The sequence below is a fragment of the Nuphar pumila genome, chromosome 15 (genome assembly GCF_984573655.1).
Source record: "Nuphar pumila chromosome 15, dmNupPumi1.hap1.1, whole genome shotgun sequence".
Taxonomy (NCBI): domain Eukaryota; kingdom Viridiplantae; phylum Streptophyta; class Magnoliopsida; order Nymphaeales; family Nymphaeaceae; genus Nuphar; species Nuphar pumila.
Window position 1 is genome coordinate 81341134 of NC_143263.1, and position 72089 is coordinate 81413222.

Genomic DNA, 72089 nt, shown 5'->3' on the forward strand with positions numbered 1-72089 from the left:
AAATAAAAAGAATACCAATGTTCAAATATATCACGTATGCATATAAACAAAAGAACATATAAACGTAATAAGCATGAGCCCAAAAGTAACCAAAAATTGGCCCACCAAAAGTGACCCATAATGCACGCCAAATAGCCTTATACAATCCTTAATATAATTATTTTTTTTTTTTTAAGGCATAGTGCACAAGTCCGGCCAATCGGATCTGGTCGGACCCACCTGTGGGTCCCAAAATAGGTTCAAATCAGATCAGGTCAGACTCAACCCACTGCAACTGGGTGTTGGTCCAACTGGTTTGATTCGAATCAGATCAGACCCAACAATCCATACCCAAATGCATGCATATGCGGTGGATCGGGTCTGGACCAGGCCCGATCCACACAACACCCGTACCTGACTTGGTTCAGTCCTTAAACAGGGTTTGACTGAACTGGGTGCGCTAGTTCCTATCACCCCAAATGCACCCACACCCAGTCTGATCCCTCATTGGACACCAAACCGACTTGGGTTGTTGGTGAAGTCAGTGCCCATTATACACTGGACCAAACCGATTCAGTGCATTACATCCGGACTGCCAAATAGCCAAACCGGTTTACCAAAAGAAATCGAGCCGATCTGTTGAAAGGCCGAATTGGCCTGCTGAATTACCGAGCTGGTCTGCAGAAAAGGCCAAACTGACCTGCTGAATGACCGAGCCAGTCTGTAGAAAAGGACGAACCAGCCTACTGAATGACTGAGTTAGTCTGCAGAGAAGACCGAACCAACCTGCTGAATGATCGAGTTAGTCTACTAAAAGGTTGAGTCAGACTGTTGAATGACCGAGCTAGTCTGCAGGAAAGGCTGAACCGACTCCGATAATTAGTTCATCACCTGAAGGCTGAGCTCGATCGACAATTCTTGCTGGCGGATGGCTAAGCATAATGTTAATCCTTGCCAACTCAAAACTGAATCATACCAAAGCATGTGACGGTCCTTAAAAGGCCGACAGAGATGGCCCCAAACCCTGATTAGCCAAATCTTTTCGGTGATGGTTGAGTTCGACCCTTGATGCCAGCGAAAGAACGGTAATGGGTCAGAGAGACCCTCAAACCCAGCAGCCCTTGGACTGGACGGTGGCGTGAGCTAACCGTCTGACGATCTGACAGGGTGAATCCCTGACCGACGAACTGAGAGGGCGGCCCTCTCGCTGGTGACCAAAACAAGAGAAACCCCTACTGTCCTCTGTCTTGCCGGTCGAAGAATGGAGAAGGACTCAGAGATGTCGCCAGACCCAAGATAGTCACCAACGGTGGTTGGGGAGAACCATATGCCTCAGACTACCGTCGGCCTCTAATAGGCGTGTCGCGACCTCCTGTCCAGCCAGAAAACATAAGAAAAGGGCCCAACGGCCCTTCCCGTCTGGCGGGCTAAATGGAGTAAACCCTTCACTACCCGATGGCATATCAACGATAAAAAAAATCAGGGAAGGGCCTAGACAACCCTTCCATCCGATCGACAAAGAAAGAAAAGGCCCAACGGCCCTCTTGTCTGGCAAGCTGAATGAGGTAAACCTTTTGCCGCACGACGATGATTTGGCGTTCATGATGGGTCATCATCGAAAAAATAGGAAAGAATACAAAATATATAAAACCATATTTTTTTAATGATTCAACGAGAACAGTGTCTTGCTCTGATACCAATTGTAGGAATTTAAATCCATCAAAATAACTTAAGAACCAATTTACATGTTCTTACTAAACCATTGAGATCAAAACTGAAATAGAACTTAATCCGAAAGCGTACATGAATCCATAAGCTCTCTGGTAGATCGTTGATGGGTATGATCTTTCAAAACCTATATACGTGGCCTTTTTCTTTTCTCTAAACCTAATGAAAGAGGGACTAAATTCTCTTTCTGATAATGGGGGTCTAAAGAGAGGATCAATATATAAGGTTTGGGGACTATAATATAATGTGATTAGAAGTCTGTCTTTAATTCAGCACATTATAGAATTGTAGACAAAACATGTTTCTCCATATAGTGTACCATACTATATGAGATATCAAATGGCTCAACCAGATTAGATCACATAAACCAGACCTTAACCTAAGACAGTCTTACAATATGTGGTTCAACGTATGTATGCCCACACGATTTTTCCAACACCACAATGACTAAACAAACTGAGCACTCCTTTTCCTCACAGAAAAGGAGCCCAAAATCCATGAGAACCCCCCACTTTGAACGAAAAGGGTTCCCGTGGGGGGGGGGGGGATTCCTTTTCCGCGAAAAGAAAAGGGCATGAGAGGGTGTGTGACACTCAAACACTCCCTTAAGGTGAGAAAGGACGAAGCACCCATTTACACATTGGATTTTTTTTCCATGGAAAAGGGTGCGTGCCACTCAAACTCTCCCTTGTTCAGTGTGGTTAAAAATCTTCTCATCTACTGGGACCAATGTCATGGTAAACCCTATATTGGTCTTGACCCTTTTGCATTTTCTGTAAGTGCTCACGCACAGGACTCCAACTTATGTCTAAACACTGAGCACCTTAGCATTGCCCCATTTTTTTTCTGGTGACGTCGCTAAAAACTGGGTCACTTAATGGGCCAGCCCCTCCTGCGAGGTAAACTCCAGGTGGGGTCACCGGCACCCAAGCCCTGGCGAAGCCCACCAGTTAAAGGCGCCCACACACCTGGTGGGAGTGGAACCTGGGATGAATCCGAACTGGAGGAAAACTCTTAGCACTGCACCAAGTTAATTGCCCTTAGAGGATGCATTGATCCCAACTTAGAGAATTCTCTCCATATGTTTTTATCATGGTTTTCAATATCGTCCATTCACACACATAACATAATGACCACTTCATAATGCCAATAATGGTGAGGTTTGAAGACTCAGATGGGGTGATGTAAAAGCATCACATTTTGACAAAAATGATAAGACTCAAGTTAGGCTGGTAAATGAACCCAGCTGCCCGTGGCTTGGCTAAGGTCAGGTAGCAGGAGGCTTGTTTGGGCTCATCAGGTGAGCTCAGTCAGTCGAACTATCATCAGCTCATTTAATATAAGCGAATTGATCTCAAACAGTGGGTGTTCAACTCAGCTTAGCTCATCTAGTCAAACATATATATATATGCATATACCATTTATGTAAAAAAACAAAGAACATGTTAACCAGTTGGATGGTATGCTTGTAGCCAACAGGTCAAGGGTTCCAAGCCCAATGAAAAGACCATTTTTTATTTAAATGAGCCGCCTCAGACTCGAGCTCAAACTGAGCTTGGCTGGCCCATGTCAGATAAGTCAGGCCCAAGCTCAGCTCATTTACCAGTCCTAAGACACTCATGCAGCCAATATCTCCATGAAAAACCATGAATAAACATCAAGTAGATTATCTGGATGAGTCTTTTGAAGAACATAATTTATTCAGATAGGGTGGTGAGGATCCAGCCTCTGGTAGAAAGATAACTGTCAGATACAGCAAAAATCAAAGGAAGACCAAGTCAGTACAAGAGTACCCAGCCTTGGAATGACTAACCAATGAAGAACGGTACCCGGCCACTTCATGAAAGCATAGAGTCTAACATCTTCCAGCACCTTCTGATGCAGCATGAGTGTAAGCAACACCAGCAACAGCCTAATATTAAGTCCCAATATTCCAACGTTCTGAGAGTTTCAATTCCTCTCTTTGGCCAATTCTTTCCATAGCAAAGGCCACAGAGAACCAACTGAATGTGCTGCAGATCATAGACATCTTGGGAAGGTGACATTACTTGAAAGTTGTTGCTAAGAAAAAAGAAGATATCTTCAATATGTTTACAGTAATTTGAAAGAAAATGAGAAGAAAATAACTGAAGATAAAAAAACATAATTGAATATTCACCCAAACCCACATTTTTATACAATAAAGTTACCAACCTCATATTCAAGAACCCTGTATGGTTGCCCACAATGCATGGTAATATTATGAGACAAAACTACCTGCCTCCAGACCAATTTACATGATCATGTATTTCAAAGACAAATCATATACTTCTGAGTTCCTTAAAAGTTAAGGGATCCTTTTCTTATTTCTTTTCTTTGTATTTCTTTCTCCTTTACTTTGACATGAGTACCAATATGCACTGGTAATTTCCCCATCCAGTTAGCTTCAAGGTGTTTCTGGTCATCCACCAAGAATTCATCATCCAGATACACTTTTCTCATGGACCTTTCATATGGTAGCACATCGGGCATCCAAGAACACCACAGCAGCAAAGACTGTTATGCTATCAAGAGGATACACGAAAATTTTCTTAATCCGTATCTTTGTCAGAGACCAGTTGCCTTGTTTGAAATATTCTTTACTAATCATCTTGTTGGTTATCAGATTCTCCATCCTCTTCTACACTGCCAATGTCTCGTAGCTTCTGATTAATGGTGAATACCCAGCTGTCACCCTCCTCTATCTCCCACTGTCTTTTCAGCTCATTGATAGCATTGGATGCAGCTTTTGCAACTGCAGGGTTGCTGTCCAGTGCTAATCTCTGCTAAGAGGCATGTAAATACAAGCCAAAAAGCAGATCAGACATCTAGCTTGATTTAAGAAGTGTCCTAACAGCAAGGGAGTTCAAACATGTATGGGACTGGAGATACAGCTGAAAACTTGTAGTCGGCTTACTCAGAATATCAAATCAAATGTGTTACCTGCAAGGCCCCCATGCCTGCATTGCCAAGAGTCCACATAGATGGTGCTGCTGCTAAGGCATTAGCCAGAGCTTGCCTGCAACATATAAACAGATGTCAAAATAAGCATGTAACAACGGAAGCCATGAAGAGCAAATCGACATAATCAAACATGTAGTAGGCTTTCAAAATGATCACATATTTCAATCTCAGGGAAAGGCTTTCAAAATGATTGCAGATTCAAGCTCAGAGAAGAATGTTCAGCATTTCATCCTAGAGTAGGCACAATCATTATTACAACCTAAATAGAAGTGTACTAATTATCCAATTGTACATTGTGTTTCTTTACAATGCCAACTTTATATACCGTCTATCCATTAGAGTGTAAGGTTCATTTTCAACATAATCATTTAAAAACCATTGCTTTGGGAAACGGTTTATTGTACCAACCTCTTTTGAAATTCCAACCTTTTAAAGAAATTATCTTACAAAAATTCAAGCCACTTTTGGAAGAACTTTTTCAAAATTTTGTTACTTTGTAATTAACTTTCTCAGACATAGTTCTCTTTCAAAAACAATTTACAACTAGCCTTTGAAATCTTGAAATAGAGTAAAATCCTTAGTTCAATTTCCATATCATTGATTTGAACAATACTTAAAAAAATAATCCTTGGTATAAACAATATTTTTAAACTTTACTGTACAAAAATCATCTACAAATCACTACCCACCAGAGCTTTAAGAGTCGAAGAATGTCCCTTTGTTACTACTAATGAGTCAAACACTTAATGTCGATCTTATTGGGCAACAATTACCAACAAGGGAAGGGTTCACTTATAACATTTCAGAACCCAAGAGGAGTTAAGACATGAGGCCAATATCCACAACAGGTAACACTTAATCCCATTAACCAGACCGAAGATCTATCCAATCCGAGTCCAATCCACTGGGTTAGTAGAATTCCAATGGCAAGTTTCTGGGCCATATACACTTAACACCTAACACTAGAGGTCTTCCTCGAAAGATACGTCAAGGGAACACTTAACTAGCCGGCAGTTCAATACATATACATTACAAAAGTGATTGAACATTCTTAAATTCACAAATGCTTTAATACTAAAAGCCATTTTAATTGGAAGTATATATACTTATAATCAATAAATCATAACCTTTTTTTAAATGAATAGTTCTTTGAGATAAAATGTATAATCATTTTTGAAATCATAGGTGTAAAAACACCATATTTTATTTTCTTTTTGAAATCATAGGTATGAATAGTGCTTTTAAAATAATAATTTTGAAAACCATAGGTGGCATGGGCATTTCCAATCTTGCTAAAAAATGTAATAAAGAATATCTTTACAATTAATTCCCATAAATTCAACAATTTAAGAAGAGTGAAAGATCTTTATCATTATAATTTGCAATAACAATCTGTAATGGTAGAAACATCTCTAATTATGAAAGGGCATGACTACTAAACTAATTTAACTCTAACTGGAATTAACAAATGTAAATTACTCCAATCATAAATAGAGAATTGAAACTTACACTTACTCTAAAATGTAAAAATAATCTCAATTTCGAATGGTAAATACTAACTCACTTCAAAATGTAATTTTCATAAAAATGGTAATTAACAACTTATTCTCACTATGGACGTTAAATCCTAACTTCAAGATAAATTTCTATTTACAAGTCATAAAGCAAACTCTAACTTCAAAATGACAAATAGCAATTGACCTTGAAACTCTCCCTCTCTAGTTGGGACAGCCTCTAAGAGCAACTCAAGTGATGGGGAGAGGGTCTCCACCCTCCCCTATTTATAGCCTCCCATACTTGCTAGCGTGTGGATACCTCACTTGCTATGTATTCTCTTAGTGTTTGGTGTACACATGGTCATGGACACTCAGCTACTTGAGGTGTTCATTCCTAGTTGCTTGCATTCATATGTTGACACCTAATAGGATGAGGTGTCAACTCTTGTTGATACCTAGCTACTTGGTGTGTCATTCTATTACATTGACATGTAGGGGACTGTAGTACTTGGGCTGAACCCTATCCAAATCCAAAATGGCACACTCAGATCCATATCCATTGTAGCCCTTGGTCATTTTTCCTTTGTGTCCATCTATATTACATGGACAATTATGACCTTAGGTTTGACTATTATAATTTATCTAAAATATCCGTCTCCTATAATTCCTGAACGACTATGACCATGGTTTGATTTTTCTAAGGAACCCAAGTTTGACTTTTATCTTATGCTAACCGGATCCAGATCCAATACTATCCTTTTTTCATATGAATTTGAAATCCGAATGTGAATTCCAATTTGAGTCAGATTCAATAAAGGCTACATCCAAACTGAATCTTTCATTTTTACATCCGTATGTGTGTAGATTTGTAACGTAGGATTGTAAATGGGCTGGGTCTGAGCTAATCCAGTGATGACTCCAATTTTCAATAAGTGGATCTAATTTTGTTTGTGGATCTTACACCAAACACATGATAGAGTTATGGATTCAGATGTGATCCAACCCCCTCTTGACACTGGATTTGCAAAAAGTAGGTCAAATATATTGGTTTTTTCATAGAATATGCAAAACGGGTTGGATCAGGTTGAGTTCTGAACATATTTATCTCCCCGTTTCTAACTCAGATCTGAGTAAATCACACACTACTCAATCTGAATCTGGATCATTTGATAAACAAGCCTGATTTTAATGGACATCTGTCCAAATTTCTTCACGCTTTGGGTTCATGAGGCCCTAACAGGCTCTGGATCTGGCCTGGGGGGCATGTGTTTTGGATCAGGGTGGGCACTGCTCACCTTGGCCCAAAACCTCCTGTGAGGGATTTTTGGGTCAGGGTGGGCACGTGCCCATCCTGGCCTCTACTTGGCTCCGCCCCTGGCCATAGAAAGTTTTAAATATTCATTAATACGGCAATCCAAACAAGCTAAGCATGGAAAAGGCTGAAGATGGCCGATAAGTAGCTTAAAAGATGGAAAATTGAAGGCATTTTGTAGCTTTATGCTAAATCATATGTTACAGTATTTAATTTCACTTCCTTGGGATCTATACATATACTAGAATTTTGATGAAAAACACAGCTATATGTTTATATGCTCTGATGGCTCTGTTAAATTGTAATTTATAAGACAATGTATTTTCTATATATATTTTATATATATAAAAGAAGATACATATACATATATATATTACATATATGTATATGTATTCATCTACTTGTATATATAAAATATATATTTCTTTATTGTATTGGCTGTAGGGGTATTTTAGTCATTTCTACATTTTACGCATATTCATGTTTTTGAATATGATTGGAATTCCTCCTTTTTATTTTTTTATTTTTGTAATTTTTTTCATTTCTTATTTTTGTTTTATTTATATAATGTTTTTGTACACAATCAGTGGCTGACTGTGTACAGTGTACAACAGTCAGCCATTGACTGTGTACACAGTTTTAAAAATATAAACGTTGGGCTGATTCCCAACGTCTCTAATAAGAGCGGTTGGGAATAGCCCAACGTCTCTTAAGTTTGCTTATAAATAAGGGTTATGTGAGCCCATTGTATGTATGTACGTTGTCTCCTTAAGCTTATAAACACTGTGCATTTATTGCACTTTCTTTGGTGTAAAGCTTATAAACACTATGCAATTATTGCACTTCTTTTGTGGTGTAAAGCTTATAAACACTGTGCATTTATTGTGTATTGAGTATTTGAAGTATCAAGTTATTTGAAAACTTGATTGTTTGCAAGGATTCTTCACATGGTATCAGAGCAAGGTTGGAGAAAAAAAAAGGATCTTGTGGATTCTCACTTTTTCAGGTACCTCGAAAAGCGTGCCCTCGATTTTTTGGGTGATTGAAGTGGATTCACTTGTTCATCCAATATTTTAGAACTCTTCTATCAAGAAAGGTCTAAAAATCCTTTGTGATACGTATTCTTTTTCATCATCTCTCCTCTCTAATGGGTGAAAAAGACTCTCATTTTTCTCTCGGCTTCAAACTCAATGGGTCCAACTATCACGTTTGGGTCGGAAACATGAAGGCTCATATTAAAGGAAAAGGGCTTTGGGGTTATATTCAAGGCTCAATTTCCAAACCGAAACCAAAGTTAACCTTGATGGAGAAAGGAAAAATAAAAATCCTTGAAGGCGAAGAAAGAGCCAAGGCTCTTGAAGACTACACCAAAAAGCATGAAGAATGGGAGATGAAGAATTTTAAAATTCTCTCATGGATTTTTTCATCCGTAGAAACAAGAATTAACGCCAATATTATCAAGTTTAAGAAGGCTTCTCAAGCGTGGGAGTACCTTGAGAAGATGTATACCTCTAGGGACATGTCTCATAAATATTACCTCCAAAAGAGAGCTCTAACTCTTCGTCAAGGGAAAATGACTACAAGAGAGTATTTTTCCGAACTCTCTTCTATTTGGGATGAGCTTGCTATGCTCGAACCCAAGTGGAGTGGAGAAGCCATAGAGCTTCGTTATAAACAATTAGAAGAAGATAGATTTTTTAATTTTTTGAATGAGCTTAGGCCTGAATTCGAACAAATCCGATCTTCTCTTTTATCCGCCTTCACTTCCCCCTCTCTTGAAGATGTAATTACTAAACTAAGTGGGGAAAAGACTCGTATGGGTATAAGCAAGAACAACCCAAGTGTTCTAGCTACACCTTCCTATAATGAAGAAAATAAAGGAGTTAATGTCGTCTCAAGACCGGGGAGCAACTTAAGGACCTACAAGCCTCCTCACTTCAAGAATCAAAATTCAAGTGGTCAAGGAGGGAAGAAGGATTATAGCAAGCTTTTATGTCATTTTTGTAAGGAACCGGGGCTTATCAAGCCTATTTGCCCAAAGTGGAAAAAGTTACTTGCCATGGCTACTACATCCCAACCTCAAAAGGAAGAATGCTCGTCATCTTCAAATGAAGCTCTTTCATTGCAACAAATCGTGGATGCACTTCAACCTCTTTTAAAAGGGGCTATTTCCGGAGCCGCCATGTCAACCTCTTCTCCTCTTGGTAAGACCTCTTGGCTTTTAGATTCAGGTGCTTCTTTTCACATGACCCTAAGTTTTAGTTCTTTTTTCGAATACTCAAAAAATCCCTCTCCATCTTTTGTTTCAACTGCGGATGGAACATCTCTTGAAGTAAAAGAAATAGGAAAATTTGAAAAACAAGGGTTCTTTATTCCAAAAATTAGATTTATACCCAAATTAAACTTAAATTTGCTTTCTGTTTCTCAACTCTCGGATCATGGGTGTGATATAAAGTTTTCATCTAACAAATGTTGGATACAGGATCACCGGTCCGGGAGATTGATTGGGGAAGGCTCTAGGAAGGGCGATCTATACTATGTCGATTCCCTTCAAATTCTAAAGAACCCGTTTTGTAATGTTGTCTAACAAAAGGATATTAATGTGTGGCACAAGAGACTTGGACATCCAAATATTGCAAAAATTTCTCATTTACCTTTTGTTAAAAGTCTATGTAAAAGTGATTTAACTTGTAATGACTGTATTCTTGGGAAAATGAAAAATTTGCCTTTTTGTGAAAGATCTATGTTTACAACAAGACCTTTTGAAATTATCCATTCGGATGTATGGGGACCGACACCCGTCCTATCAAAAGGAGGCTTTGCATATTATGTCATTTTTCTTGACGACTACACGAGATATTGTTGGATTTATTTTCTTAAACACAAATATGAAGTTTTCTCCATTTTTAAAACCTATCATATGATGATTAAAAATCAATTTAATGAGAATCTAAAAATTTTTAGAACTGACTCTGGTGGAGAATACCTTTCAAGTGAATTCAAAAATTATCTTGAAAGTCATGGTATTATTCACCAAAGATCTTGTCCCCAAACCCCTCAACAAAATGGATTAGCCGAAAGGAAGCATAGACATATAATAGAGACAACTCGAACATTACTTGTTTCTCAAAACATCCCAAAAGGTTTTTGGGCTGAAGCGACTTTAACATCTGTCTATCTGATAAATCGGCTACCTTCTAAAAACTTAAACAATATCTCGCCTTTTGAAAAATTGTATACCAAAGAACCCGACTATAGTCGGTTGAGAATTTTTAGTTGCAAATGTTTCGTTCTTACTGACAAGAATGACAAGCTTTCGCCAAAAGCCATTGCCTGCGCTTTTCTTGGATATTCTGAAACCCAAAAAGGGTTTCGTTGTTATGATATTGAGAATGACAAGCTATATGTTTCCAGAAATGTGAGTTTTCTGGAAAATGTTAATGGTTTTGAAAGGAGTGAACCCTTTGAAGAAAACATGGATTACTTCTTTTTATTTAAAATATAAGCACATGATGATGATAGTGATGACGATTTCATTCATAATGACGTCAATGATAAAGAAGATGGCTCTTCCCATCCACCTATCTACCAACATAGAAGTGAAGGAGCATTGAAAGATCCTATAACATATACCCATAGAGATAAAAACAGTTTTAGGAGTGCAATTGAAAAATTCAGTGAACCTAGTGGGTCCAATTCAACAAATGATGAAAACCTACGAATAACTGAGAGAAGTAGAAAGATGTCTTCTAGGTTTATTTCATATGATTCATTTACTCCTAAACATAGAGCCTGCCTTAGCGCCATTCATTCCTATATAGAACCCAAAAACTTCGAAGAAGCCAAAAAGAATAATGAATGGCTGAAAGCAATGGAATGTGAGCTTTCAGCTCTCAACAGGGTGAAGACTTGGGAGTTCCAAGATCTTCCTAAGGGTAAGAAAGCAATAGGATGTAGATGGGTATTTAAGATAAAAACTAAGAGTGATGGATCTCTTGAGAGATATAAGGCTCGATTAGTTACAAAGGGATATAATCAAGAATTCAGAATTGACTATGAAGAAACTTTTGCCCCTGTGGCCTAAATGGTCACTGTCCGATGTCTCATTACCGTTGCCTCAATCAACAAATGAAACATCTATCAAATGAATGTTAAAAAAGCCTTCTTAAATGGTGATCTGAATGAAGAGGTATATATGAATGATCTACCAGGAATGGAGACTCCCAAAGGAAAAGTGTTTCGTCTTCAAAAAGCACTTTATGGTTTAAAACAAGCCCCTAAGGCTTGGTATGATAGATTTAACTCTGTAATGTTAGAAAATGGTTTTTCTTCCTGTTTCACCGACACTGCCTTATTTGTTAGAAAAACCAATGCAGAGATTGTCATTCTGCTCTTATATGTAGATGATATGCTTATAACCGGAAGTGATTCTAAAGGGGTTAAAAGCATAAAATCAATTTTGAAGAATATGTTTGAAATGTCTGATTTGGGATTTCTAACTTATTTTTTGGGTATTGAAGTAACTTACTCTCATAGAGGGTATTTTTTATCTCAAACTAAGCTTGCTTCTGAGATTATTGACCGGTCAGGTATTACAGATGATAAGGTTTGTGAAACTCCTGCTATAGTAGGAGCCAAAATGAAGATTGATGATGGTATTCCTCTCTCCGATTCCACCCCCTACAGACAGTTTGTGGGATCTTTGATGTATCTGAGTGTTACTAGACCAAATATCTCTCATGCAGTTCATACTGCAAGTCAGTTCCAACATGCACCAACATCAGTTCACATGAGTGCCATCTTGCGGATTGTGAGATACATAAAAGGCACACTAAACAAGGGAGTATTCTTATCCTCTTCTTCTGAATTAAAATTAATTGCTTATACTGACTCTGATTGGAGAGGTGACCCAAATAACCGTCACTCCACCACTGGTTTTTGTGTGTTTTTAGGAGACTCGCTGATTTCATGGAGATGTAAGAAGCAGCAAAAAGTGTCTCTATCCTCAACAGAAGCTGAATATCGTGCCATGACGACTACTACCATGAAAATTGTATGGATTCATCAACTATTAGAAGACGTGGGGATCTCAATAGAAGGGCCCACCAAGCTATGCTGTGATAACAAGAGTGCAATATACATTGCCAAAAATCATACTTTTCATGAGCGGACTAAACACATTGAGATTGACTGTCACTATGTTCGGGAAGCGTATCTGAAAGGAGTTATAGATCTTCCATATGTAACTTCAGAATATCAGTTGGCAGATTTCTTCACCAAAGCTTTGTGTGCTCCACGGTTCAATTTCCTCCTTGGCAAACTTTCGGTCATCTTGCCCTAAGTTTGAGGAGGGGTGTTAAATTGTAATATATAAGACAATGTATTTTCTATATATATTTTATATATATAAAAGAAGATACATATACATATATATATATTTCATATATGTATATGTATTCATCTACTTGTATATATAAAATATATATTTCTTTATTGTATTGGCTGTAGGGGTATTTTAGTCATTTCTACATTTTACGCATATTCATGTTTTTGAATATGATTGTAATTCCTCCTTTTTATTTTTTTGCTTTTGTAATTTTTTTCATTTCTTATTTTTGTTTTTTTTATATAATGTTTTTGTACACAATCAGTGGCTGACTGTGTACAGTGTACAACAGTCAGCCATTGACTGTGTACACAGTTTTAAAAATATAAACGTTGGGCTGATTCCCAACGTCTCTAATAAGATAGAGCGGTTGGGAATAGCCCAACCTCTCTTAAGTTTGCTTATAAATAAGGGCTATGTGAGCCCATTGTATGTATGTATTAGAGTAAGGAGTTGTCTCCTTAAGCTTATAAACACTGTGCATTTATTGCACTTTCTTTGGTGTAAAGCTTATAAACACTGTGCAATTATTGCACTTCTTTTGTGGTGTAAAGCTTATAAACACTGTGCATTTATTGTGTATTGAGTATTTGAAGTATCAAGTTATTTGAAAACTTGATTGTTTGCAAGGATTCTTCACCGGCTTCCCATTGGAAAAAAAAACAAAAATAAAGATAAAACCTTTGGGACTCTTTCAGAGTGCTGGAGCTATATGATACTGTCAGCAAATTAAACCAATTTTACCAAGCAGTTTGAAGTTTTGATCACTGTGAAGTAAAGTTAAAATGAGCAAAGACAAACAAAAAAGTAGAACAAATAAAAACCAATACAACGTTACATACCTAGTACCAACATCAGGAGAACTAGAGCATTCAGCCAATAAAGAAACACTACTTTTTCCATCCATTGCATCAAGATCAATAAGAGTTGCCACTAACAATTCAAGCTGCATCCATAATAAGCCAAAAGCCAAGAAAATTATCACTTCCAAAACTATCAACTTGCTTTAAAATATTAACTTCTTTATCATCTGATCCTGGGTACGAACCTCATCTGGGTCAGTATAGTCAATTCCATCAGCTTCAGATAGTGCAGACGCCATGCTCAAATATGCTTCCTGTATAGCTTGAAATATCCAAAAATGAATATTTTTTCTTTACATAAAACACACCAAATCGTCCATATAAGTGGTAAGTGTTTGGAACCTGTATAGCAGTAATGCGATCAGAAGATATTTCTCCTGGAAAGAATTCCATAGCCCTGCCGTTCTTCTCAAGTATGATTTGTCCCATCATATTATCATTGTTATCTCTAAAGGCATCATCTTTTTTTGGACTAGGAAAGAGAAAAATAAAAAACTGTGTTTTTGATATATTAACTTCAATGCAAATGATTCCAAATCAAAACATTAGATACTTACAACTGGTACATTTGATTCAACATCATGTCATGAATGTTCTTGACAAACTGCATAAATGAAATAAAAATAATTTTTGAATCATGACTAAATAAGAACAGTGGCGAGTACAAGAAATACTAACTATGATCCCTAACTTTCTCATAGACATCCAAAATATGCTTTTCTTTTTGAAATTTTTTGGGTGTAAAGAAAGCTTTAAGGGTATTTATTGCTAGAGCATTGTGCTAAATATTCCACTCTTGAACTTAGCTGGGAGAAGAGAAAGAAGAATCTGTCCCACTCAGCCACCAAAATGTACCACACAAGGACAAATTCTAAGTAGATATTACTATCACAGTTAATTAACTGTAACATTTGATATATCATGAAAAGATACAACAAACATCACTCAGTAATAAATCAATGCATCATCTGCAGAAGCATGCGGGCAAAATCTATTAAAAGAGCATAGAGCCATTATATGAGAAAAAGGTAAACTGGTATCCAAAGCTGAGGTAGATGACCCATTGCAATGCAATGACATACGTCAGCCACTAATCAGAAATAACATGCAAGAGAAGATGCCACAGAAGAAAATAAAAGATTGTGTTGTATATTCACTTTGTTGTTTCACTTGTCATCCTGAGTTTCAAGAGATTCTTTGATCATATTGCAGCATCATAATGGTTTCTAGCATCTTAACCTGTTGGTTGTACACAGCATATTTCATTAAAGGACAATAGATGATGCTGATGGCTCTAAGACCACAACTGCGATTTATGATCATGAACTTCAGGAAAAATAAAGTTGCAAATTGGGTGACCTACAGTGCAAGCATACAGGCAGAGGCATCGCCTTTTCCCTTTGTGTGTGTGTACCAGAAATTTTGATTTTTCATCAAGTTTTAGTGTGATATGAGCTGTTGATCTCTAAAAACACATCTAAACATTTAGATAGTAGTTACCTGCAATGCCATAAAGGCATCTTCCATCGCACGTCTCCTAACAACAAAATCAGCCCGCCGCAGATCAGCCTTGCAAGACAATAAAATTTGAGTAATCCCAAAAGGAAAAAATGTTAACAGGACAAGGAAAAGATCTTGAGAATACAGATACATCACTATTATATGCAATAAATAACCATATATCTTTCATAGAAAGGGTCTCTACCATAGTTACCAGGAAGCGAAATGGATATGGGAAGCGATGTGTGCAGCGGAAGCGGGGAAGCAAATGTTAAAAAGTAGTATGAAGCATGAAGCGGGGATTCATTTCGGAAGTGGTTGTGGAAGCATATGAGAAGCAAAAAAGGAAACGAGGGGGAAACAAGTGGGAAGCGAGGGGAAAAAAAAAAAAATAAACATGAAAAATACAAAAAAAAAGGGGAGGCAAGGGGGAAGTGAAGGGAAATAAGAAGTGAGTGTGAATCGAAAGAGAAACGACCGAGAAACAAAATGGAAGCACGGGAAAGTGAGTGGAAGCACGCTTCCCCCAAATGGGAAGCGAGTTTCCCCCACGCTTCTCCTAAAAGGGGGAAGCATGATGCTTCACGCTTCAGAAGCACACTTCCCACCTTAAGGAGGCGCTTCCGGTAACTATGGTTTGTACTAAAAGAAATACAGACAGATCCAAAATTGAACTACTAGAAGATAATATTCAAGACGCATGCACAAAGAGAGGACCTTATACAATGACTCACACAAATTTGTTGTGGTTCAGTAAACATTCAACAACCGTGGGTCAGGGTAATCTCATTCTGTACATTAAACAAAAGCTGTACTCTATCTAGAAGATTTCACAATCCATGAACTGTAGTACTACTATAGATGTGCACACACTCATACTTTTATTTGCGAGTGAAACTTTTGATGGAAATGAAATTGTACAGAATTAAGAGATAGTAAGACACACACATGCATGCACAAAAAGGCATTTGAACACCTCACCATTGTTGGCAAGATCAAAGAGCTGACTTATCAACTCATAAACTGGGTCTGAATCACTACCAGATTCGGTTAATGGATAAGGTATGATTTGGTTTTTACCTAAACTCACACTTGAACCCGACCTGAATCCGGCAACATATCCAATCTGCGACTCAGGGTTCTAAATTATAATGTTTCAGAAAGAAGGAAAAATGCATTAACTAATACCAATTAAGGGTTCATTTCACAATCAATCGATTGAGGGCCAGGATTCATGCTAGAGCTGTTATGGTGCAGTAGCTGCACCACATTCTACTATGTGAAGTCGACTGAATCCTGAGTAAGGACTAATTGAGGGCCACGGGTTTCCTGAGGGAGCTGCTTTAATGTGCGAATTGATCAAGTGCCAGCATTTGTGAAGTCTCTGCTATGCAACACGAACCAATTTAGGACTAGGCAAGAGTGGACTTTGGGCTTTGGTGATGTGCCACGTTGCTTGGATGGCTGGGTGGGCTCCACGTAAAGTGCTCTTTTGCTTCAACTTCTTTTACCTCTATAATTTAGTTTTTGGTACTTGTAAACGTGTGTTTTCTTCCATTTTTATGAATAAATTTGTAGTTTTGAAAATATCATTATATTTTAAGAAGAAAAACCTGGGTTAACCAAGGCATCCAATTTGGCTCAGCAAGTCGCAAGTTGAGGGTCAATCAGTTTCTGCCTGAGTTACTGGGTTATCCAACTATGCACCTCACTTAGGGCTGTACACGAGCAAGGCTCGAGCCAAGCTTGGGCTGGAATGGTTCAGTTGGATAAAAAAAAATTGGTGTTCGCTTGGACACCCTCTGTTCACAACCGGCTTGATCTTGGCTCAGCTCAGCTGAACTAAAGTACTTTAATATAATTTTTTTTTGAAATAAATAAGGATGGGATTTGAACTCAACACCTCCGAAGTAATTGCCCAACAACTAAACAATTAAGGTAATACATGTCTTCTTATTCCATTAAGAGAATTACACATGAAAACTGATGCCCCATATAAGCATATGAACCAAGCCTAAGCGAGCTTAACCGAGCTCAATTGTCTGTTCAAACTCGGCTCATTTATGTGAACCAAGCTTGAGCCCTTGTTCAAGCTCGACTCATATATTTTCTTGAACAAGTTCAAATAGAGCTTAAACGGGCAGAGCCTGAGCTAGCTCGGTTCATTGTGCAGCCCTAACCTCACTGGTCCTGAGATATGACTGAGTTACAAGCCATGATCCATGACCCTGGTAACCATGCCCTAGGCATTCCTGGGCATCTGCTCAACTTGGAAAAGAAAAGGCTAAGTACCTTCATGTGCTCCTTAAGGAAAAATGACTTAATCCAGGGGAAAATAATAACAACCCTTATGATTATGACACCAAAGCCAAAGGGGTAAGTGCCATTACAAACTTATTTTAAATCTTTGCAAACGTCTTACAGCTAGTGACTATCAAGGGAAGGAGACAAGAAATCTTCAAAATTAGACATGAAAATTTTATTGTTTAAAATATCATATTTCTAGATCATGAATGAATTGGAGTATACCTAGCTTGTCTAATATTTTATCAGCCGTAAACTTCTAGACCAATAAAACAATTCTAAAAATATGTTTGGATCTCACCTCCAATTGACCATGATATTATTAAACATATATATATATATATATATATATATATAATGAGACGAAGGCTATTGTTCATGTAGAAGAATAAAAAGCTCACTCAAAACAGATTTATTAGATTAGTGATGATGAATGATAAGATCTTTTCAAGGTACTTGATCATTTCTAAAATGAAATGGAGGTCTTTCAAGTTACAATCAACAAGATGTTTCATTATACTTGGATTTTTTTGTCAAACTGAAGAATATAGTAGAACTAGGCATTAATAGAAGGAACTAAAGAAAATGAGCATATGATATGATTGGAATGTTAATGAATTGAACTATCTAGCATTTTGAGTTGTTGAATTGTAGGTCACACCCTTATTGTCAAATAGAGTATGATCTATGTCACATGGGTGCGGGTGCAGGGATGCGGCACTTTAAAAAAACATGTGTGCAGGGGTGCGGGAAAAGAAAAAATCGGACCGGGGTCGGATTCGGATCCGACCCGGATCCAAACCCGTGCTTATTTAAAGCATGCAGGGTAGGGTTTCTCATTCGAGAAACCCTCCCTTACGCGGAAGCAGATCAGGTCATGCTGAACATGAGCGTATTTGCTCATGCACACATCGTGGCCGTCTGTTTGCATTTTGGATGAATGCCACGTGGTTTGTTGACTTTTTAGTTTTTTAAAATGCAAATCGGATGGCCACGATGTCGGCATGAGCAAAAACGCTCATGTTTAGCATGACCTGATCTACTTCTCCCTCCCCACACTGCTCACTCTCTCGCCTCGCTCGCCTTCTCCCCCCGCTGCAGGCTCCCTCTCTCCTGTTTGTTTTCCGATCACCTGACGTCGGCAAGCCCCACGTCCGGCGAGCCACCCAATGCCAGTCCTTCCTGTGCCAATGATGCGCCCTCTGGCCCCCTTTCAGGTGAGCTCCCTCTCGCTTCTCTCTTTCCTCGTTGTCTTCTTCTTCTTCAGGCGAGCCTCCCTCGACGTCGTGATTTTTATTTTTATTTTTACATAGGGTCGGGTTGACCGCACGCGCACCCGCATCGCGTCGACGCGGGTGCGACACTTGGTTAGCCGAATCCCTGTGACATAGAGTATGATATATTCTTACAAACATTATAAACATTATTAATTTATATGCATAAGATTACTTATGCTTAGAAGGGAGGAAAATCTAGGGATCTTGAAGCTAGGTTTAAATTGGAATATAAAGCAGATCTTCTCAAAATTTAGACAAAGGCCTGTGTTCCTTTAATATATCTTCAAACAAACTTCCAAACGTGCTACCCATGCATCATGCGTGTAATACAATACTTGATGGGCAGCATAAAAAGTATCAGGCCTAATAAATGTTAAATATAGTAAAACACCATCAATACTTCTAAACTCCTAGGTTCCAAACATCACTCTGAACAAAACTGATCAAACAATACCTTCTTACTCAAGTCATTTCATAAACCACACAAAGCGACCAAGTCTCATGCCCTATAGTAACAGCATAACTGAATCATAAGGAAATCTTTTCCACATCAAACAAAACAATGTCTATGTAAATATGCAGGGGATAAGAGTTCATTAACACAAATAAGAGAGCATAAAATTTCCATAAGGCTAGAGAAATTGCAGAATGAAGAATAAGAGTTTCAGCTACAGTAAACTGCTAAGAGTAATAAGTAAAAAGGGTTATCAGAAAAGAAATATAACCTCTAGAGCCCCATCACTCCAATGTTGATCTGCCACCAGTTTCAATTTAACTTGAGTTTCGTCTTTAAAAATCTAGTTGAGAAGACGAGTGCAACACAATGTTAACCATGTGAAGATAGACAACTTGATCAAGAATTTAGATGCGTGTCATATCAAGCTTACTTTAGCCATATGTTGCAGGCGAGCAGCTCTTATCTTCACACTATGATCAATCTTATCAGTATCCTCCCGTGCTCGAGCTGCATGTTATTACACTCTTATTTGAAAAAGATTACACTAAAATACACAAAGTACATGAACATCTGTCTGTCTGCATATTTGTGTCTGTGAGTGTGCTTATTTCTTTACATGGACAAGTATTTATGAGCAGCAAGCCTCAAGGATGGTTCTCAATAAAACAACCCTACTACTTCATTTGTAAATAAGCTAAAAGTGCGCTACAAAAGAACCATCATAGGAATCAATGACTTCCATAAAGTCCCCTTCTGAAAGAACCACAATGAGCAAACAATGACATCCCAATAAAAGGAACATAAATGACTAGTCCAAACCAATGTACAACTTTCTTTATTATAAACAGTGACTAAGAAGCTCATGTTATTACATGCATCTAATTCAAAAATATTAATTGCCAGCACTCACCATCAAGCTTCAGGAACTCCAAACCAAGAATAGCGACATCCTGGCGAGCACGATTGTTCAGCCTTGTTATTCCACTGGAGAAGATGTCAGCTGACTTATAAGTGGTCTCTCCATTTAGTATAAAGTATAAACCAACAGAGAGAGAGAGAGAGAGAGAGAGAGAGAGAGAGAGAGAGAGAGAGAGAGAGAGAGAGAGAGAGAGAGAGAGAGAGAGAGAGAGAGAGCATAACTTCTGTTCACCATAACTTTATGTGTGGTCATTTCAAACATTGATTCTGACCACGATGGTCATATTGTAATTTCAAAAAAAATGAAACATTATTACCTGTACTTTGGAAATGCATAGTGGCTTGTCATATGTTTCTCTTTTTGAAAATTACTAGGATACCTATGCGACAAACTAAAGAGTGGAACAACATGTCATTATAAAATTTGTGAGGAATAAAATCTTGAGATGAACTTGTTCACCGTCATGGAAGACAATAGCTCAAATCGCCTAGAGTTCAACCTACCGTGAAAGCAAGATCATGTCATTGCGAGCTCTTTCATTTACATATTTAGCATCACTGCAGGCATATTTGCAAGCTTCTGCTAAGCCGATGCTTACATTAGTGGAATTGTCATGAGGCCTTCCAGAATGGTCAGCAAATAGAGACTCTATCAACTCTCCTGCTTCCCCGTCTCTACTCTGGGAACTGTTACAGAAACAGAGACCTTTGAGATAAGACACATATCACCCTGATTAAGATATAAATCATCATATGATTAAAATCTGGACAAAAAATGTCAAAAGAAAAGTGCACACTTGACTATCAAACAACCCTGTCAATTGAAATTCTGCATTTTAGCATGAGAAGCAATTAAATGCAACTATATATTTTTAGTGACACTAATATCACTCCACTAATATTATAATCAAATGGGATGCTTCATTTTGGCATAAGGCTTAACTCTATTATACCACTATGTGGTTGTTACATGTTAGGATTGCAGATAAAATGATAACAGAAAGTTGCAACGTTACAGCACATGGAAGAGGGAATATAAGGTAACATGGAATGAAAGGTTTGCATAGTTTGTTACTTCAGCTACACAAGAAGAAGTTGCATTGAATCGAGAAAGTTCCAGTCAGTTCATAATTGCATAAACGGAGTCAAAGTAGTTGCTGCAGAGCAGAATGCCTTATGCAGTTCAAAGGGAAATGGCAACAAACCCAGATACAAAGGCTAGGAGTATGCACGAAACTAAGTCATTGACTGGTGGCAGACCAATGCAAGACCTATCAAATTTCTTTGGCTACAAAATGCATTCTGATAATTATTATAAAATTCAGCAAGACAATACTATGCCATGAAACAAGAACAGCAACAAAAATATAATTAAATAGCCAGAGAAAGAAGTAGCAAACCAAATGCTATTCAAATCAAAATACATAAAAGCACCAAGAAAACTGAAACATGAGGGCTAACAAATTAACAAGCATGGTACGTCAAAGAAACAGATTTCTTTATAGTGAACCTCTCACATTAACCAACAAGTCAGGAAGTGTATTACCAAGAGTTTGTAATTTCTAAAAACCAGTTAATAAAGAAAAATGAAAGGAAATCATTTTTTTCCGTAATCAGCTAGTGACTTTTCTATTTCTCTTTTAATGACAGGTTGATTCTTCTCCCTTATTTGAGAATAGGTATATTTAGATTAACGTTAATAGATAACTTCATGGAAAAATCTAAAATCTAGGTTTCTTTTCCTTAGCTCTTTATTTTTTATTTCCTTCATAGCACTAAACTTTTGTCATCATTTTTATATTTATTCTACTTCAAAACAATTTTTTTCTTTCACTCTTTTATTAGTCCTTTTTGTTATTTATCCCCCTTTCCTTGTTCTTTTATGCAATAGATATCTTCTTGCTTCTCTCATGCAGCAAGTGGAAACAAAGTTCTGGTTGTTGCAGTTACTGGAGTAATCATGATAGTTTCCATTAACATTTGATGTTGGCATGTATTTCTTCAGTCAGTGGTCAGTTTCTTTTAAATAAAAAGAAAAGAGCATTTCAAATGCTAAGACTCTTACAAATACGTCTTGTTTTCCATGGAAAAATCTATCACCAGTTTACTTTTTAATGAAAATCTCAATCTAATGCTAGTTTTCCAAATGTACCCCTACATATTTTCTCTTCCATGGATCTGAATTAAACAATATGCTGGTTTTCTGTATGCTGATTATCTACTTCTATAAATTGCATGCTATATTGTTTAACTACAGATCTTATATTATTCATTATCAGGAGTGGGTGCAGGATGGAACCATTTTCCAATGAAAAGAATTTGGAATCCTAAGTCCCATTCAAGTCTGCTTCATTTTCTACAAGAAAATCTGCCACCACTAGTCTATTTTTCTGAATCCAAATCTCAATACAGCATTGTTTTTCAGATGAAGTTTTTCTCTGATCATAAATTACTTCTATAAATTGGGTACAATATTTTTTATTTGCAGATATTATAACTCATGTATGATCATTTGTTACTATCAAGATAATGTGCAGGATTGACTACATACATGTAGGACCTGCTCATATGAAAAATATTCAATTATACCATGCATGTGCATGTCATATTTTTGAGTTATTTGGTGAACATAATCACATATACATCAGTTTTTACTGTGGAAGTATCTGACAGCTGCAATGACTAATGAGCTAGGATAAGGCAACACATGCTGCATGTGCATAATACCCCTAAGTTAATGCTAATCTCCTATTACCAGGAAAAACCATAAGCCCAAGTAAGCACCACACGCCAATAGAGTCAATGGTTGTAATAATCTACATGCTCTTGTCACTAAGTGTGATAGAAGGGCTACATACCATACTGTAATTAACCAACTCCAACGGGCATGCATATCTACAAGCATTGCAACAAAATTTAAAATTCACTTGCTAAGTAGACCACAATGAGTGTGTTATTATGTTTAGTCTTCATTGTGTGTTTCAGTAAATCTACTATATACAAATGAAGTTAAGTATAAATTATGGCTAAAAACATATTTCCTGAAACTAGAATTTTTAATTTTGGTTTTGTAGATACATTAGCAGATGTGTGTCTGAGAGAGAGAGAGAGAGAGAGAGAGAGAGAGAGAGAGAGAGAGAGAGAGAGAGAGAGAGAGAGAGAGAGAGAGAGAGAGAGAGAGAGAGAGAGAGAGAGTTTAAAATTCAATTAGAAGTGGTAAACTGATAATTTCACATTTGTTACTAATTAATGATAAATTTGAATATTATATGACAAATATCTGCATATTTAGAAGCCCTAATACACTTCCAATTTAATTACAGATAGATTAGATGCAAGTTTCAGAATAAACCTCAGCTTTCTTATCAAAAAAGAAAAGTGAAAAAAAGGTTCTAGGATTCTAGTTTGCATGTAGGTGGAGAGGCTTCAACTATACTCCTAATTTTCAGTGAAAAATAAGGATTTCCTTAGTCTACAAATACAAGTACCATCCTAGGGAGGAGCAATCAAGAGAGATATCCTAGCAAAGCTCAAGTCTCAAGTTTCATTTCCTTAGTCTACAAATACAAGTACCATTTCTTGAGAGGAGCAATTAAGAGAGATAGCGCTATGCAAGCTTAAATCTCCAGTTTTATTCAGGACACTTCTTGGGTAAAGGCATGGGGTCAAGTATGCTAGCTGAGTAGATAAATGTTGGTTTTCAGTTTTCTGAATCAACATATCCAACTCAAAACATCCAAGTGCATCAGATTCTCTGTCAGGAACATTTATCTCTATGCATGTGTGTGTTTTCGCATCTGTATCTGTATGCATTTTTTCTCATGTGTATGCAAATGCTTTTATTTACAGCACAGTTAACCTGCAATCTAAAGCATGGTGTAGCATACCTTTGACTGCTTGAATAATCTCCAGAATCTTGAAGACATTCACAGGCTTCAGTCTCATGAACACTTGGGGCCCCACATAGAACACTAAATTTTTGAACAAAAGAAGAATTATGAAGCTTGCCACGTATGCTCCATGCTATCTCACAGGAGGATCTCAGTTTTGCACCAAAGTGTGTGCTAAGCCTTCTGAACTCAAGTTTCTGGCTTGCATAGTGTACTCCACTTTTATGGGAAGAGTTGGTGATAGAGAAAAATATTCCACATGGATTAGCAAGATTCAAGATATCAGTGGCCATCAGCTACAGAGGTATCAGTGACGATCACTATGACATCTTTCTGTGCCCAAAAAAAAAAGAGTACAGGAATGGATCATCTCTCTCACTACCACTTCACAAACACTGGAGAAAATTTCAGTTTACACCCCTTTTAGCCATTTGTTGTGCTGCAACCTCCTTATATTAGTAATGGTACATTACAGGACATAGTCGCATAGCTACGGTTCTAGGAAAACCAACGTACTCACAACATAACTGTAACTGATCAGGCAATGAAACACACTATGTTCTTGATGCCAAAGCAATCAAGTATTACTAAAATATCCATTGATAAATTTCACCAAATGATGTTCACAAGGAAAAGATCTAGATGAGGTAGCAACATTCAAATTGACAAAAACATGTGCATACATAATCTGTAAGTAGTTTTCATATAACAAGCATAGATAAGACACAGATGTATGGGGAAACACACATGTATGTGTGTATGTGAAGCATCCAATTTTATTACAAAGTCAAGATTTTCTATAAAGAAGACAGGAATTTGGAATAGTAATTTGGAAATGCTAAAATATTAAGAAAGGTAACAATTACCAACTTTAAGTTACCAAACCTAAGTTGCCTTTGTACAGCTGCCAGATATACATGACAAGCCTTGGTCCACCAAAATAGATCAAGTCAAATATTTGTCTTGTGTGTGTGTGTGTGTGTGTCTGTGTGCATGTGATCTAGGAATGGCTCATATAATAACAATTATAACAATAATGGTGATTGTCTTCATTTATATACACATAGACTTCTCTTGTTGTATAAAAATCAGCAATCCAATGGGTCAGCTCAGTAACTCGGCCAGATCAGCCTGTAGCTCAACTACCATGACTCCTGCAAGTTCCAGCAAAATTTGAGTTGACCAAGATAGGTGATGATCCTGTTTAACTCGGTTGAGTCACTGGGTTAACTGACCTGGTTTCTAAACGTTGTTCATGATTTCTAGGTTATAGGTATTGGGGGGAGGGGGTTGTTGCGCTTTACATCCTGGACCAGCGAGACTCTGAGAACAAACATTTCAGACCAAAATGAGATGGATTTTCGTCACTCATCAAGTGATTATTATTTTAAATATGTTCTAATTTTTCAACATAAAATGTAGATCCCATGCTTTATTGGCAGGGTGGTAGCTATTGGCAAGTAGTCAAGTACCTTTTTGTGCACTTGTATAACTTTAATTCAGGCAGTTACTCCAACCATGGCTGTAATGAGAAACTCGGTAAATTTATTATCACATTCTTGGTTCTGCACTTGATTGATTACTTCTAATGTCACTACTTAATAAAGCTACCTAAATTGTTACATTTATAGGATTCTTTTGGAACAAAACACCACCCATGTTTTTATTTTTCAAATACGCCTTTCCAATGGACGAGAAGCTATGGTTAACAAGATTTTAGGCACACCACATATCTCCCATGAACAACCGGATTCATAAAAAAATGTAGGAATTCCTGAACTGCTTATACACAACATGACACAATATCAATATGTTACATTAGTATTGACAATAAATATGTAAGTGGTGACTCCATTACTAGACAAACTCGATGGAAATCAGGAACCACCAAACTCTCACAAACATTTCCCAAAAACCAAACCATGACCAAGAATCATAAAGATCATCTGACCCCCCAAAGGCACAAACTCAAGAAACCACCAAACCATTAGATTAAAAAGCCCCACAACCACCCTCTATTTCAATTTTTTCCACAGACACACCAAACACATCGAATCAACCGGTGGGTTCATTTTTGAGATGCATTACACACAAATTCGTCGATCAACCTCACAATTCTACACAACAAATTCTGGGCCATGGAATGGATCGAGGAGCTAAAAACATTTCTAATGCCAACAACTGCTTACTCTGTAAGCTCAAAGCTTCTTAAGAAGCACCACATCATAGCTGACCGACAACCCATTTGGGAGAATTAGTCTTTTGCATCGGTCATGAAAAAAACAATTGGAGCTCATTGAAGTGTCAAGGAGAGTAGGCTAAGAATGAGCATTTATCTACATATTAGACGACTGAACGAAGACGTAAAAAACAAAGAAAAAACACAATTGAAGATTCCATCGTTTCAAACTTGTGTACACAGAGAGAAAATACATCACCATGGAAGACCAACTATCAGAAATAAGAAGAGAAGCCCAAAAACCAACAAGAACAGACAGAAAAGGGGGAAAGGTGAAGTGGGTACCTGCAGAATGTGGAGATAGGCTTACCCACTAGAGGCTTCCGAACAGTGCAAGAGAAGGTGGCTGTAAAGAAGGGGAGTTTTATTATGGGAGGGGACCGTTAGATAACGTGGAAGGATTCGATAAGGGGGTTAAGTATGGAAAAAGTGAAATGGAAGAGAGTGGTGGCCATGAAAGGGAGAGAGGAGACATAGGCCACAATCTCATTACATGGTCCACTTGTTGCCAACTGTGCTCGGAGAAGGATAATAAGCTGGTAATAGTGCGTGCATGTTCAATATGTCACAGTGACACGCCACGGTTATGTGCGTTGTGTTCGCATATGTGGACATGAATCCAACTCTTTTAGGTAGCGTTTGATTCTGTGAACACAAAGCCTAGGACACAAGCGTCGTAACTAGGGATGTCGATGAAACCGAATTTGTCCAATATCAGACCAAATTCCATTCTGTTTAGTTGCGTTTGGTAATCGAATACACGGATATAGTTATGATTTTTTGCGACCAAATCTGACAAATATCCGAATTTTACATGTAAAAAAGCTGATTAGGTATGAGCTTTTCACCATCCAAATCTGTTTAGCCAATATTCGATTGGTTGAATATGGTATTGGCCAAATATGATCCGAATCCAAACCATTTACATCCCCCTTTTTCCTTTTTAGACAGGCAAGCTGGGGTTAGGCAGACCCCCCTACCAGTTCATTAATAAAAAAAATCAATTTACAGTGATCTTCCTAAAGGGAAGCTAATTCTTAGAATACCAGGCATAATTCTCAAGAGATAAACCCCTAAAATAAAAGTCCAAGACCCAAGTACAATAGTACTGCCTCTGATTTTTATTAATGGCTCTGGATCTAAGATCAAGAGATCCAAGACCCATTACAGGTTTCCCCCATTAAATTTTCTAAAGTTCTACGACCCTCAGTTTTAGGGGTGGGATCACATCCTCTTTATCCGAGCAAGAAGGATCTCTATCCACTACATTAAGCATATCTAATCCATCAACCTGAGAATGTCTTCTAACTTTGGATGCTTCATTTAACAAAGTATCAAACCCTTCCTTATCAGGTGCCTTGAAAATCTGTCCCATTTCCAAGGAAGAAAGATCTGAATTTAGAGTCTGAAATAAGAGAAACCCTTGCCACTTCAGCTGCACCATCTTGGGTCCTCGTTAGAAAGAAAACCATGTTCATGATGTGAACCGACACCTAATGGCCGATGATCCATCTTGGCAACATCCAAACTTTCCTGATTATCCTTCCCTTGGGAGATGTCCAAATTAACAGACCAATGTTCTGACCTCGAGTTTATTTTCTGAATATCATGAATTAATTCATCAAGATCATCTTGATTTGCTAATACCACATTTTCTGAACTAAAACCTCCAACTGGAATGGGATGATTATGAATCCTAAAAGATTGTAATGCATCATCATTCATAAGAAGGTCAACTCTAGGACTATGAGCACTGAAATTAACAGCCTCTTGATCGACATCCAGAAAAGCAGAAAATTTTACTGTAGTGTAATGATTGAACTAACTTTTGCACCCTCATATTTTCTTGGTCTTTTCCCTCACAGGCTGACATTCATCTTAACGATTTCCTTTGGATCTTTCTTCTTGCGTCCGTAGACATTGATCAGAATTGTGTGAACATGCTTTATAGAGATTACAAACCATAGTTGATTATTTAAACTCAAACTTTGAGTTCTCCTTCGTACACATTTCTTAGAGTGATATCTATGCTATCCATCAGCTTAGCATTAACCGGATACTCCAATAAAATTAATCTTTGCATAATGCAAATTAGTAAGGGCAACAGTTTTGTGATCAATGGTGACCGGCTTCCCATCGAGAGCCTCCGCAATCAACCAAGAGGCATCGGAACGCCGTAAAGCTGTTGGCAGCCGGAACACAAGAACCCAGTCAAGTAAAGATTGCATACCATGAAAATAAAAGTTATGATCCAAAAACATCCTGTGGTCCTGGTTGACATCCACTACTAATCTATGTCAAACTTCACACACCTTTTCCTTACAAATCTCTGCAATGCCTCACTTTGATAGTGCTCTACTCACCTTCATTTTGAGTATGGATCTGAAGCAGCTCAGGTTTGGTTGTCTAGGCATAACTGAATGCTACCTTAGTGTCACCTGTTACGTCTAGGGGTGGCAATCGGGTCGGGTTGGCGTGTCAGCATACCTCAACCCGAACCCGACCCGTTTATTAAACGGGTCGGCTGTGGCAAACACGAACCCGACCCGTTTAATAAACGGGTAACCCGACACGACCCGCCAACCCATTTAATAAATGAGTTGGGTCGGGTAAACGGGTTTTCAGGTTCGCGGGTCAGGTTGGCGTGTCGGGTTGGCGGGTTGATCCACCCGCCTAACCCGTTTATTAAACGGGTCAGCCGGGTTGGCGGGTTGGCATACCCCCAACCCGAACCCGACCTGTTTAATAAACGGGTTACGCGGGTCGACCCGTTTATTAAACGGGTTGGCTTAAGCCCAACCCGAACCCGCCTAAGAGGCGGGTTGGCGGGTCGTGTCAGAAATTGCCACCCCTAGTTACGTCAATGGATTTGTAAAAGACTTGAACTAGAACTGATCAAATGCCCCCTAACCAAATCTAACCATTCTGCATTCCTACTTTTCATCAGATCAAGCATTTATCCGTGTATGGGTCATATCAGTTTTGGATCTCTATTGCTTGATGTAACTGAACATAGCTAGATCTTTGAGATAAGCTGCTCCATATTTGCTTATCACTAGTTACAACTTCTCAAGGTATCTCATGTTAATTTGCATAGTTGGCAAGCATGTGAAAAACAAATAAGATGAGCTGAAAAGTAGCATGAAAGCATTATATAAGGCCATTCTTGAATGCCCCTAGAGATCCACGGATTCATGGTTCAAAGTTGGATCCGAAATGCAACCAACACCAAATCTGACCTTCTTGTAGACTAGGGATCTGAATCCTCAGATCTGAGACCCCCAAAACCTTTTAAGTCCAAGGTTTTTCAGTTTGATGCCTCAGACCTCAAATCTTTAGTTTAGCTCGGGGCTGGGCTCTGGCTTGTTTGTTTAATTAACAAGCCAAGCTTGAGCACTTATTTGTAGTTTGCTTAATTAAATACGCTGAGCTGAACTTTAAATTAGGCTCATTAAAACTCGATAGAGCTCATTTAGGCTTGAATAAAAATTTCTACTAAATGTGTACATTCATATGTATAGGTCATATAACTATTTTGTTGCATAGAAAACCAACAATTCAAGCCTCACCTCCTTCCTCCCAAAGATCGACCAAGGATTTTGACTTTAAAATCCTTACGCATGGCCCCACGGAGGTTTGGCATAGTGGGGTGGGGCCTTGGCCGCTAGACAGGCAGTCAAGGTTCGATTCTCATGGGCGTCCTCCTCTGCACAAGCTTACACCTAGCATAGGCCTCGAGAGCAGGAGTCCTAGCCTCAGAATTTTAGGCTACCGGCACAAAAACCATAGGTATGTGTGGGGAGGCTTCCCTTACCAATGCACAAGACTCCACAACTCCCTCCTTTAATATAGAATGTGACGTCTTTAATGCCATTTAAGGGAAAAATTATTTTGCTTTATAGGGCACTTGTACTATTTATCTTAGAATATCATAAAAGAACTCATCAATTTCGTGATAACAGGACTCAACTAAGGCTCTGTTTGGAAAGTGATCGTCAGAGGTGACTGGATCGGTAAGTGTGGAATCCCTACTTAGAGAACAGTTTGGAAGCCAAGAGAAAAATAGAAACTGACATGAACTTTGCTAATTCCAATTTTTCATTTCAGCTGCCACCACAGTGAGGTGGTTAACCACCACAGGCTACACTAATGGCACTCCTAATGGTCGCACTGCTGAACTCCAGGCTACATCACAATGATATGGGACTTGAGTTTGACATCTGAATTCTCAACTTTTTTTTTTGAAAAAAAAGAATGGTGATACAAATTTTTTAATTTTTAATCAATAAAAACTATTTTTAATATTTTAATATATCCAAATATAGTTTTTACTAAAATAGTATTAAAAAACACTAAAATTAAGATTAACATTATTAAAATTTTCCATATATGTCAGAGTTGTGTTGGTATGTCATATTATGTCTTTTTTTTCTAGAGAAAAGATGGATTATCAATACATTAAAAATATATGCAGTAGAACAGGGTGACGAGCCAAAATCCAGTTACAAAACAGCAGCAAAATAAAGAGCTGCAGGAAAAATAAAGAGGTACATTCAAGCAAAGGGATAAGCTGGCATTTTGTGGGAAAGACCCCGCCTTGCCAATGCAGTGTTTCCCAACCCAACGCAAATCGGAACAAGGCCATTTGAGCAGCAATGAGAGAAGGCAAACATGCTTGGCCCAAAAAATTCTGTTCCTCTCCAACCACACGCACCTCCACATAGTCAAAAGCTAGCATCTCCAAAAAAAATAACCACTTCGATACGGATCTTAGAGACACTGTAGACCCCAAAGGTAGGCTCTTGTCCACCCATGCATTAATAACAAGGCATTGGACCGATGAACACCTCCAAAAGAAGTGGTTAGTGTCTTCCTCGTTAGCAAAGGAAAGTGAACAGCAACTTGGAAAGCCAAAAACCCTCTTCTTCAAGTTCACATATGTTAGAATCTTGTCTAAGAGACCGCAACCCCACAAGGCATAGTTGGGGAGCCATTGCACCATAGGTTTGGAAATAAACTCATAAGCAAATTAATGCCCAAGAAAGTTTGGGCACCCTAGAAGACTCTCACCACAGCTGGTCCGGAGTACCATTAAGCACTATGGGAGAGAGAAGTCTCATGAGTTGCATCCGTTCACTGGTAACTTGTGGGGAAGGGTCTGCGTCTCACCCACCATTAGGTGACCACCTTTCCACAATCAAGCTACCTTTACTCCTAACTACCCTAGAGAGAGAAGATATACTTACAAAAGTAACTAGTCAAGGATCCTTCCAAAATAAGGTGTTCAACTCGTAGCCCACATTCACCATCAACCCATCTACAATGTATTCCAACACCTTCCACAAGGCTTCAAAATACCATGTGTCAACCTCTACTTGTAATTTTGGGACCACCTTTAGGGCCAGCCATGCAGCCCATATTTAGCTCTCATGACTAAGGCTCATTCTTTCACTTCAAAACACAAGAACCGAAGCCACTTAATCTGGTCACATTCAATTTTTTCAACTCTCAAATACCCAACCCGCCATGATTCAAAGGTTTGGATATGAGATCACACGAGACAAGGTGGGGGGCTTTCCCAGCATCGCCCCCAAGCCCCAATAAACTTTTTAATCACCTTCTTGATTCTCTTCTCCACACTAGATGACAGTTTGAGAATCTGCAAAAGGTGAGAGGGGATCATCACCATGAGGGAAATAGAGGATAAAGGGCAAAAAGAGCAACACATGAAATAGCACAAATAAAAGACTTGAAAAGTAAAAGCCTCAAATATTGCTATTCACGAATTTCCATTCCTCTCTCTACACACTCTGCTTTTAACATGAGAAGTACCACTATTTATAGAAGGCAAAAGCCTTTACATGAAAATAGAAACTTGAGCTAAAAGGTAGGAAAAAAATCACACGTAACTCAACTTTTGAGACTCCACTAACAAAAAGCAAATTCTATAAACTAGGAAACTGAAATTACATGGGCTTTGAGTGCTCTACAAGTCAAACATGGGCATTGGATACTCTACCCACTTCTTCTACCTTGAGCACCAAGCCATACGTGGGCTTTGGATTCTCTTGCCCACGTCCTTGAGCATTAACCAACATTTTTCCCCTTAATGTGAAAGGCCTTGCACGCCTATGGATTCTCTGAACATCAAAATTTTTTTAGATGACAAGGCTTTTGTGAAACCATCAGCAACTTGATCATTTGTAGAGCAATGCTTCAGCATTACTTCACCTTTTTCCACCGCATCCCTTATAAAATGATATCTAAGCTCAATGTGCTTTGTCCTACCATGAAAAGTAGGATTTTTAGCAATAGAAATTATAGACTGATTATCACAATAGAGCTTAGTTGGGAGATTTTGCTCTACGTGCAGGTCCTTCATAACACGCCTCATCCAGATTGCTTGACAGGTAGCAGATGTAGCCGCAATATATTCCGCTTCTGAAGATGATAGCGCTATTGAATTTTGTTTCTTTGAACACCACGACACAATCCCTGAACCAAAACTGAAAGCAAACCCGCTTGTGCTTTTTCGATCATCCATTGAACCTGCCCAATCACTGTCAGTAAATCCAATCAAATTAAAGTCAGTAACATGATTATAAAAAATTCCATAATTGATTGTTGCCCGTATATAGCGGAGCATCCTTTTTGCTGCGCCTAGATGTTACACAGATGGATTGTGCATAAACCTTGAAATCATACTGACTGAGAATACAATATCTGGCTGAGTGTGAGTTAAATACATTAATCCACCGACCAAGCTTCTAAAACATCTTTCATTTGCTCTTGCCATTCCATCTTCCAAACTCAATTTTTCATTCGCATTCATCGAAGTTTCACAAACTTTGCAATTCAACATCTTTGATTTTTTGAGCAGTTCCAAAGCATACTTTCTTGAGACACGAAAATCCCTTCTTCAGATTGCACAACATGAAGACCAAGAAAAAAACATAGCATCCCCAAATCTGACATTTCAAATTCCTTCATCATACTATGTTTAAATTTTGCAATAAGCTTAAATAAAGAACCAATGTAGATAATATCATCTACATAGACACTTACAATGAGCAATTCATTCCCATTTACTTTGACATAGAGTGTAGGTTCACTATCACTTCTTTGAAAACCATTTTGGTGAAAGAATTTATCAAGGCAACTATACCATGCACGCGGGGCTTGTTTTAACCCGTATAATGCCTTTTTTAACTTATAAACTTTTCTTCCTTTCCTTTAACAACAAATCCAGGTGGTTGATCAACATACACGACTTCATTTAGAAAACCATTTAAAAATGCAGCCTTAACGTCAAATTGATAAACTTTCCATTTGAATTGAGCTGCAATCGCAAGGATCATTCTCACAGTTTCAAATCTTGCAACAGGTAAAAACGTTTCAGTAAAATCAATTCCATACTTTTGCACGAACCCTTTAGCAACTAACCTTGCCTTATATTTTTTCACATTTCCACCAGCATCATACTTTACCTTATACATCCACTTTACTCCAATTGATTCCTTTCCAGGTGGCAAGTTGGAAAGCTCCCATGTGTCATTCTTCTTAATGACCTCCATTTCTTCTTTCATTGCATCTATCCATTTCTTATCTGCGCATGCTTCATCATATGATGATGGTTCTAGAACAACAAAAGCAAAATCACATTTATAAATATCCTCTAGAGACCGTACCTTTTTTGAAGGAGTGTCCACATCAAGTGTGGACTCAATATTTTCTGTGAATTCATCTCCCATACTTGACGTTTCTGGAGATAATGCTTCAGTAGTATGATTTGATTGTGATGCCACTTCATCAATTTGCAACTTCACACTTTCATTGTTGGTCCATTCCCAACATGATTTTTCATCAAAAATAACATCTCTTCTTATAATCAATTTTTTAGAAAAAGGATTATAAAGACGATATCCCTTAGTTTCATTACTATAACCAACAAAAATACACTTTTCACTTTTCTTATCTAACTTGGTTCTTTCTGAAGAGTCAATCAAAGCATATGCTATACTGCCAAATACCTTCAACATACTTACATTTGGCTTTCGATTCCACCAGGCTTCATAAGGTGTTTTGTTTCAAACTGCCTTTATTGGAGAAATATTCAAGATATGAACTGCAGTGTTAACGGCTTCTGCCCAAAACTCATTTGGCACCTTCTTTTCACTTAGCATGTTGCGTGCCATTTCTACCACTGTACGATTTTTCCTTTCTGCCACTCTGTTCTGTTGTGGTGTCTTTCTTACTGTCAGTTGCCTGTGGATACCATGATCTTTGCAAACCAAACCAAACTCATCAGATAAAAATTCTTCTCCTCTATCTGTGCACAATATTTTGATAGTTTTTCTTCTCTCATTTTCAACAAGGAACTTAAATTCCTTAAATCTATCAAATGCATGAGATTTATGAGAAAGAAAGTACACCCAACTCATTCTAGTAAAATCGTCAGTTAAAAGCAAAAAGTATTTGCTATTGTTTAATGAAGGAGTTCTCATGGGCCCGCATATATCAACATGAACTAATTCAAGAGGTTCTTTAGCTCTTCATGCTTTTCCAACTGGGAATGATAATTGGTGTTGTTTACCATAAACACACCCTTCGTATATCTCATTTGTATAATTAATGGCTGGCAAACCAACTACCATATTTTTTTGATGCACGAGTTTCAAACCATTAAAATAAAGATGCCCAAACCTCAAATGCCACAGTTTGGATTGATCAAGACCATTTGCCATAAAGGCACAATCATCTATCTTGATCATTTCAAGTGGAAATATTTTATTTTGAACCATATCTATTTTTACAAGAACTGTACCATTCTTGTTTTTAATCTCACAGATGTCATTTTCAAATAAAAGAGTGTAACCCTTTTTAACCAATTTCCCTACACTCAATAAGTTCTGAGCCAAACCAGGAACATAATACACATCTTGAATGTATCGTTCATTACCTGATTTTGTCTTGATTGCAACTGTTCCTTTGCCATTGACATCTACTTTATTGTTGTCCCCAAGCCACACATTCAACTTCACAGTCTCATCAATATTCTTAAAAAGACTTCTATTACCGGTCATATGATTACTGCAACCACTGTCTACGAACCACATTTCACTTTTGCAACTATTAGTATTCATGCTTGCAAGAAACAAATTTTCATTTTCATCTGCAAAATTTACTTGTTGCTTTGCCTTTTCAAAACATCGGGCTTCAATATGACCAAATTTCTTACAAAAATGACATTGTTTCTCTCTAAAGAACAGATTTTGATTACCTTTTTCTGTTCCATCATTCCTTTGAGAAGAATCATAAAACCTTCATCGACCTCTTCCACGTCCACGAAAGGATCCTCTAAAACCTCCTCGTCCTCGACCTCTACCTTCACCCTTTTGATCAAACTGAGTATTCTTTTCTTTTGTAATTTCAACTTTCGATTGAAAGGCTTGTTCCAATGTTTTTTCTGAAGACCTGTTTATGCGATGCTCATGGGCTAAAAGAGACCCCGTTAGTTCATCAATAGAATACACAGATAAATCCTTAGACTCTTCAATTGCAATAACAACATGATCAAATTTAGAAGGTCGACACCTTAAAACTTTTTCTACTATTTTTTGATCATCTAAAATTTCACCAAAGGTCTTCATTTGATTTACAATAGTAGAAAGCCTAGAAAAGAAGGTTTGAATTGACTCACTGGTTTTCATAGAAAATGTTTCAAACTCTCTTCTTAAAGTTTGAAGTTTAACCGTTGTGATCTTCTTATCACCATGAAATTTTTGCTTCAGAAGTTGTCAGGCTTCTTTTGACTTAGTAGCACCGGCAATAGTTGGAAAAATGGTTTCAGACACAGCCTGCTGTAGTACTAACAATGCCTTTGCATCTCTCTTTCGAGCTTCTTTGACATCGATTTTTTCTGCTGCTTTTGATCCTTCAACATCTGCATAACCATTTTCGACCAACTCCCAGAGGTCTTGTGAGATAAAGAAAGTCTTCATCTTAATATTCCAGAATTCATAATTTTCACCATTAAAAATTGGCACTAATGATTGTGACAAATTGAGAGAGTTAGAATTATTTGCCATACCGAACTTACTCAACAATTATCCTTCAAAAGAAATTTTGAATCTATAGGAACTCCTTGCTTCGGCAATGCTCCTATTGCGTTTTTCTCGAACGCCCAGCTCTGATTCTAACCTGTGCTTTGATACCAAGAATTGAGGGAAATAGAGGATAAAGAGCAAAAAGAGCAACACATGAAATAGCACAAATACAAGACTTGAAAAGTAAAAACCTCAAATATTGCTATTCACGAATTTCCATTCCTCTTTCTACACACTCTGCTTTTAACATGAGAAGTACCACTATTTATAGAAGGCAAAAGCCTTTACATGAAAATAGAAACTTGAGCTAAAAGGTAGGAAAGAAACCACACGTAACTCAACTTTTGAGACTCCACTAACAAAAAGCAAATCCTATAAACTAGGAAACTGAAATTACATGAGCTTTGAGTGCTCTACAAGTCAAACGTGGGCATTGGATACTCTACCCACTTCTTCTACCTTGAGCACCAAGCCATACGTGGGATTTGGATTCTCTTGCCCACGTCCTTTAGCATTAACCAACACACCAACACATGACGCACCAACACAACCCTCCCTAAGGCCGCAAGTGGGTGCCCCAACCAACTATCCATCCTCTTATTCACCTTGTCCTCCACCTTTGTCGAGTGCAATTCCCTGGTTACGCCCAAGTGCAATGAGATCTCAGGTAATGACATGGACTACATCACAAACAATCTGATCAACCCTGAGGATTTGCTAAAACCATGACCATTATGTAATATATTTCTTCGCTCACAAGGGGTAGTTTCCAAACAAAGCCTAAATCAAGTTGCACAATAATAATGCAATTCATACTAATTTTTGTGATCTGCATGTTTTGGTTGTCAAATGCCAATAGTGTCAACTTCGTAAGGCAGCTATTTATTTGTTAGGCAAACGAAACAACATCCTTTGTTGATCAACATGGTCATGTGTTTAATATCCAAACATTAATCTGTTTTAGTTGAGCTTAATTACTTATATTCCCTCATTCAAAGTCATGGTTCCACTGGATCTGGTTGCAACCAGAAACTATGGAAGATCAAAAGAGAGAATCACATTCATCCAGGATAACCTTCTTATATTTGCTCGTCTTAAATGATATTTAGAACTGCCCACAAGGGCTTGAAACACCTGGCTATAAGTGGGTTGGCTCAAGGCATTTAATTTGAAGGGCGTTGCGAGTTAGATAGCTGCAAGGTCAAAACCAGTGAAAAACTATCTAATGGGCAGAGAGAATGATAGTGTAATTTTATAACATGGACACAAAAATAGAGACACGATCTTTTTTTTTTAATTTTTTTTGCACCATTTGGTTCATAACGACATCTGAACTATAATGGTGTTTTTTTTTTTGGTTTTTGCTTTTCTTTATATTTTTGACAAGGAATCCTCATCAAGAACTAGGTTACTTAATGGGCCAGACTCCGTGAGAAGTAAACCGCGAGTGGGGTCACCGACACCCAAGCCCTTATGGAGGCCACTATTTAACGACAAAGAAAAAAACATGGGGTCACCTTTTTTTGGCTTTCTGTGATTTTTGAGGCTAACCATTTTCAAAAAGGGTTTCAAGTCTCAGTTATCAGTTTTTGCTAGGAGATAGCCAAAAACTATATGCCAAGTCTAACCCGATGACACCACAACCATGGGTGAATGTAGAAGTCAAAAAATCGAATGGTAACAATAGACCGTACCCCAAGGGGGTTGGCGTAGTAGGGTAGGGCCTTGGATGCTAGACCGGCAGTGAAGGTTCGATTCCCATGGGTGTCGCCCCTCTGCGCAAGCCAACACATGGCATAGGCCTCGAGGGCAGCGGTCCTAGCCCTGGTGTTTTACACTTATGGCATGACAACCGTAGGTATGGCAGGCTGAGCCGGCACTATCAGGTCTTCGTGCCGGTCGGTGCAGTTTCTTCGGGTTATAAATCCAAAAGAAAAAATAATAGACCCTGTTTGGATGTCATTTTTGAAATGTTCATTATGTGTAAAAATTGATTAGTATAATTTGCTTTTTTTAAACTCATTTAGCATCATGACTGAAATTATTTGGATATAGCACTTTGCTACTTTGCTTTTTCCTTTTTTAATTAAATAATCTCTCTCTCTCTCTCATGTTTGTGTTCATCCTCGACATTATCCAATCTTGCTCCCAACAACGTGCCATGAATAAAGCTTATCATAAGTGAATTATGTGTAGCATCATGATGGTTAATGTTGACTAAACATAAAAAGTGCAAGCAATATAAAAAAGTTGTTCGTGTCATTGAGAAAATTCTTCGTTCTTTGGATTCAAAAATTGACTACATTGTGGTATCCATTAAAGAATCAAAGGACTTGAATACCGTGGCCATTGATGAACTTACGGGCTCGTTGCAAGCTCATGAAGAAAGGCTAATAAAAAAAAAGTAGTTTTGGATCAAGAACTCCAATCGAAATTGTCTCTAAATGAGAAGGAGAGTTTCAAAAATCAAAGAGGTCGAGGACGTGGTCATGAAAGAAGTGAAAGCTTTAGAGGAAGAGGCTCATATGCTCGTAGAAGAGGCAATTAAAAATTGGCACTAATGATTGTGACAAATTGAGAGAGTTAGAATTATTTGCCATACCGAACTTACTCAACAATTATCCTTCAAAAGAAATTTTGAATCTATAGGAACTCCTTGCTTCGGCAATGCTCCTATTGCGTTTTTCTCGAACGCCCAGCTCTGATTCTAACCTGTGCTTTGATACCAAGAATTGAGGGAAATAGAGGATAAAGAGCAAAAAGAGCAACACATGAAATAGCACAAATACAAGACTTGAAAAGTAAAAACCTCAAATATTGCTATTCACGAATTTCCATTCCTCTTTCTACACACTCTGCTTTTAACATGAGAAGTACCACTATTTATAGAAGGCAAAAGCCTTTACATGAAAATAGAAACTTGAGCTAAAAGGTAGGAAAGAAACCACACGTAACTCAACTTTTGAGACTCCACTAACAAAAAGCAAATCCTATAAACTAGGAAACTGAAATTACATGAGCTTTGAGTGCTCTACAAGTCAAACGTGGGCATTGGATACTCTACCCACTTCTTCTACCTTGAGCACCAAGCCATACATGGGATTTGGATTCTCTTGCCCACGTCCTTGAGCATTAACCAACACACCAACACATGACGCACCAACACAACCCTCCCTAAGGCCGCAAGTGGGTGCCCCAACCAACTATCCATCCTCTTATTCACCTTGTCCTCCACCTTTGCCGAGTGCAAATCCCTGGTTACGCCCAAGTGCAATGAGATCTCAGGTAATGACATGGACTACATCACAAACAATCTGATCAACCCTGAGGATTTGCTAAAACCATGACCATTATGTAATATATTTCTTCGCTCACAAGGGGTAGTTTCCAAACAAAGCCTAAATCAAGTTGCACAATAATAATGCAATTCATACTAATTTTTGTGATCTGCATGTTTTGGTTGTCAAATGCCAATAGTGTCAACTTCGTAAGGCAGCTATTTATTTGTTAGGCAAACGAAACAACATCCTTTGTTGATCAACATGGTCATGTGTTTAATATCCAAACATTAATCTGTTTTAGTTGAGCTTAATTACTTATATTCCCTCATTCAAAGTCATGGTTCCACTGGATCTGGTTGCAACCAGAAACTATGGAAGATCAAAAGAGAGAATCACATTCATCCAGGATAACCTTCTTATATTTGCTCGTCTTAAATGATATTTAGAACTGCCCACAAGGGCTTGAAACACCTGGCTATAAGTGGGTTGGCTCAAGGCATTTAATTTGAAGGGCGTTGCGAGTTAGATAGCTGCAAGGTCAAAACCAGTGAAAAACTATCTAATGGGCAGAGAGAATGATAGTGTAATTTTATAACATGGACACAAAAATAGAGACACGATCTTTTTTTTTTTAATTTTTTTTGCACCATTTGGTTCATAACGACATCTGAACTATAATGGTGTTTTTTTTTTTGGTTTTTGCTTTTCTTTATATTTTTGACAAGGAATCCTCATCAAGAACCAGGTTACTTAATGGGCCAGACTCCGTGAGAAGTAAACCGCGAGTGGGGTCACCGACACCCAAGCCCTTATGGAGGCCACTATTTAACGACAAAGAAAAAAACATGGGGTCACCTTTTTTTGGCTTTCTGTGATTTTTGAGGCTAACCATTTTCAAAAAGGGTTTCAAGTCTCAGTTATCAGTTTTTGCTAGGAGATAGCCAAAAACTATATGCCAAGTCTAACCCGATGACACCACAACCATGGGTGAATGTAGAAGTCAAAAAATCGAATGGTAACAATAGGCCCTACCCCAAGGGGGTTGGCGTAGTAGGGTAGGGCCTTGGATGCTAGACCGGCAGTGAAGGTTCGATTCCCATGGGTGTCGCCCCTCTGCGCAAGCCAACACATGGCATAGGCCTCGAGGGCAGCGGTCCTAGCCCTGGTGTTTTACACTTATGGCATGACAACCGTAGGTATGGCAGGCTGAGCCGGCACTATCAGGTCTTCGTGCCGGTCGGTGCAGTTTCTTCGGGTTATAAATCCAAAAGAAAAAATAATAGACCCTGTTTGGATGTCATTTTTGAAATGTTCATTATGTGTAAAAATTGATTAGTATAATTTGCTTTTTTTAAACTCATTTAGCATCATGACTGAAATTATTTGGATATAGCACTTTGCTACTTTGCTTTTTCCTTTTTTAATTAAATAATCTCTCTCTCTCTCTCATGTTTGTGTTCATCCTCGACATTATCCAATCTTGCTCCCAACAACGTGCCATGAATAAAGCTTATCATAAGTGAATTATGTGTAGCATCATGATGGTTAATGTTGACTAAACATAAAAAGTGCAAGCAATATAAAAAAGTTGTTCGTGTCATTGAGAAAATTCTTCGTTCTTTGGATTCAAAAATTGACTACATTGTGGTATCCATTAAAGAATCAAAGGACTTGAATACCGTGACCATTGATGAACTTACGGGCTCGTTGCAAGCTCATGAAGAAAGGCTAATAAAAAAAAAGTAGTTTTGGATCAAGCACTCCAATCGAAATTGTCTCTAAATGAGAAGGAGAGTTTCAAAAATCAAAGAGGTCGAGGACGTGGTCATGAAAGAAGTGAAAGCTTTAGAGGAAGAGGCTCATATGCTCGTAGAAGAGGCAATTATTCAAGCAAGGAGAATGGTTTAAATCAAAATCAAAATTTCAAAAGCTCGCAAAGAGAAAGAGGTCATGGAAATCAAAGAGGGAGAGGCCGTAGCTATTTTGAATGTTATAATTGTCACAAACTTGGTCATATGGCAAGTGAATGCTGGTACAAGGAGGAAAAAAGGAATGATGCTTGTTTGATGTATGAAAACAAAAACCAAGAGCAAAATTATGACACTTTGTTGCTTGTGTCTCATGGTGGAGATCTTGATGATGTCTGGTACATAGACAGTGGTGCTAGCAAGCATATGACAGGTAACAAAAATTTATTTTCTAAGTTGTTTGAATCTAATTATGGTGAAGTTAAAGTAGAAGATAAAAAGGCTTACAAAGTTAGTGGTGTTGGTGAAATGGAGTTCAACACAAAATCAAGAAAAATAGAGAAAATGTCTAAAATTTATTTTGTTCCTGGTTTGAAAAATAATTTGCTCAGTGTGGGGCATCTTTTGAAGAAGGGATACGACATTCATTTCCATGACATGGCTTGCTACTTGTCAAAGAAAAAGCAAGTTATTGCAAGGGTTGAAGTTGCTTCAAATAATCTTTTTTCACTCACTCTTTAAAATAAAAATATGTCTTGTTTTACTAGTATTGATAATGAAGTTTCTAAGCTATGGTATGATAGATATGAACACTTGAATTATGAAAATTTGAAGCTTCTCTCAAAGAAGATGATGGTCAAAGGCTTATCTCAAATTGATCATCTTGATGAAGTTTGTGAAGCATGCCAGCTCGAAAAGCAACACAAAAATCTATTTCCTCCTTAATCATCATGGCGTGCAACAAGACCTTTGGAGCTTATTCATTCAGATCTTTGTGGTCTAATGACGGTGACATCTTTGGGAGGTAGTCGTTATTTTGTCTCTTTTATTGATGATTATTCACGAAAAATTTAGGTGTATTGTGTCAAAGAAAAATCTAAAGCTTTTCAAAAATTCAAAGACTTCAAGGCGGAAGTTAAAACATTTACTAGGCTGAAAATCAATACTTTGCGGACTGACCACAGAGGTGAATATTTTTCAAATGAGTTTGAAAAATATTGCAAGGACAATGGTATTTGACATGAAATGACGGTCTGACATACACCACAGCAAAATGGTGTGTGTGAAAGAAAGAATCAGACAATTATGGAAATGGCCAGATGCATTCTTAAGAAGAAGAAGTTGTCAAGAAGATTTTAAGCAGAAGCTGTTTCTTGTGCAGTTTATCTTATTAACAGATCACCAACAAGAAGCTTGGAAATTTGCACACCACATGAAGCATGGTATGCTTCAAAGCCTAGTGTTCACCATCTTAAGGTATTCGGGAGCGTGGCTTATGCTCATGTTCCAAATGCTATAAGAAATAAGTTGGATGATAAATCAGAAAAGTGCATTTTCATAGGATACAACGAAAGAAGCAAGGCTTACAAGCTGTACAACCCGGTGACAAAGAAGATTGTGATCAGTCGAGATGTTCGACTTGATGAAAATTCTATATTTAAAGACTTGGAGGCAGAACAGGAAAATTTGCCTATCTTTCCTTTTGAAATTGAAGAAGAAGAGAATGGTCCAACATTTAAAAATAATGAAAATGGTACCCAAGCGAGAAATTCTCCTGCTTCCCCAAGTTCTTCATCGAGCAGCCCTATAAGAAAAATGAGAAGCGTCCAAGAATTATATAACATCACAGAAGAAGTTAGTCAGAATGCTGCCATATTTTTTGCCTTCTTTGCAGGAAAAGATCCAATTTCTTTTGATGATGCATGTCAAGAAGAAAAATGAAGGAGAGCCATGAAAGAAGAAATTGGTTCAATTGAAAACAATGATACATGGGAGCTTACAGATTTACCACCACACAAAAGTTCTATTGGAGTAAAGTGGGTGTACAAGACAAAAATGAATCCAGATGGCTCTATTAACAAGCACAAGGCAAGGCTGGTAGCAAGAAGGTACAAGCAAAAAGGAGAAGATTTTACAGAGATATTTGCTTTTGTTTCAAGACTTGAGACTGTTCGTTTAATTATTTCTCTTGCTGCTTAGAATAATTGGAAGATTTTTCAAATGAACGTGAAATCTGCGTTCTTGAATGGTGTTCTTAATAAAGAAGTCTATATTGACCAACCACTTGGGTTTGTTAAGGAAGGATAAGAGAAGAAAGTGTACAAGTTGAAGAAAGCTTTGTACGGGTTAAAAAAATCACCCAGAGCATGGTACAGTCGCATCAATTCATATGTTGAAAAGTGTGGATTTCAGAAATGTCCATATGAGCATACTCTTTACATCAAAGCCAATTCAGAAGGAAGATTCATTGTTGTAAGTCTTTATGTTGATGATCTAATTTTCATAGGGAATGATATGCAGATGTTGAATGAGTTCAAGAACTCAATGATGACATAATTTGAGATGACAGATTTGGGTGAATTGCATCATTTTTTTGGTATTAAAGTTTATCAAACCAAGAAAGAAATTTTTATTTTGCAGGAGAGCTATGCAAAAGTGATCTTGAAGAAGTTCAAGATGGAGAATGCTAATCCAGTTTCGACTTCATGCATTTCAGATTTGAAGCTATCTAAAGAAGGTGAAGAAAAACTTGTCAATTCCACTATGTTCAGAAGTTTGGTTGGAAATCTAATGTATCTCACATCCACAAGGCCTGACATTATGTATATTGTGAGTTTGGTGAGTAGATTCATGGAGAAGTCATATTCAAATCATTGGAAAGCTGCAAAAAGAATTCTAAGATATGTGAAAGGAACTATCGATTATGAAATTCATTATGAAACTAATGTTGCAGTCAACCTTATTGGTTATACTGATAGTGACTTAGCAGGGAGTGTTGATGATAGCAGAAGTACTTCAAGTTATGTATTTAATCTTGAAAGTGGAGTAATTTTGTGGAGCTCAATAAGAAACAACCAATTGTTGCACTTTCTACTACGAAAGCTGAATATATTACTGCATCTTTTGCAGATTGTCAGTTAATCTGGTTGCGTGGAATTTTAGAGAGTTTGAAGCACAAGCAAAATAAGCCAACAACTCTTTTCTGTGACAACAACTTAACTATCTCAGTTGCGAAAGATCCAGTTCTTCATAGAAGGACGAAACACATTCAGATTCGGTATCATTTTCTGAGGAAACTTATGAATGAAGGTGATGTTCATGTGGAGTACTGCAGAATGGAAGATCAGATGACAAATATTTTTACGAAGCCACTAAGTGGATAAGTCTTCAAGAGAAATACAGAAAGATTGGGCATAAGGAGCAAGTTTAATTTAGAAGAGGCATTGTTGGGAATAAATTAAACTTGAACAAATGTTTCTAGAATTATTGAGTATGTACAAGTTTCTAAGAGTCTTCTAAAATTATTGAGTATGTACAAGTTTTTAAGAGTCTTTTAGAATTATTGAGTATGTACAAGTTTCTAAAAGTCTTCTAGAATTATTAAGTAGGTACAAGTTTCTAAGAGTCTTCTAGAGTCTTAATACATCTAGAAAGGTTTTACTAGTGCTATAAAAGCCTAGTCTAAAGTGTGAAGAGTCTTTTTGAGTAAAAATATTAGAAGTTATTCTTCATCATCGTTCTTCACTTTTCTCTCCATTCTATATTTTATTCTCTTCATTCCTTACAGTTCTGGGCCATTGACTGCTATCCAAGCAAATCTCCTCGTAGTTTCTTCTTCTATTCAATACTTGAGCATTCACGCACTTAATACAATCATGTTAAGAGAATGAAGGGGACATAATCAGCAGAAATGTCCTCAACTTTGAAATAGGGGAGTAGATCCAGTGTTTGGGGCAGAACACCTTGTACACGAGGAGCCACGTAGTTGGATGCCCCCTATTAAAAAGGGCAATCCCAGTGGAGTTGAGATCAAAGGAGTGGCCAAGTGCCATGGCTATGTGACATTGGTCAATCACATGACAGCATTGCTTGGGGCCTACAGCTACTGAGTGCAGGCCCCCACATGAAATGCTGTCATGTAATTGGCTGTGTCAAATAGCCATGGCACTTAGTCATTCTCTGAATTCCCTCTTGCTCGAGAAATACAGGCCTCTAACCCCCCACCCTTTGTTAAAAGGCTCGAACACCCATGTCTCCTGAAATAGTATCATAAGATAGCTGGATGGTAAACTCACACTATCATAACGGAGCGGTTTTCACAAAGCTTGTTCAAACTTGTAGGAAAAACAACTTGGTAAAATCCTCATTTGGCATAATTTTGAATTTTAGTTGTGTATTCCTAATCTTACTTTCCTAGTAACTAAAGAAAATATAAGAAGCACAAATCTCTTTCACCAAATCGATCCCCCTTTGGTTGTAATATTAGAGTTCAACATGTCTAAAAGTACAAGAGAATGCATTTTTGCTGATATTATTACCAGCATTTGATACTGAATCATTCAAAGCATTAATATACCTTCCCGATTCATTGCAGGTTAGATATTTTGTCAGCACGGATTTAGCTTACAATGTGTTTGAAAGCCCTCAACTATATTTTAGAGAAAGCAGCCAAGGAATTCCTTTAATAACTGGTAGCTTCGATTTATCTGATGGTTTTAGTCGATCCTTTGATCAAACAACAAACGTGCTTCATGTAATTAATCAGAAGAATGGAGAAGTAGGCTAATGTGGTCCTTGAAATTTGTAAGAACACATAAAGAAAGAAAAACGGAATCAGTGCATCATGCAACACTGCAAAGCATCCAGTCTGCAATATCGAGGCTGAATTGATTTTCCAAGTAATCTAATATATCACATAACATTGCAAAGCATCCGGTCTGCAATGAGGCTGATCCGCTTTTCCAAGTAATCTAATGCATCACATAACATTGCAGAGCATCCAGCCTGCAGTGAGCACAATCTGCGTTTCCCAAGGAATCTCAGCAAAGCAATGTAAAAGACCATGATATTCACTAACAAATACCTAACAAATAACAGTGTCTATTGTGCAGTAACCTCACCAATCTATACGGGTGGGACCAGTTCAGTTTAGCTTTGGCAGCCCGTTACTGACCTTGGATCTAGCTAGCTGGTGTTGTGGGTGTCTTGAATTCTAGATCCTATCTGGTATATGACCTGATCCGAGAAATATTTTGAGGATTGTACAATGAGAAAATTTAATGAGTTTTGTTATGATAGCAGATGGCTTGGGCTGTGGCATGGACTTGACCTATTTTCGTTAATTTTTTCTCATGTCATCTTAGGATTTTTTTCCTTTTATGGAAAGATGCCTCTCGTGAAGAGATAGAGCTTTGAGAGTTCAAATATCAACCATTATATTCCTTACATTTGTTAGTGGATTTTTACTCCTTCACTCGTTGACGTAGGTCTCAGCATAACCACATATGTTTAGTACCCGCTTTTCTTTTTTCTTTTCTCTTTATTTGTGGCCAGCTTCATCTGCTTTGCCGTTTGAATAACAGCAGGATTATGCATTACTCCCATCAACCTTCGGCACCTGTGGAGATACATCTATGATACTTATGATGAAGATGTTGAGATTCAAAAAATTAAGCCTTTGTAGCCCTCTTCTAAAAGTATAAATTCATGACAGTTTTTTCCACAATCCTCTCTAACCCTTATGCTAGTTCCAAAAGCAATCCAGGTTTTGTGAAAGTGGCATTATTGCATGGTGTAGTCGGGTTTACTGGCTTTTTTTTTCACGTACTATATCACAATTTAAAACCAATAACCAATAATGCTGCAGATTGTTTACTCTGTATGAGGGTAACCTATTTTTCTTTTGATACCTAGCCATTAAGAATTTTTAATGTATATAATCTCTCTCTCTCTCTAGATCTATATATATATATATATATATATATATATATATATATATATATATATATATATATAGAGAGAGAGAGAGAGAGAGAGAGAGAGATTGGACAATATGTCTATGTGGCATACATGGTGGGACTGGTTTAGTTTATCTGTGACAGAGGATCATGTTGAGGCACGCAAATCACAAAAGATGGATCAGTCAATGATCACCATGATCTATGGTTGGCACGCACGTTCAACCATCTGTGTAAGAATCAGTGGGCCCATCAAACTTAACCATATTAAGAAAATGGTTTGTACTGTTTGTTTCAGAAAATAAAAATATATAAAAAGAGAGAGCATCAGGTCAGAGGCAGCTCTTGATAGTATCCGTCAGCGCTGCCTTGGATGCCATTCCATCCATTTTCTGAATGGCAGACAGAACACCATCTAAAACTTTTTGTTTCAACGCTCTAAGGGACCCATCTAAGGAACAATCTATCCGTCCATAGCGCTCTGGCTGCAGTTCATCAAATAGATGAACGGCATCCAAGGCTGACCTGATTTGCTCTAAAAGAAAATGGTTGGTACTGTGAAAGTTGGGTAAGAGACAAGCACCTAATTAGAATGTGACGCAGGAACAGTTACATAGTAAACAAAATTATCCAATGCTCTCACTTTCTTATTCATCTTCTTAGAAGGTGAAAGGGACATCTGATCTCGCATCACCAAGAGGGCGTGGCCGAAATGCTCTCTTTGGCATAGCCTGGTTTAAAGGAAAGCCAACCAACAAACACTTGCATCTCACACAAGCCGCACTGAATATGCCTTGCCACACCTCAACCTATCAGTCAGGCGTGCAATTTATTTTTAACCTACAATTATCAACCCGGGAGCGGGGGTCCTAGCCTCGGAGGCTTACGCAGCTGGCATGAAGACTGTAGCTATGGCAAGTCAGCATGACCAAGTTATCGTGTCAAGTGCAGTTTCTTGGCATTATAAATCAAAAAATACTTGAAAAAATTATATTCTATGAAATATAACGTGTCACGTGTCATTCTTTAGCCATCTTGATGGCTACGTGGACTAATCCTATCCATTCAAATATATTCGGTTGGATGACACCCTACCCATCCATATGCATTTGATTGGTGAGCAAGGAAGCATCATTATGTCATAAGATACAACTCTATAATATATTTTTCATGTTTTTGATGAAGAAGAACCCTTGCTGAGAACGAGGTTACTTAATGGCACCCCTCTCCCCTCCCTTGGTGAGGTAAATCTCAAGTGGGGTCACCGACACCCAAGCCCTTACGGAGCCCACCAGTTAAAGGCATGCACCTGTACACTTGATGAGAGTCGAAACATGGGATGAAGGGATCAGCACCTTCTCCCTAGTCCCGCTGCCACTCAGTTGACCTGGACCAGTGTAATCCTAGAATATCATCTATCACAAATGGATGGGGGGTGTTGCGTGTTCTCCTCCGAACATGCACTGTAGCTACAGTGCGTGTTCAGGGTCTCGTGCTCAGTCGGGTGTATGGGGATGTTGTACACCCGCAGGCATCCCCATAGACCCGACTGAGACGTGGCGCTCAGTCGGGACCCCAAACATGCATTGTAGCTACAGTGTGTGTTGGGTGGGTGGGGGGCAAATGTATACCATGTTGACACCAACAATCTCTGGGCAAGAGAAAAGCCTAGTGCTAGCTTCGTCCTTGCTATGCGCTGGACCGAGGTTTCCTATGAGGCACACCTAGCAGCTGTATTGTTGCTTGCAATGACACAACATTGTGTTGAACTCTTCATGTGTGGCTTGGAACGGGGTAAAATACTAAATAAGTTTAATGGAGAAGAATAAGAAATGGATGTACGCGATGTCAAACACCAAAGCACAAATTGAAAAAAAACAGTCACATGCAAGAAGACAGAATGAGGTGGAATGCAATCAAACTCCTTGATTTTAGGAGTTAGTTTTTTAAGTTTTCTATTTTAGATTTCCTTTACATGAGCTTCCTTATTCTTATATCTTGCCACATTTGGTTGATTCTTATCTTTCGGAGGAGCCTTATTTTTAAGCACTTTCTGTGAATCCGGATCTGGAACATTGAGCTTGTCACTTAACCAACTAAACCGTTGAGCTGCTAGAGGTTTGGTGAGAATATATGCCAACTGATCTTTACTTGAAATATATTTGACAAGTAATTCCCCTTTCCCAATTTTATCCCTTACAAAATGTATGTCTATCTTGACGTGTTTGCTTCTGTTGTGATGTATGGGGCGAGCTGCCAAATAGGAGGCACCAACATTGTCATACCAAAGTGTTGGAACTTGAGAAATAGATAATACTTAATTCTTCAAGTAAAAAGTTTAACCATGTGATTTTTGGATTTGAAAGAGCTCTATACTCGGCTTTTGTACTGGACCTTGAGACAATATTCTGTTTGTGAGAGCTCCATGAAACCAAATTAGGATCCAAAAATGTTGCATAACCTCTAATTAATTTTATGGCATTTGGATTGCCAGCCCAATCCACACACACACACACACACACACACACACACACACACACACACACACATATATATATATATATATATATATAGGCTCATATTTGTGCTTGGTTTGATGATAAAACCATAAGAGTGCCTTTGAGAAATCACAAAATGCATTTTACAACAACCTAATGAGTAGTGGTAGGAGTATTCATAAATGGACAAACCCCGTTGTCGGCGACTGAGATATTTGGCCGGGTTGTTGTAGCATATTGAAGTGCCCCTACAACACTTTGATACATGGTTGGATCGTGAAATAGTGACTCATACTTAGCTGTCAAGGTTGGACTAGCTGTCATTGGTGTGGATATGGGTTTAACTCCTTTCATGCTCATTCTTCTTAACAAGTCAAGAATATATATAACTTTTTTATGACAAAATCAATCCTTGACTAGTGAATTTGGCTTCTATTCTCAGAAAATAATGCAATTCACCCCGATCCTATAAGGAAAATTCATGACTCAGTCTAAGATGAGTTTTTGTATGACTATATTCGAGCTTCTAGTGACAATTATGTCATCCACATATATTAAGACAAACATCTCACATTCTTATTTTCTAAGAATAAAGAGAGACATAACTGTTTTAGCTCCCTTGAACCCTAACGACTTAAGGTATGTACTTAGTTTTGAGAACCAAGCACGCAAAACTTGTTTTAGCTCATGTAGATCTCATTGTAACTTTCATACATGATTGAGAAATTTTGAATCTTAAAACCCAAGGGGTTGACTGATATAAACATCTTCGGATATGAAGCCATGCAGAAAGACATTTTGAACATCTAGTTGGTGAATCAACCATTTTATGCTAAAAGCTATAGACAAAATCGTTCTTATTGTTGCAGGATTAACAAATGAACTGAAAGTTTCAAAATAATTTAACCCTTATTGTTGGCTATAACTTTTGACGATAAGCCTAGCTTTGTATCTTTTTAAAGTCTCATATGCGTGATGTTTTATTTTAAATATTTATTCGCACACCCCAACATGTTGAACATTGTTAATAGGGAACAACTTTCATGTGTGATTTTTCATAAGAGCATCATACTCAGATTGCATAGCTTCTTTCTATTTCAGGTCTCGAACAACTTCTTTGAAGATAATATTTCCATTATCTCGAAAGAGACTGGTAAGTAGGGCAAAGGGTATAGGGTGTTTGGTGGTAGAATATACTTTGGGCTTGAGAGTACTATCCTAGAATTGTGTTATCATATGATGGATTCTAGCCAGTTGAGAAGGTTCTATTGGCTCAAATTTCATAGGCTCATGTAGATGATGTGACTCTTGAGGTTGGTTAGTACTTGAATCTGGAGCTTCAATACTATTATGATCCACACACAAATGATTGATTATAGGACTTAAGCTAGTTTCATAAGTTTCACGTCTTGGTAAGGGAGAAACACCTATAATAGGTTTTTGTGAGGAACTGAATATAGGACTTGGTGACTTGGTAACTGATTCTCTTAAGGGCAATAGCTTCTCATCAAACACAAAATGATGGAAAGTAAATAATTTCCAGTCTTTTGATTAAGCAATAGTACCCATGATGTTGTGGAGCATACCCCAGAAAAATACATTTTCCAGATAAAAAATCCAATTTATGTTTTTGTAAGGTCTCAAGCACAAATAACATGCACAACTGAACACCTTTAAAAACTTGTAATATGGTTTTCTTTTGAACAAAACTTCAAGAGGAGATTTAAAATTCAGAACCTTTGAAGGTGTTATATTTATCAAATATGTGATCGTACTAAAACCATATGACCAATGTTGAGATGAAACTTCGGCTTGAGCCATAAGGGATAGACCCATGTCCACTATATGATGACACTACAACAAAGCAGTGGATTAGCGACGTCCTCATTCCATCGCTATTCTGTCGCTAACAAGCTTAGCGACAAAGTAGCGACGGATAGCTTATGTCGCGAATTTTTCAACACTAACTGGCGACAGAATAAATCCGTCGCCAGTTCCGTCTCTAATTGCGACGGAATAACGAACGACGGATTCTGTCGCAAATCCATTGGTACTAAATGGCGGCCTCAGATTAGCGACGAATTTACAGCCATCGCTAAATTATATGTATAGCGACGGATATATCTGTCGCTAATCCGTCGCAAACAAGAAAAAAAAAATAAAAAAATTTTATTTGAAAATTAAATATCGAGAACGCTACAATTTATATTTCCTGTAAAAAAAAATAAAGTACACATAAAATTTCATATAAAAGGAAACTAAAACAATTAATCATTCCACTTTAAAATTAACAAGTTTAATTATTTACAATTCAACAATTACATTTTCGAAAAAAAGAAATAGAACAAATATAACACATTAATCTAATCATCGCCAAGATTTTGTGCGTCTTCTTGTTTATTGTCTTGATCTGTCCCTTCAGCTCCGCTACGCTGATTATCGCTAGCAACCTACACAAGAAAAGAACAGTCAGTATTGATAAACAAAATATATTGAAATAAATTATACACTATATGTGATTCTATCATGTGCTCATATGTGTTCTAAGGCAGTAAAAAAACTCTATATGTGATTCTATCATGCTCATATGTGCTCTAAGGCAGGCAAAAAACTCTATATGTGATTCTATCATGAATGATATGTGTTCTAAGGCAGTAAAAAAACTCTATATGTGACTATATCATGCTCATATGTGTTCTAAGGCAGCCAGAAAAACTTTATATGTGATTCTACCATGCTCATATGTGTTCTAAGGCAGGCAAAAAAGCTATATATGTGATTTGATCATGCTCATATGTGTTCTAAGGCAGTCAAAAAACTGAATATGTGATTATAGCATGCTCATATGTGTTTTAAGGCAGTCAGAAAAACTCTATATGTGATTCTATCATACTCATATGTGCTCTAAAGCAAAGCAAAAAACTTTATATGTGATTCTATCATGAATGATATGTGTTCTAAGGCAGTAAAACAAACTCTATATGTGATTCTAGCATGCTCATATGTGTTTTAAGGCAGTCAAAAAAATGAATATGTGATTATAGCAAGCTCATATGTGTTCTAAGGCAGTCAAAAACACTTTATATGTGATTATAGCATGCTCATATGTGCTCTAAGGCAAGCAAAAAACTCCATATGTGATTCTACTATGCTCATATGTGCTCAAAGGCAGGCAAAAAGCTATATATGTGATTCGATCATGCTCATATGTATTCTAAGGCAGTCAAAAAACTGAATATGTGATTATAGCATGCTCATATGTGTTCTAAGGCAGTCAGAAAAACTCTATATGTGATTCTACCATGCTCATATGTGCTCTAAGGCAGACAAAAGGCTGTATATGTGATTCTAGCATGCTCATATGTGTTTTACGACAGTCAAAAAACTGAATATGTGATTATAGCATGCTCATATGTGTTCTAAGGCAGTAAAAAAAACTGAATATGTTAAGACAATCAAAGTTACATGAAATCTAACGACATACAATATATTGCATGAAACTTTCATACCTGAGAGGGACCTGCAATCAAAGTTTCCCTGTTTAGCAAAAAATTGTTGAACTCAGCTCAGAGAACGTCGACGACGGTTTCATGGAAGTAGTCACGCATTGTGTCCTTAACGATTTGACGTACATCATCACCGGAAAGAATAGGCTGCTGCTTGGAGCTTATGTCGACGGAAGAAGTCTGTGAGCCGTAACTGGAAGAAACAATAAAAGATGAAGTGTTCATATTACTCTCAAACCCGAACACACGACCCTTTTTGGGTTCACCTGCTGCAGTCATCCATGCTGCAGGATCAAATGATGGATGCTAAGTAGCGTCATCGCCATATCGTTCTACCATCTGGTGCTCATATGCCTCCTACAAAATAATGTTTAAAGTATGCATTAATAATTAATGATAACATTATGATAACTTGCATATTGCAATGATTATTAATATAATAAATACATACCATTGTCGTTCTCGCCTTCTCTGATATGAAGTCTCCTGTGGTCTTTCGTTTATGTGTTTCAACAAACACATCCTTATATGGTACAATGTCTCCTTTTTCTGCTTTTTGCGAAGTTAAATGATAAAAGATTTAGTTAACAAGTTTGCAACAATACTTATAAAATTAATATTATATATTGATGAGTTACCATTTTCTTCAGGTGGCACCCAAATGTCTTAGATCCACCTGTGTGTAGATGGGCTTCAGACATTTTCGCTCGATTTTGTGCAGCCTTCGCAAAGCGATTTCGAAATGCATCCCCCGCTCACTTGTCGCACATTCCATCCCAATAATCTCTCTTGATAGTAATAGGGGCATGACCCTTCCACTGTAGTAGATCATCTATTTCGCCAGATGCTTTTTTTGCTGCAGTCTTCATATTATGCAGCATGTTTGCAAATCGATTGGCAATCACCCTCTACCACACTTTCCTTGCATCATGTTCCTCCACCGTAGTCGCGAAGCGATTCAAAGCCTATATATATTTTCAAAAAGTTAGTAGACATGATTATAAAAAAAAATTAAATATGAAACACATTAACTATGACAAACAACTGTATACCGTGAATGATGACCACAATCTATCTATCACCTCTTTTGGATACTCTTTCCATTGAGCGACTGGTCCTGGTAGATGTTGAAGAAGTGAATTCCTAATCTCGCGTACTACTTCTTGTGGCTCAAACCTCGTGTTGTATATGAATTGATACACAGTAAATATCAATATAAAATATTTATAAGATATGCAATAATTGAAAATGAAATACTTACGGTCGATTATGGATATACATTATTCAAATGAGTCTTCTTGTGCCAGACTAAGAAGACCCTGCATCCTGTGTTAACTCCTGACTTGTGTGATCAACTGGTGTAGGTAGGTCGTGTACAGGCGAAACATCATCTGTAAAAAAATATGTTAGAAATTCTCAGAATGCATATTTCAACTAATCAAGCATCCAATTAGTTAAATGATATACCTATCACAGGAGCCCGTGAAGTTGAAGGATGGGCCTGACTACTACTGGATGAACGACCACTGTAACCTCCATGAACCATATTCTAACAAATAACAAATGTCATACAATACATTCAAATAATTCGCATCAAGTATTACAATACATTCAAATCATTCACATCAAGTATTGCAATATATTCAAATGATTCGCAACAAGTATTACAATACATTCAAATAATTCAAATCATTCCCATCAAGTACAATACAACCCATTCATTCACATCAAGTATTACAATACATTCAAGTCATTCACATCAAGTATTACAATACATTCAAGTCATTCACATCAAGTATTACAATGCATTCAAGTCATTCACATCAAGTATTGCAATGCATTTAAATCATTCACATCAAGTAGTGCAATGCATTCAAATCATTCGCATTAAGTATTACAATATATTAAAATAATTCAAATCATTCACATCAAGTATTACAATACATTCAAGTCATTTACATCAAGTATTACAATACATTCAAGTCATTCACATCAAGTATTGCAATGTATTCAAATCATTCACATCAAGTATTGCAATGCATTTAAATCATTCGCATCAAGTATTACAATACATTCAAATAATTCAAATCATTCACATTAAGTATTACAATACATTCAAGTCATTCGCATCAAGTATTACAATACATTCAAGTCATTCACATCAAGTATTGCAATGCATTCAAATCATTCACATCAGTTATTGTAATGCATTCAAATCATTCGCATCAAGTATTACAATACATTCAAATAATTCAAATCATTCACATCAAGTATTGCAATACAACTCATTCATTCACATCAAGTATTACAATACATAAAAATAATTCAAATCATTCACATCAAGTATTGCAGTGCATTCAAATAGAGGTTTGTATTACAAGATTTTGCTCACTAGCTTGAGAATTCTTCTTCATCACTTGTTTGACTTTCATCTTCTTCTTCTTATTCTTCTTCATTGTTTACCCATCCACTTGGTATATCATTTGGATCACATTCTTCTATGAATGTTTTATCGACCAATTGAGATATGACATGCATATCATGCGTAACATCGTGACCATAAGAGAAGTCATAGATATCATCTGATTGATAGTAATCATTGTCTTCAGCTAACTTGTCTTTCTGTAACTGATCATACTCAGGGTATAGTTTGGACTTCACCTTACAAACTGCCCACCATTCATTTCTATCTGACTTTTTTATACTCGGATATGAAGTATAATAAACCTATTGAGCTTGCGAGGCTAATATTAATGGTTCATATGTTCCAAACCTTGATTTATGATTCACCTCCACAATGTCTGAGGCTTTGTCGAGTCTTGTTGCAGTTGGGTCAAATCAATGACACTTGAATAAAGTTACCCTATTATTTATGCCTAAGTAAGTCAACTCCATTATTTCCTCTATAACATCATAGTAATCATGTTTATTTTCACCGTAGCTGCTACCCTTGACACACACGCCACTATTCATCGTTGATTTGTTTATACCGTAATCTTTTGTATGGAATCGATAACCATTTACGATGTACCCGTTGTAGCATTGCACAACATTGGTCGGACCATTTTCTAAATCACATATTCCTTGATCTTTAACATCACTATGGCGGACCTACGCACAGACATAAACAATGATTGTGATAACGACCAATTAAGTAACTTAGTGTTATTTACAAGTACAAAATTTATGTTAGCGTCAGACCAATTAAGTAACTTGAGAACCATCAGAATGCTATGATGAAGAAAATATCAAATTTATTATGCAATATATGATGTCATATAATAACAAGAATTATGATACATGCATTGATAACTTAATATTTTAATGTGCAAACTATTAATGACACGATACATTCATTTGAAGCATGCTTTCATTATACAATTTTACATAGAAGCCATAATCAAATTGAAAGTAACTACATGCAAGCATGGATACAATTACATCAAACATTGCAATACATCGAAATCATTCATATCAAACATGTACCTGCAACAAACACACTTTAATATTCTACTAACTACTACCATACCTAGCATGAAATCCGTACTCCAAAAATAAGAACACTTCTATTCTCATACATTAAAATCATGCTCAGCATGATCTCCGAACTCTAGCAGCCCTAGATATCAACAACTAAGTGAGTGTGTGAACAATAAAGTGTTACATCTAATAAATTAAATAACATGTGATGCACTTGCATCACTTACTCACCACATGTATTTACTCGATTTACATTATTTTTGTCACTTACCACGGGTGGCTGAGCACAAGCGGGTTCCGTTGAGAAATCTGTAAAAAGCACTGTTTTAAAATTAAGTCACCACCTGCCAAAAAAAAAACGAGGCAAATGAAAACATCTTGTATAGGCCTTGAAAAGCCCAACACCCAATGACCTACCGAAACGCATGGGGTCGACCCCCTACCGGAAAATGCAGGGGTTCGACCCCCTGCCGAAAACGCAGGGGGTCGTTGACCCCCTGCCGGAACGCAGGGGGTCGACCCCCCTGCCGGAACAGCAGGGGGTCGACCCCCTACCAGAACAGTGGGGGGTCGACCCCCTGCAGGAACGCAGGAGGTCGACCCCCTGCCGACAACGCAGGGGCGACCCCCTGCCGGTAACGCAGGGGGTCGACCCCCTGCCGACGGAAGGGTTTACCTGCGTGTCACCGAGCGGCGGCCGGCGAGCGGTGGACGGTGGGGGCCGGAGAGAGGCCAATGGGCGGTGAGAGGAAGAGGACGGCGGGAGGGAGCAGTGTGATGGGTGGGAGCAGTGGAAGAGATAGCGAAACAGGAAAAGAGAAAGAGGGCTGGGATTAGGGATTTACGCGACATTTAGCGATGGAATTATTCTGTCGCTAAGCCGTCGTAAATAAAAAATACGAAAATAGCTATGGAATATATTTTGTCACCATATCCGTCGCTGAATGACAAAAATAGCGACGGAATCGATTACATCGCCAAATTCGTCGCTACATAGCGACGACATTTGCGACGAAACCTATTCAGTCGCTATTTTCGTAAATAGTATTCATTTTAGCAACGGATTTGTTTCTCTCGTTAATACGTCGCTAGTTAGCGACAGAATAAGTCTGTCGCTAACTTCCGTCGCTAATTCCATATTTTCTTGTAGTGTGACGCTTGCGCTCAACAGCACCGTCATAATTTTTAGCAAATTGCTTGAAATTTTTGAAAATGTCGATGACTTTCGACTTTTGTTTTAACAAGCACATCCCAACATACTTTGAATGAGCATCAACAAATGTAATATAATACTTAAAATTATTGCAACTAACAATAGGGGCTAGTCCCCACATATCAAAATAGACACAATCAAATGGACCTTTAATGTTTTGTGAAGTGTCACCAAAGGGAAAGTTGTGGCTCTTACCTTTCCGACACACATCACAAACCTTATTAACATAGTCATGTTCATGCGACAAACCATAAACGTCAATAATTTTTTGAACTAAATCAAGTATTGGTTGACCCAGCCTTTTATGCCACTAATTTGGACTAGCTTTCTCACCAATGTAAGCTGCTACTTTTCTTGTTGATTTCTGCATGTCAAGAGCATAAGGACCATCTATGCTATTTTCTTGAAACACCACTTTCCATGTTTGAAGATCCTTTACATAACAACGATCAACAAAAAATTCAAAGCTTACGTTATTATCCTTTGCAATTTTCTGAATTGATAGCAAGTTCCTAACTATATTTGGCACATGAAGAATTCATTCATCTTAATTTTTTTTTAAAAATTAGAAGAGCCAGTATGTTTAATGAGCAAACCTAATTCATCATCGATTTTCATTGTTTTCAAACCTTGATATTCTTCTTGAATTGAGAGGTTGTTGAGTTCATTGGTTATGTGATGTGTCGCCCCACTATCTGCATTCCAATTCTCATTGCCAACCTGTACTTGCTCAACCATGTGTGGAGGTGTGGAGTAGGCTTGAGGGTTTTGAGACTTATTTGATTTAGGATGAATCATATAACATTAACGGGTTGTATGGCTAGGTTTCTCACAGTATTGACAAACGACTCTAAGTGGTTGCTGCCTGGACCCTCCACTTTGGTCACCTCTACCACTAGATCGACCCCCACGAGAACCTCTTTCACGAAATTTTTGGTGAATGGTAAAATTAGCCGCTAGACTAACACTTTCAGAATTGTGTTCTTCCATATCCTTAAGGCGAGCCTCTTGTATTAACAAGAGGTCATGAGGTTCATTCAACGAAACTCTGGATCAGACCTAGTTTCAAATGGATGTTTTGAAAGTCATGTATTCATTTGGCAGACTCCTAAGAATTTACATAATCAAATCCTCCTTGGCAATAGGTTTTAAAACAATGGTGAATTGATGTGCTATAGATTTTGAACCTTTCTTAAGGTCCTGCAACTCAGCTTTGAGCTGCATAATTCTTGATCGAGAATGTTGTTTGAGTGCATTCCATACTAAGAATGATGAGTTAAGTCCAATAATCTGGGTATAGACATTCTCAGACAAGGATTAAACCATCCAACTGAGTAAAAACTGACCATATCTTAACCATACTCTAGATTGAGAGTAGATCCTTCAATAAATTTTGGTGGAGGTTGTTTTCTGCCATCCACATATCCCATAAGATCATGAGTGATCAGTACGGGGTTGAGTTGAGATTCCCATAATAGGTAATTCTCACCGGTTAACTTGACTATAAGTAAATGATTTGAAAATTGAAAGATTGGGGATCTGTTGTTCATACTCGAGATCATAGTTGTTGGAAATAAAACAACAAACTAGAGAAGAAGATTGTTCTCTAGAATGAAAAACACACAGAAATGGTGCAAGAGAAGAAGAAGGCTACAAAAGGCTTCAATACATTCCAATGACTTGTCAAAATGAGGATACATGGCTGCTATATATATAGCATTCAAGCGTAACCAGAATTTAATTACATAATAAATTCCTACCATCGAAAAACTAAAAGACTATTACATTTTCAAGGAAAAGAAATAAATGAGAGAGGAACCCAAAGAGTTGCATAGAAAACTACAAATAGCTTTAATGTAAAACGAGTTCCCAAAATGAGGAAAGAATACGAAGAGTCTAGCTTATAATTCCAACAAGCCTTAAAGTAAAATGAGTTTCCCAAAAATGAGGGAGGAATACGAAGAGTCTAGCTTATAATTCCAACAGCCCCTCTTAATCTAGACTATAACGACACCTAATTTCTCTCTCAATTTATTGAAAGTTTCATTCTTCAATGCTTTTGTAAAGATATCAGCCACTTGGTCTTGAGTCTTGCAAAACTTGACATTGACATCTCCATCTTTGACCAAGTCTCTAATGAAATGATACTTGATTCGAATATGCTTGCTTTTGCCATGAAAAACTGGATTTTTGGTGAGTGCTATGGCTGAACTATTGTCACAAAACAAAGGAGTGCTCTCCCATTGAGGATGCTTCAGCTCATGAAGAATCCACCTTAGCCAAAGAGCTTGACAACTAGAAAAAGCCAATGAAATATACTCAACTTCAGTTGTGGAGAGAGCAACAACAGCTTGCTTCGTCGATGCCCACGAGATTGCACCTGAGCCAATGTGAAAAACGAAACCTGAAGTGCTTTTACTATCATCTTTATTTCCACCCCAATCACTATCACAAAAACCCACCAATTTTGAATCTTCGACGCATTTATAATGAATTCCATAATTGATAGTGCCACGCACATATCTCAAAATTCTTTTGCCTATGTCCCAATGAGTATTAGAAGGAGATTTCATGAATCTGCTAATCATGCTGACAACAAACATAAGATCAGGTCTTGTAGCGGTCAAGTACATAAGACTACCAACAAGGCTTCTATAGAGAGTTGCATCGATCTTTCTCTCACCATCATTTTTGCTAAGTTTCAGTCCAACTTCCATAGGAGTATTAAGAGGTGTAGCACCCTCCATTCTGAACTTCTTTAATATATTTTCAACATACCTTTTTTGAGATATGAATATTCCATCTTCGGCTTGCTTTACTTCAATGCCCAGAAAAAAATGGAGAAGCCCCATGTCAGTCATTTTGAATTCGTGCATCATATCCTTCTTGAAATTTTCACACATGCTTGCACTAGTGCCGGTAATTAATAAATCATCAACATATAAGCATATGACTAAGAACTCCCCTTGATTGTCTTCTTTGATGAACAGAGTATGCTCAAAAGGACACCGTTTGAATCCATTTCTCAAGAAGTATCCATCAATGCGACTATACCAAGCCCTTGGCGCTTGTTTTAGCCCATATAAAGCCTTCTTTAATCGACACACTTTGTTTTCTTCACCCTTTTTTACATAACCCGGAGGTTGATCAATATACACTTCTTCTTCAAGGAGACCATTCAAGAATGCTGATTTTACATCCATTTGAAAGACCTTCCATTTTCTTTGAGCAGCCAAAGCTAACACCATGCGAATTGTTTCAAGGCGAGCCACAGGAGCAAAAACTTCATTAAAATCAACGCCATACCTTTGCTTGTAACCTTTTACCACCAGTCGAGCTTTGCATTTTTCAACTTCTCCATTTGAGTTGAATTTTGTTTTATATACCCATTTGACGTCAATAGATTTGTGTCCATTTGGGAGCTCAGTCAACTCCCAAGTATGATTTCTTTCAATGGAGTCCATTTCTTGATTCATAGCAATTCTCCACTTCTCTTCTTGAGATGCTTCTTCATAAGTAATTGGATCGGCGTCCGCAAATAAAGCAAAATTCACCAAGTCTTCCTCAAGATTTCTTCTTGTTGTTTCATAAATTTCTTGAAGACTTCTTGTCTTCATAGGAGGAGATTCAGAACTCCTTAAAGATAAGGAAGATGGTGATAAATGTGTAGATGGAGAGGAGAGTGAAGTATCTCCATCACCACTTGGTTCATGACTCTCCTCCTTATTAATGAAATGTGAATTTTCATTTTCATTCTCTCCATCCCAATTCCAAGATTCTTCTTCATTGAATTTTACATCTCTGCTTATGATAATTTTCTTGGTGATTGGATTGTAAAGCTTATAAGCCTTTGAGCATTCACTGTACCCAACAAGGATACATTTTTCAGATTTATCTTCAAGCTTGCTCCTTCGTTCATCGGGAATATGAGAATAACATATGCTGCCAAATACTTTCAAATGAGAAACACATGGTTTTTGCCCACTCCAAGCTTCTTGAGGAGTTAGGTCTTGAACACTTTTAGTGGGGGCACGATTAAAAAGATAGATAGCACATGCCACTTATTCAACCCAGAATATGTTAGGCATACCTTTAGATTTCAACATACTTCTTGCCATCTCCATGATCGTGCAATTCTTCCTTTTCGCAACGCCGTTTTGTTGAGGTGTGTACCGAGTAGTCAACTGATGACGGATGCCCTTCTTTTTCAAGAATTCCTCGAACTCATTTGACATATATTCAGCCCCACGATCAATACACAAGGTTTTAATAGAAAGATCACTTTGCTTTTCAACAAATGTCATAAATTGCTTAAAATATTTGAACACCTCAGATTTTTCTTTTAGAAAATAAACCCATGTCTTTCGACTGAAGTCATCAATGAATGTTAAAAAATAACGATTACCTCCAATAGATGTGGTGCGCATAGGGCCACATAGATCAGAATGAACCAACTAAAGTGGTTTTGATGCTCGCCAAGATTTGCCACTAGGAAAAGAGTCTTTGTGATGTTTTCCAAGAACACAACCTTCACAAATTTTGTCTTGTTGATGAATGTTAGGCATGCCTCTGACCATATGTTTTTTGCACATAAGAGATAATGAACTGAAGTTCAAATGTCCATATCGAAGATGCCACAACCATGATGGATCTTTAATAATAGTATTGAAGCAAGGAAGAGCAGCATTTTGAAATATAAATGGAAACATTTTGTTTTGAGTCATTTTCACCTCGGCTATGAGAGCATTCTTCTTGTCCTTAATTTTACATATTTCTCCTTTGAAATAAAGATCATATCCTTTTAGATTAAGTTGCCCAACACTCAAAAGATTGTGTTTGAGGCCTGGAACATAGAAAACATTGGTGACGTGCTTGCTGCCATGGTTAGTTTTAACAAGAATATCACCACGTCCCTTGACAGCAAGCCTATTATCATCACCTGTTCTAACTTCAGTTTGAACCATTTCATTTAAGTCCACAAATAATTTTTTGTTTCCAGTCATGTGGTTACTACAACTACTACCAATATACCATACTTCATCATGTGTTTCTTCTTTGGCATGCATGAAAGTTACCTCCTTTTGGCTTTCTTCTGCCAATCTCTTTTTACAGAACTTTATGGTGTGACCATACTTCTGACAATGAAAGCATTGAACTTGTGAGAGAGAGCGACCACGACCTCGACCTCTACCTTGACCTCTTCCTCGTATAGAATAAGATGAATCACAAGCATCTTCTTTCGTTTCTTGATTTCTACCACCTCCATATCCTCTTCCTCTTCCTCTTCCTCTTCCTCTTCCTCTTCGTCCTCGAGCACCACCAGGAATAGAGAGTTGTGTCTGAAAAGCTTGTTCGATTGGAGGAGAATCAAATTGCTTTATACGATGTTCATGAGATTGAAGTGATCCCATTAAACTATCAATGAACAAGGTGGATAAGTCTTTGGATTCTTCTATAGCAACAACAATATGTTCAAACTTGCGAGTTAAGCTCCTCAATATTTTTTCAACAACTCTTTGATCTTCAAGTTTTTCACAATTTACTCGCATTTGATTAACAATGGAGAAGACTCGATTGAAAAAAGTTTCAATCGTTTCAGATTCCTTCATTCTTAAAGAATCAAATTCACTTCTTAGAGTTTGTAGTCTCACCATTTTTACCTTGTCTTCTCCTTTGTATATTGTATAGAGAGTATCCCATGCTACCTTTGCCGACTTCGCCGAGGATATCCTTTCGAAAATGGCTTCATCAACTACTTGATAAATATAGAACAAAGCCTTATTGTTCTTCTTCCGGTTTTCCTTCAACTCAGTTTGTTGTCGTTGAGTGATGCCCTCCATATTGTCCATCTCATCGAAGCCACTTTCAACGATGTCCCATAGATCTTGAGAACCAAAGAATGCCTTCATTTGAATACTCCACTTGTTGTAATTTTTTCCAGCAAAGCAAGGAACTTGTGGTTGCACCATATTATTGGAAGTCATCCTAGCTCTGATACCACTATGTTGGAAATAAAACAACAAACTAGAGAAGAAGATTGTTCTCTAGAATGAAAAACACACAGAAATGGTGCAAGAGAAGGAGAAGGCTACAAAAGGCTTCAATACATTCCAATGACTTGTCAAAATGAGGATACATGGCTGCTATATATATAGCATTCAAGCCTAACCAGAATTTAATTACATAATAAATTCCTACCATAGAAAAACTAAAAGACTATTACATTTTCAAGGAAAAGAAATAAATGGGAGAGGAACCCAAAGAGTTGCATAGAAAACTACAAATAGCCTTAATGTAAAATGAGTTCCCAAAATGAGGGAGGAATACGAAGAGTCTATCTTATAATTCCAACAAGCCTTAAAGTAAAATGAGTTTCCCAAAAATGAGGGAGGAATACGAAGAGTCTAGCTTATAATTCCAACAATAGTTGTTGCTGGTGAGGTTGAGTTGGCCGAGGTATTGGAGTTCATTCTTGATTGTGGCTCTGATATGATATAAGAAATGGATGCACGCAATGTCAAACACCAAAGCACAAATTGGAAAAAAAAACATTCACATACAAGAAGACAGAATCATATGTGGTTTGGTCAAGAGACCTACATCCACCGCTCTCTCTTTCACTTGTGTTTTTTTCTTCTTCTTGAGAGGATGCAATGCCATTGCTTAATTTATAGAGTTTATACATAAGGATCCTTATCTTCCAGAGGATCCTTACTTTCCAGCACTTTCTGTGAGTCCGGATCTGGTACCTGAGTAGGACCTTGGACCATATTTCTCACAAGAAGTTCATAATAACTAATCAAACCACATAGATTCTGCCATTCTACCAAGCCAACCAGCTCAGTTCAGACTTTCCCTGGTTGATGCCGAGTGCAACTATCTTAATATATCTACAGTACCAGATGAAGCCTTCAACAACTCAAACCACCTCACTGACTCAAAAGATATAGCATTATTTGACTTCTTACAACTCTAGATATCAGATGTTAACTAGAGTGCTGAGTGAATTCATGTCTATGCATGAAATCGAATATTTGTTCTTTTATCAACGGTTGAGTATTCTTTACTTCACATGCAAGTTAGTTGTCTTAATAACTTCCCTTTCCCTTGAAACATACAATTCAATATTGATTTATTTGCAGTTGAAAATCACTCACAACTATCATGTGCAGAATATTTAGATCAATTCTCTGATTTTTTTTTTCAATGGTCAATAGATCCACCACGTGGCAATGGTATGAAAATTGCCGTCGATTGTTTCTTGTTAGACATGACGCATTGCATTTAACCATGCTTTTATTGGGCATAATGCATTGCATCATATACCTTATGTTATCGAACAACTCTCGTTATCAACACTGTAGATGCTAAGAATTGTGCATCCTTCTGGTACCAAATTGGAATCAAACATAAAAAGAGGCGCCCACAGAGTTTTATGCAGTCGGGCAGGTGGCCAAAGTGTCAGTCCGGCTCCACTCGACTATCTTCATACCCCTCTTAAATCTTATGATACAAGGTTTTTTTGATCAAATCTGACACGCCACATTAGGGGTGTCAATGGGTCGGGTTTGACCCTGACCCGACCCGTACCATACCCCATAGGGTCAAGGTTTGGTGATAAACAAGAAAGTCCGATTAGAATCTGAGTCGGACCCAAAGGGTTCGATTAATATATGGAGCCAGGTATGGTTTGTAAAATTTCATACTAGACCCGGGCCTGACCTGAGTTCTGATGAAGATCCATAATTTTTTAATGTAAAAAAGATAAAAAATATTATTTTACCGAGTATGGTCCAGGTCTGGTTAATGAAATCCTTATAGGATTCAGTTATGGTTTCTCTTTTGGTGAGTCTGATTAAACCTAGGTCCCAACACGGTACAGTCATCTCAAATCAGGTCTGGGTTTGGTTTCACCTGGGTCCGAACCAAACACTACAGGTTGACACCCCTACCATAGATAGATTCAGCATTGTTGATTTAATATGATTCTGCCCTTGATCATAAAATTTTTTAATAAAAAACATTAATTTTTAAATTAAAAGTTTTATATTTTGTCAACCATTGTTTTTTGATTGGCAAAAAAATCCTGCACAGGTCGGATTTTGGATATTTAAATATCAATCTTTACTAAATGAATGATGTAGATCACATACATGGAGCCCGATTTGATCAAAACAAGTTGCATCAATGAAATCCCAAGGAGGAGTATGAAGATAGGGATGACATAGGGGGCGAGTGAAACCGATTCGCCGTAAGTACAACGGGTCCATTCAGCATGGCTAGATCACCTGACTCCGACCCGATTTCTCCGATCGTAACAAATCAAAACATAAAACGATTTAAAGAAACAAAAAAATTGAGCATCACATCTCACTCGGTGAACGCAAACAGCATTCCCTCAGTCAGAACATAGGCTCCTCTTGAAAAGATAAACACAAGTGAGTTCTCATTCATGTAAAGGTCAAAATTAAACATGGTCAACAGTTTCATATAAAATTCCTGTTCATGTCATATGTTATGGACTAGGCCATATATGGGTTCAAACCCATTGATTGTCCATGTCCAAATTCTTGATTTATTGCACTACCTCTAGGAGCAAAATCTGATACAGATATTGGTTACAAAAAGTACAAGGCCACTGTAATATGATGTATATGTTTGCATGCATCAAAGTGTATGTGTGTATAGTTCACAAAGCAAGGGAGCTGGTAGGAGAGCAGTTACAGTCATACGGTATATAACTAATCTTCAGTTATCTTCCATCTCCACCGCACATAGCTTGGAATGTGTGAGATGCATGGTGGTGATGGAATATGACCAGTATGATGATATTTTCTCTCAGCTAGTAGTGCGCCAAAGTAGGTGAGGAACTCGCATATCCTCACCAAGGCTCTGAGCTCACCGATTACCATTTCCACCATTACCCTTTCTATCTGATGGCAAGGGAGATTGCTGCTGTAGATGTTTCTTGTGCTTTGGCAATGGTGTTACTGGTGCTACTGATGGTGCTGTAGTCGTTGTCATAGGTGCAAAGATGGTGGCAACTGCTCCTTCAGTTGCTTGGCCAGAAGATGCGGCTGCAGTGTATTCTGGTGCAACCCAGATGCCACCCACCAAAACAAACTGTGTCGGCTGCGAGTTGCTCGTACTCGGCAGGCGCCTTGTATGTAAACGATATTTCTGTTGATACAATAGTAATCAGTAACTTCCTAGAATTAAACACCAACTAAACCTTCAAAACAAGATTTCTTAGTTCTTAACATGGTCATATCTTTCAACTTACTCCCTGATGCCAGTTTTACAATGGTAAAATTAAACACCAACTAAACCTTCAAAAGAAGTTTTTTTAGTTCTTAACATGGTCATATCTTTCAACTTACTCCTTGATGTCAGTTTTACATCAACCTTTTTTTTCCGGTTAGACACGAAAAACCTGGTTCAAGTCGGAGATTCGAGTCCAAATCCGTTTTACTGCCTGTAAAAACTCCTCAATGTGATTGCACATTTTAAGTGTGCTGCTGCACCAGATCACACACTAAAAGTGTACAATCACATTGCACATGATCCTTCCTCTCCCGCCCCTAGGGTACATCCCAGCTTGTTTCCACTGACGTAAGGGATACCACCCCTCAGGCTAGTAGATTTCGATCCTTGGCTGTCCAGTGAGAGGTGATGACTTTTGGACGCCACTAGCCAGAGGGTGGAACCCTTTTGGGCAATCTTTTTCTCATCAAGCTACCGCACAAATAAAGGCAAACACGCCAGCCAGTGCTTGCACACACACACACATAAATTTATGGAGAGGAATTAGGTTAAAAGTTACTGTTTATCCTTCAAAAACTAAGTTTCATCCACACACAAAATTATGGAGGAGAATTAGGTTAAAAGTTGGTGTTTATCCTTCAAAAAGGAAGAACATTTCAGTGGCAAAGACTTTCTTGACCAGACCATATAGCCAAGCGCATGTATTAATAACATTATCCTGCAGTTTGCCATAACAATGTTTACACATAGAAAATTGAAAGGTTTCTTCCACCTCTTATTTAAAATTGTTATATTTGGTCTTAGATATCTCGAACGATTCACCACATCACAGTTTTGTTTTTTATTAATATTAAACTACACCCGCGTAAACATATATAAAAAGCTTCATGAAAATCGTGCATGTTGTTTATATATGAATGTTATATAAAGCGGTATTTTCAAGAAGTAATATATGGTCATGTCGACCTTACTGACCGTGCGAGTTAGAAATCATAGGTTGTGTTGATTGAATTGAGACTCATACACGGTTCACATGCTAATCACCGACTCCTGGTTGTGTTATTTTAATGTCAAAACACCATTTGATTAGTGGAGAAAATATTGCACATTCTATGCCGCTGATTTTTCATGGCTCATAAAATCATGCCTACATGTTATAATTGGACGATTCATGAGTCGATTACCACTAACCAATCCATGCATATCACATTTGTAAGATTAGTTTCTTGAAAAATGATAAAATGAATTAAAAAAAAATACATTTAGAGGTCTAGCGACTTGACCCCATATATATATATATATATATATATATATATATATATATATATATATATATATATATATATATATATATATATATATATATATATATATAGAGAGAGAGAGAGAGAGAGAGAGAGAGAGAGAGAGAGAGAGAGAGAGAGAGAGAGAGAGAGACCTGTAGATGGCTCTTGATTTCATCATTGGTGAGGCCATCTACGTTCATTAATTCTCTTATTTGCTTTGGCGTTGCAGCTGTGAAAAAAAAATCATGTTTAGTATCTAAATTTAACATCCCAGAAGGAGAAGAAACTTAATCCAAGATCAAAACTAAAATAAATAAATAACAAAAAAAAAGTTGGTAAAGATGACAGACCATAGGAGCCACCAAGTTGTTGAAGAGCATGAAGGAACCGGTGGTTCAGTTCAGGTGACCAACATCTCCTTGCCTTCTTCTGCGGCTGTCCTTCTTTCTCTTCGTCTCCAGTCGTTGAGCTTGACGCTACAGTGGCTGCAGGAGCAGCGGCAGTGGCAGGTGGAGTTCTCTTTGATTTACAGGAAGGATGGGAAGCACCTCTCTTATTTGTCTCTGGACTCGATGATTTTCTACTTGAGTCCACACCCTTCATCCAAAAATATAGGAAAAGATCTTCAATATGGAGCTTAATTTCAAAGGTTTTCCCATCATTCAAAAATTTAAGCTAAATCCAAGCCCTCCTGCCCGGCCGTGCTGCCCGTTTTCCTTTAATGGTGCGAGCTTTTTACAAAAATCACTCAACATACTAGCGATTTTTGAAGTATCACTAACCATTATCTGAAGTAAATTAATGACTATGAATGAATGAAAGTTCATATTTTGTTAAGATAGGGTAAATAAGAGGAAAGTGATATTGGTGGTGTTTTTTCAGTTCCTAGATTTCCTTCAAAAGTTCTTCCAAATGAAACTTTAGAAGGCCTAACTGAAGCCTTAAAGCCCAACATAAAGGCTTCTTGGTTTCTTGATTAATAGCATCAGAAGCGGGAAAGGAAATAAATTCGTCTTCAATTCCCAAGTTCATTGGTTTCCAACGTGGAGAACTAAAGATCATACCTAATAAGAATAAGCATTTATTAGGACCACCCATCATTGAGACGATGATGAAGATTTTATTTTCTGTTTATTGCACGGACGAAATGGAATAAGAAGCTTTTCTTCTTTCCCTAGAATTAAACCCTTTCTCAATTAATGATTAGTATATCCAAAACCTTGAACTCCAAAGAGAGAGAGAGAGAGAGAGAGAGAGAGTCCCAAGATCAGATCTAGTGACTGCCTTGCTAGGTAACCGGTCCGATCACTAGATCATGAGAGAGAGTCTCTAGTTCCTAAAAGTCACTTCAATTGCACACACTTGAACAGAATTGGTGTCATCAATGCCCAAGACCCCTAAAATTCATTTCACATCCTTCTTTTTGAACATAATCCATGTCCTAAAATCTCTGTTGCATTTACCAATTGCAGCATTTTAAGTTTTCCTGTCAGACTTACCCAATATGGGTTTAGACCATCAGGAGTTGGATTTTTTCATAGAATCTCTCACCTATTATTATCATTCAACTCCCAATATCATGATATGAAATCATGAAAACCACATCAAGATTAAAGGAAAGCACCTCTTTTAACGGAGTCTCCACATCCTGATTCCATAGTTGAACAGATCTTAACCAGTCAGGCTTCTTGTCCTTGTCATGACACCCATCTGTTTTATCATCTTCCTTGTGATTCTGCTGCTGGGTATCATCTGAATCCATCTTGATGGGCATGAACTCTTCTAGAACAGGGCCTTCACTGCACGTTTCTTCAGATTCAGACGGGCCACCTGTTATTTCTGTTGCCATTTGTTGTCTGCATGCATCAATGACTATACCACAAGGAAACAAACAAACATCAGAAACTACGAATTTGCAATAATCTAGAGAAACCCCACCCTCACGATAAAGGAGGAAATTTTGACATGGGTAATCGTAAAAAATCATATAGAAAGAATACTAAAAATCATGATAAAAAAGAGAAAAACATTACATGGGTAATCATCACAAAAATTGATTAAAAAAAACTAAGCCTTTTGAAATCACAAACTAGAAAAGCCAACCCCACAGCCTAAGGAGGAAAATGTAAATCTTAGGTATTTTGTACACAAGAGAGCGAGAGAGAAACCTTGGGTGACAAGTTGGAGAGAGAGAGGGAGCTCTCTTTGGAAAACCTGGATTTTCTTGAGCTCTTCCTCTAGAGCCTCCATGTACTCCTGGCACCTACCCACCTCCATTTCCTCTCAAAACATAAACCAAGAAACGAACACCAAGGATTTAGTGAAGACAAAGGAAGCCAATAAAGAAGAAGATTCACTGGTCTCTCATCAAAAGTAGAAAGAGAATGAGAATGAAAGAGAAAGAGGGAGACATCAAGGTTCCATGATAAAAAGATGAGGCATGGATCGAGAAGACAAAGAAGTCACAAGTGAAGAACCCGTCAGAGAGAAAAAATCATGAATCAGGAGAAGGGAATATGGGAATCTCGGTAATGGAGGCCAAGTCCTTTCTTTCTTCTTCTTGCGGTTAGAGAGAGAGAGAGACAATGGAATCCGAGAATGGTGGGGGAGGGTGAACTCGGGGTCGAATCGTCGCGTACAAGAGGAATCCGGATGGGATATTACAAGAGTATTCCATGCCGATCCCCTCATCATGCCCATCTGGTGATGACGTCATCTCATGGGTCAGCCTGACCCCGAAAGTAGAGAGGGAAGGGAGAGGAGAGATGCCAGACCTGAGCACATAGACTCCGGATTCTGGACTTGAGCAGCTAGAGAGAAAAAGTAGAAATAGTAGCAGCACTCCGGATACTAGGCCTGGGTAGGGATGGCAGTGGACTGGGGCGGGGACGGGGACAGCCATCTCAAAAATTCAACCTCCATCCCCGTGTGTGTGGTGGTGGGGGGGGGGGGGGGGCGACTTTGAACCTACACCCCCGCCCCGTCTCAAAATACTAATCCCTGTCTCCACCCCCGCCTTGTCCCCCATCTCCGCCGTTTTAGTTGAAGTGTTAAGAGTCAACAGAAGAGAACAATGTGTTGGGTATAACTTGCAATTTTTTCATGTGATTAACTGACTCATCGTAAGGAGATCTGATCCCGTTCTTAAGCCCCTTGTCTTCACAGATTTTTTAGCATAATCGTGATCAACAGGAACAATGCTCCCGTGAAAGAAGAAGAAGACACACACATAGTGATGTCATTGCAAATTTGGAGGAAATTTATTTCTTCGTCATGAAACTACGCAACAATCAGATATATTGGTAGAGAAACTTGGTTTTGCCCAAAAAAGGAATATCAATAGCATGAATCCCAAAAAAAAATGTAGAAACGTGAATCGAAAAGAGGGCACTGGGAGCATCGGAAGTGTATGTACCTCA

At 37.8% G+C, this 72089-nt stretch overlaps 2 protein-coding genes across 2 annotated transcripts in view; both read right to left on the reverse strand.

Annotated features, from left to right (window-relative positions):
* Nucleotides 1–3388: 3388 nt before the first annotated feature.
* LOC149815758 (senescence-associated family protein) lies at nucleotides 3389–26694 on the reverse strand. Its single transcript, XM_089989462.1, has 14 exons — nucleotides 26617–26694; nucleotides 24090–24311; nucleotides 20707–20889; nucleotides 20520–20594; nucleotides 20195–20268; nucleotides 19715–19791; nucleotides 19553–19624; nucleotides 15247–15315; nucleotides 14304–14350; nucleotides 14089–14218; nucleotides 13932–14000; nucleotides 13726–13829; nucleotides 4669–4744; nucleotides 3389–4511 (listed from the first exon to the last, which is right to left on the reverse strand). Exons 3-14 carry the CDS (start codon nucleotides 20721–20723, stop codon nucleotides 4329–4331), a joined length of 993 nt encoding a protein of 330 aa, XP_089845588.1. The 5' UTR covers nucleotides 20724–20889; nucleotides 24090–24311; nucleotides 26617–26694; the 3' UTR covers nucleotides 3389–4328.
* A 40324-nt stretch (nucleotides 26695–67018) lies between these two features.
* Nucleotides 67019–72089, reverse strand: part of LOC149815759 (transcription factor HHO3-like) — a 5322-nt gene continuing 251 nt past the window's right edge. Inside the window, exons 1-6 of the mRNA XM_089990625.1 lie at nucleotides 72086–72089; nucleotides 70839–70950; nucleotides 70295–70542; nucleotides 69021–69267; nucleotides 68823–68899; nucleotides 67019–67300 (exon numbers count right to left, since the gene is read on the reverse strand). The exon at nucleotides 72086–72089 is cut by the window's right edge and continues 251 nt beyond it. Coding sequence (XP_089846751.1) covers nucleotides 67019–67300; nucleotides 68823–68899; nucleotides 69021–69267; nucleotides 70295–70542; nucleotides 70839–70950; nucleotides 72086–72089 — 970 coding nt within the window. The remainder of the gene's footprint in view (nucleotides 67301–68822; nucleotides 68900–69020; nucleotides 69268–70294; nucleotides 70543–70838; nucleotides 70951–72085) is intronic.

What these genes read in the sequence shown, in the direction of transcription:
- LOC149815758 (XM_089989462.1), bottom strand. An exon ending in TATGCATTTCCAAAGTACAG is followed by an intron (nt 20,269 to 20,519) that starts GTAATAATGTTT and finishes CATCTTCTCCAG; the next exon opens with TGGAATAACAAGGCTGAACA. An exon ending in GGAGTTCCTGAAGCTTGATG is followed by an intron (nt 19,792 to 20,194) that starts GTGAGTGCTGGC and finishes AATAACATGCAG; the next exon opens with CTCGAGCACGGGAGGATACT.